General features: G+C 40.8%; 3 protein-coding genes and 1 long non-coding RNA gene across 5 annotated transcripts; 1 reads left to right on the top strand and 3 right to left on the bottom strand.

The window, feature by feature from the left end:
- Nucleotides 1-674: 674 nt before the first annotated feature.
- On the bottom strand, nucleotides 675-12126 carry rabgef1l (RAB guanine nucleotide exchange factor (GEF) 1, like). The gene is made up of 9 exons (XM_082178959.1): nucleotides 11979-12126; nucleotides 7077-7253; nucleotides 6863-7002; nucleotides 6363-6526; nucleotides 6159-6240; nucleotides 5481-5613; nucleotides 5205-5296; nucleotides 2346-2602; nucleotides 675-2194 (listed from the first exon to the last, which is right to left on the bottom strand). Exons 2-9 carry the CDS (start codon nucleotides 7250-7252, stop codon nucleotides 1811-1813), a joined length of 1428 nt encoding a protein of 475 aa, XP_082035085.1. The 5' UTR covers nucleotide 7253; nucleotides 11979-12126; the 3' UTR covers nucleotides 675-1810.
- A 3388-nt stretch (nucleotides 12127-15514) lies between these two features.
- On the bottom strand, nucleotides 15515-19627 carry LOC309505950 (uncharacterized protein). 2 transcript variants are annotated; one of them, XM_082179423.1, is made up of 8 exons: nucleotides 19543-19627; nucleotides 18659-18730; nucleotides 18411-18491; nucleotides 17918-17992; nucleotides 17622-17650; nucleotides 17459-17533; nucleotides 17261-17332; nucleotides 15515-17079 (listed from the first exon to the last, which is right to left on the bottom strand). In XM_082179423.1, the coding sequence occupies exons 1-8, from the start codon at nucleotides 19601-19603 to the stop codon at nucleotides 16990-16992; spliced, it is 555 nt and encodes a 184-aa protein (XP_082035549.1). In that variant the 5' UTR covers nucleotides 19604-19627; the 3' UTR covers nucleotides 15515-16989. The 2 variants fall into 2 exon arrangements, with proteins under 2 accessions (XP_082035549.1, XP_082035550.1); XM_082179424.1 differs by having other exon boundaries at nucleotides 17267-17332.
- Nucleotides 19628-45249: 25622 nt separating this feature from the next.
- Nucleotides 45250-46038, top strand: LOC309506954. Its single transcript, XR_014208981.1, has 2 exons — nucleotides 45250-45302; nucleotides 45649-46038. It is a non-coding gene; the product is annotated as an uncharacterized lncRNA (long non-coding RNA).
- A 12725-nt stretch (nucleotides 46039-58763) lies between these two features.
- On the bottom strand, nucleotides 58764-60177 carry LOC309505363 (uncharacterized protein). Its single transcript, XM_082178727.1, has 4 exons — nucleotides 59923-60177; nucleotides 59553-59609; nucleotides 59335-59432; nucleotides 58764-59199 (listed from the first exon to the last, which is right to left on the bottom strand). The coding sequence occupies exons 1-4, from the start codon at nucleotides 60074-60076 to the stop codon at nucleotides 59188-59190; spliced, it is 321 nt and encodes a 106-aa protein (XP_082034853.1). The 5' UTR covers nucleotides 60077-60177; the 3' UTR covers nucleotides 58764-59187.
- Between the last annotated feature and the right edge of the window lie 771 nt (nucleotides 60178-60948).

Below are 60948 nucleotides of genomic sequence, written 5' to 3'. Positions count from 1 at the left end.
ATTTTTGGGTGACCTGCCCTTTTAATGCACTGAAATGAGCTGAAGTCATGTTGTTTGATGGCACATCTGTAAAGAATCAAGCCTGTATTAGTACACAATTTTCTGTATGCATGTGTTTCGAGCGAATCTCTGCACGGGCAAAACTTCTCTCATTTCAACCTCCTAGTATGGACAATATCGTTTATATTGATACAGTTTGATGTTGTGAACACGCAGTGAGCCGCTGCCGGATAAGTGCACGACCCAGGCTGTCTTTATATGAAGCACTTCAAACTAAATCATAAACCTATATGGCTTATAGACCTGCTGTCAGATGCGTGTGGTGTTTAATGCGTTTGAAACTTACATTAAATGTAATCACGTGTTCATGGGTCTAATATGTTTGAAGAGCAGCAGACGACCACCGACTGAGCTGTCAATCAAACACTAGCGCTAACGTGCAGCTTTAGATATCACCATCTCAAATAACTGGAGAAGCACATTCATATCTGTCTGATATGAAAATGAGGTGAAACTTATCTAAAGTTCAGTCATCACAGGTACTTCACTAAAATAAACAGAAAGAGAGAGAAATGGTTCCTTTTTTCAGCATGTTCCCCCTCTTTCATTTGAATTTATTGACCAAAACACATGCTTGGTGTAAACAGGGCTGGAGATCGAATCAGACACCAGTGTTTTCTGTTCCTTCAGTTGCTCACTTTATTTATAATCTTTAAATAGCATATTCCTGGCTCCATACCTAGATCATTTAGATAAATAAACGAGGTTACAATCTGTCCACAATGGGTCATTACATATACCACAGAAAAATTGTAACTTTTGCATGCATAAGCAATATTTTTCATAGAACAAGTGGTCGAAAAGTAGCTTTAAAATAAGTAATTGTTTAACTCTCTAAATCATAAAATGTTTTATTCTGTAACAGCATTTCTAAAAGTTAAATATGCAGAAAATAAATATTTGATTATATATATATATATATTTTAGAAGTACCGTGTTAAAGATTGATTTGTTATATTGATTAAAGCCGGTGCCTATTAAACCACACCTGGGATTCAAGCTTAGCCTCAGTCACCAATCCTAGCATAACCATGATCATAGTAAATATCACATCATAATCCTAATCCACACCAGTTCTGTCCGTGGTTTTCATTCTCAGTTCAAATTACCAACAATGCCAATAATAATGGCCAGGAAACTTGAAATAAAAAACTTAAATAAATCATATACTACTCTAGTAAGTTATGTATTATCATACTTCAGTGGCTTTGCATAAAGCATTCAAAACAGTGCAAAAAACGATGGTCATTTATGAATCATCGGTCTAAACTCACACTCAATTACAAGTGATCATAAATCTAAAAACAAGATAATCTACACATCTATATCCGAGTGAGCCTCTAATCAAAACATTCCCACAATAAACTAAATAATAAGAAATATAAATAATAAAGAAATGAAACTTAAGATTTTTTTGGCATTGTAACATAATTTTCAAAACAATATTAAACAGTTGTTTATTCAGTCTCTTTCTCAGTAGTGGTTCTCATTACTGCAATACTTCACATTTATATTTACACAAGTCAAACGCAGCACATCAAACCACTCTGATGTATAAATACTTTATTATGTCACCTAATATTATTCTCTCACAATGACACAAAAACCCATAAAACTATACTTAAAACTCTGGTGTGTTGACTTTGGAGTGAGATATGAAGTGCACGTGACCGCCGATCCCCTTGTAAAGAAGCGATGTTTGAGTTGCGAGCACTGATCCGGACACTGACCTGCGGAGAGTTAGCGTCGGCTAGCTGGCGAACCTCTGCGGCTGTAGCGGAGGAGGCAGGCTGTCGCCACCGATGTTGTCCGAGTCAATGGTGGAGGAGGCAGAGGCGTGTGTCCGTACAGGAGCCGCGTCCAAAATGCCCATTACAGAGAGTTCCTGGCCTTCGCTCCACTCGATGAGGTCGGCCTCCTCGGGCCTGCGTTCCCCCGTCGGCGGCGGGTCAGTCCTCTGGGCCAGCGGCGGGACGCTCCTGCTGCTCGCGGAGCCGTTCTGTGAGCTGTGGTCGGACGAGGAGGCCCTGGGACCCGACGGAGACGCAGATCCAGACATGTAGAGCTCAAAGTCTTCCTGGCTCAGGTTCAGCGACTGCGCGTCCAGCTTCTCGATGAACGCCACGGCACAGCACTGCAACATGATCACAGGAACACACGTGATGCTGGAGCACAAACACAGCAAGACGACACTAGAGCTTCTAGTGATGTGATGAGCGAGCTAACACTTGACAGAAGCGTTATGGATTTAATCTCATTTGGTTCGCTAACCTCTGAACTCTTACCAGGTTAGTGAAGTAGTAGCCGTCCTCTCCACTCATGAGGCGGCTGGGGTTGCAGTAGCGGGTGATGTACTGGATGTTGGAGTGCAGGCGGGGCGGGTTGGCCTTCAGCACGATATAGACGAGCGCGGGCAGGAAGTCGTCCGCTGAGGCGGCCGCTTTCACACTGCCCTGGACGGCCGTCAGGATGAGTTTACTACACCGGGTGACGCACGCCAGCTTCTCCTTGGGAACCTTCTTAGAGTCCAAGTCGATCAGGTCTACTCACAAAAACATCATAAAACTGTCACCATGTGATCATTACTCCAGTCTTCAGCGTCACATGATCCTTCAGAAATCATAGTGTGATTAAATAAAAGTATCAATTTCTTTTATCCTCTTTTCTTTTTATTTCTTTTATGTATAATGTTCTAAAAGCTTTCTGTTTCAGATACATGCTGTTCTTTTGACTTTCTATTCATCACAGAATCCTGATTTTCTTTGGGGTGCGATAAAATTGTCACCATTTACTTAAAGGCGCAATATGTAAGATCTTTAGATTTAAATATCCAAAAGCCACTAGAACACAGTGTTATTTTGCTGACCTGCTGACCACCATATTCCTAAATGTTTCCAACAGTGTTTAAATCCACAGAGATCAGCTCTTTTAACCAGTGTTACGGAGCGTGTCCTTGCGTCGCCTGTCAATAGCCGTGTTTCTATTACCCTTCAAATTGTGAATTGAAAATACGCCCAATGGAAACACGTCAATTTCGCAAAAACTCCCATATACCACCATAAGGTTTTTACGCTCGCATTGAGGAGGTTTTTCAGGCAATTCGAAAAAGGAATATTTCGCAAAACTACAATGGAAATTTTTTTGCGCATGTACAGTCACCTGACGTACGTAACAGTCGATCATTCTTTAAAGAAGGAGAGCAATGTTTGGACAGAAGACGAGACAGAGTTCTTCATTAAACTCTTAAAAAGACAGAAGTATTATGGGAATATTGGATTTTAAACAACAAAGAAATGCCACAATTTATCAAGAGGGAGAAACTCCTCATATGTGCCGCTCTCAGTATAAAGGATAACACGCCTACGTCTCCTTCCATTAACAATAATAGCTAGTGCTGTGGCTGTGATGTGCGTAAACCCACCAACATCCATCGCCATGACTTTTGGAAGTACTTATCGCGAGAGGAAAACATGAAGTCTTAGTCACATTACATCGGTTGATGGAAACGCCGTCATTTTGCAATAGTTTTTTATCGACGTATAGAAAATATCACAAAAGTTTTGCGTAAAATCTGTAATGGAAACGCGGCTAATGACGCCATATCTCTACGCTACCCTTGATTTCCACAGAAACCATGGAAACACCAAAGACGCTTTAATATAGTGTGTGTTTTATTAGACAGGCGAGCAACCTTTTATGATATACATTTATCAACAGAAAGTAATCATTGTTGTAGAGCACCACAAGGTTAGTCTTATTGCTTGAGTCGCTTTTTTCACCATGCCTCAAAAACAACACGATTTTGTCACAAGAGCTTTCTCCATCATACAATATATCATCCTGTTTTATTCATATGATATTCTAATATCGATCTAGATCAGTCTCATACCAGGCACCGAGCGAACGCACAGAGTAACATTATAACACAACTTTCATGATTATTAACCATGTGACAGCGCTGAGTTACCTCACATACACAACAAAAAGAGCAGAAGCGGCCGCCAGCAGCATTAGCATAATAAAAGCTCAGAGATCGGTGTTTCGCGCAGGTCTCTCTCATTAGCATCTCGGTGTGTCCTGCTTCATACTGCCGTAATGCTAATAAAACTTTAATACATTCGCTCATTCATGAACTAGTTTCTGCCCGAGTCTGTCAGATTCCTTTCCATCGGCTGTGGAGGTGAAGACTACCACTACGCCTATGTTTTGAATAAGCGACCTCTAGCGGCGAAACTTACATACTGTGCCGTTAAAGGGATAGTTCACTCAAACAGTGAAACTTCGGTCATCATTTACTCAGCATCATGTGCTTCCAAACCTGCATGAGTTTCTCTCTTCTGCTGAACACAGAAGAAGATATTGTGAAGAACACTGGTAACCTGACAGCTGACAAGTTTGACCGAAGTTTCACTGTTTGAGTGAACTATTGCTGTAATGTTTCGGCTGATGTAGTGACGTGTGTATCGATTACTGAAAGGGGTGGTTGATTATGATTTCACTTTTTTAACTTTAGTTAGTGTGTAATGTTGCTGTTTGATCATAAACAACATCTGCAAAGTTACAATGTTCAAAGCAAAGAGAGATATTTGCTTTTAAAAAAATTGCTTTTAAAGGACTACAACAAACGGCTGGTTTGGACTACACCACATTCCTCCCGGGTTAGTGACATCACTAACCCTAAAATTTACATAAACCCCGCCCCCGGAACACGATTTATAAAACATCAAGACAGAATATGCTAATCAATGATTAAAAGATAGTTAACTCCACATCAGCTACATACATTTAAACATAAACAAAAAAAGTTTTAGAAATTTTCAGGACACAAGCTGTTGAAGCTCCGCCCCCTGTGTTGGGAGCAGCAGCTCATTTGCATTTAAAGGAACACACACAAAAACGGTGCGTTTTTGCTCACCCTCAAAAAGTGACAATTTTAACATGCTATATAAAAATATCTGTGGGGTATTTTGAGCTAAAACTTCACATACACACTCTGGGGACATCAGAGACTTATTTTACATCTTGTGAAAAGAGCATTATACCACCCCTTGAAAGTGTTACACCAAATCACTGTCTGTCTGTGTTATAAAGCGACTTATATCCTAAATGTGCTGGTGTCAGCAGTGAGTGTGTAACGTCTGTACCTGTTATGGCTCTCTCCACACTGTCCGAAACTTTAGGGATCTGCTCGTCCAATGGGACACACAGCATCGCAATGGACACCCAGTGCAAAGCCCTGAAACACACACACACACACACACACACACACACACACACACACTGTCATTACAGATGCTTCCAGCTTTTATGTTTTGTGGGGAGGGTTGTTATATTTATGTGATCTGGTTAACCAATATTTCCACATTTATTTATTTGTTTAATTTATATATGTTTTTTACTTTCTTAAATCTGCAGCGCACCTGATTCTCTTGCGGATGACCAGGTCCTTCTTCTCGTCGTCCGAGTGCTCGGGGCAGAAGAGCTGCTCATACAGGCGGCCCATCACAAAGCGCTCCACCTCCTCCATCACAGTCTCCATCACTTCTGGAGAGCCTGAGCACATGTACACACAGCCGTCACAGAGACGCACACAGGGCTGGGTAAACTACGGCAGTGTTGGGGAATCAGTTTAGTCCCTCACACCTAAACATCTACATCATTCCTCATACATCACACAGCCCGTTTCATTAAAGTCCCCCTGTAGTCAATAATTGTTTTCCCTTAAAACTCATCTTTGATCACCAAAATGACATATTTAAACGTTTCTTCCTTAAAAAAAAAAAGGTCCTCTTGTCTTAAAATAGCTTGAATGTAACTCAACACTCATTTAGTGTACGTGGTTCTATGAATATGCAAATGAGCCCCGCCTCCACTCACTCACAGAGTGCTGAGTCGACAGAAGTGTTCAGTTCAAATAAACAAGCATCACGATCAGTGTGATAATCAATGTTTAACTCGGTATACAGACTCCTTCACATTTCACACGCAAATCCCACTGATGCGCTCCGGCATTCACACACACACAAAGAGTGGGAGGTTTGTAGGATCAAATCCAAAAAGCGAGTTTGTGACGGATCATGTTATGCTGGATGTCGCACCTTTAAAGTTGGTCTGTAGGTATTCAGACATGTTTTGATAGAAATCCTGCACAGAGTCTGAGAGATCGTCACACACAACAGCCTACAACGCAAACACAGAACAAACACACGTGAAGATCAATAACATCTAGAAGCTGTAATATGACATGGTTTGGTTGTAACAGACAGCATTGTGTGGGAAACATCACTGTAGATGTTCTTCACCTTCTTGCGTGCGATATTCTCAGTGAAGGCATGGCACTGTTTGAAGATGTCATATCCAGGTCTCTGGAAGGGCTTGAGGAAGTCGATGAAGGCCTGCGTGACGTGGTCTGACTCTCGGCTGAGGGACGAGCTCTGGCTCACGGGCGTCTGTGCGGCTCCTGCGTCTGTCAAACACATTACAGTCCGTTTGACTCTGACTGATTCCATTCTGCATTTTAGAAGTGCATTCATAAGACTATTTGTGTGCTCTGCGCCGGGAGCAGCAGCTCATTTGCATTTAAAGGGACACACATACACAAAAAAACAGCGCGTTTTTGCTCACCCTCAAAAAGTGACAATTTTAACATGCTATAAAAAATGATATGTGGGGTATTTTAGATAAACCTTCCAATACACACTCTGGTGACATCAGAGACTTATTTTACATCTTGTGAAAAGGGCATTATAGGACTCCTTTAAGATGTGATTCAGTGTGATCTGTGAGCTCGTGGTGACCGTACCTCTCCGTGCGGATGTTTTGGGAGCGGGCGTGAAGAGCCTCTTCACCATGGGAACGGTGTGTGTCCTGGCGGATGCGGGCGGTGGTGGTGCCCCCTCCTGGCTGCTGGCGTACGCTGCTGCTTCCTCCTCTCTCTGTAACCTGACACACACACACAACAGCTAAGCACAACTCAACAGAGCCAAACACACACACACACACCTGTGCGCGCTCACCTCTCGGCCAGCGCCCGGTCCTCCTCGATCTGCTTGGCTCTCGTACACTGGTTCTGCTCGCGCCAGCATTTGGAGCAGTGGCCCTGCCAGACAGCGTTACCATAGTAACCGCACCCGCTCTTACACATGAGGTCCGACTGCTGGACACTGAAGCCCCTGCGCGCCTGAGAGTTCATGCTGAAACACACACACACACACACACATGAGGTCTGACTGCTAGACACTGAAGTCCCCTACGCACCTGAGAGTTCATGCTGAAACACACACACACACACATGAGGTCCGACTGCTGGACACTGAAGCCCCTGCGTGCCTGAGAGTTCATGCTGAAACACACACACACACACACACACATGAGGTCCGACTGCTGGACACTGAAGCCCCTGCGTGCCTGAGAGTTCATGCTGAAACACACACACACACACACACACACACACACACACACACACACAAGTTCTGAGAGTTCATGCTGAAACACACACACACACACACACACACACACACACACACACACACACACACACACGAGGTCCGACTGCTGGACACTGAAGCCCCTGCGCGCCTGAGAGTTCATGCTGAAACACACACACACACACACACACACACACACAAGTTCTGAGAGTTCATGCTGAAACACACACACACACACACACACACACGAGGTCCGACTGCTGGACACTGAAGCCCCTGCGTGCCTGAGAGTTCATGCTGAAACACACACACACACACACACACACACACACAAGTTCTGAGAGTTCATGCTGAAACACACACACACACACACACACGAGGTCCGACTGCTGGACACTGAAGCCCCTGCGCGCCTGAGAGTTCATTCTGAAACACACACACACACACACACACACACACAAGTCCTGAGAGTTCATGCTGAAACACACACACACACACACACACACACACACACACATGAGGTCCGACTGCTGGACACTGAAGCCCCTACGCACCTGAGAGTTCATGCTGTAACACACACACACACACACACACACACACACACACACACACACACACACGAGTCCTGAGAGTTCATGCTGAAACACACACACACACATACACACACACACACAAGTCCTGAGAGTTCATGCTGAAACACACACACACACACACACGAGGTCCGACTGCTGGACGCTGAAGCCCCTACGCACCTGAGAGTTCATGCTGAAACACACACACACACACACACACACACACACACACACACACACACACACACACACACACACACAAGTCCTGAGAGTTCATGCTGAAACACACACACATACATACACACACACACACACACACACACACACACACACAAGTCCTGAGAGTTCATGCTGAAACACACACACATACATACACACACACACACACACACACACACACACACACACACACACACACACACAAGTCCTGAGAGTTCATGCTGAAACACACACACACACACACACACACACAAGTCCTGAGAGTTCATGCTGAAACACACACACATACATACACACACACACACACACACACACACACACACACACACACACACACACGTCCTGAGAGTTCATGCTGAAACACATACACACATACACACACACACACACACACACACACACACACACACACACACACACACACACACACACATACACACAAGTCCTGAGAGTTCATGCTGAAACACATACACACATACACACACACACACACACACACACACACACACACACACACACACACGTCCTGAGAGTTCATGCTGAAACACATACACACACACACACACACACACACACACACACACACAAGTCCTGAGAGTTCATGCTGAAACACACACACATACACACACACACACACACACACACACACACACACACACACACACACACACAAGTCCTGAGAGTTCATGCTGAAACACACACACACACACACACACACACACACACACACACACACACACACACACACACAAGTCCTGAGAGTTCATGCTGAAACACACACACATACATACACACACACACACACACACACACACACACAAGTCCTGAGAGTTCATGCTGAAACACACACACACACACACACACACACACACACACACGTCCTGAGAGTTCATGCTGAAACACATACACACACACACACACACACATACACACAAGTCCTGAGAGTTCATGCTGAAACACACACACATACATACACACACACACACACCACACACACACACACACACACACACACACACGTCCTGAGAGTTCATGCTGAAACACATACACACATACACACACACACACACACACACACACACACACACACACGTCCTGAGAGTTCATGCTGAAACACATACACACACACACACACACACACACACACACACACACACACACACACAAGTCCTGAGAGTTCATGCTGAAACACACACACACACACACACACACACACACAAGTCCTGAGAGTTCATGCTGAAACACACACACACACAAGTCATATTTGTATATAGCCTATTGATATACAATACTATTCAAGTATTTTTTATACATTCACTCATACACATTAAACGTGTACTGACAAAGCTTTGCGTAGATTTGTAAAATAGCCAAAAACCAGTCGTTTAACAGGTCTATCACTGCTGACATCATCATCATGACATTACAAATCTTCAGCGAATAATACAGAGCCACATATGAATGATTTCTCCACACTCTCTCTCTCTCTCTCTCTCTCTCTCACACCACACACACACACACACACACACACACACACACACACACACACACACACACACGGACTCTCTCTCTCTCTCTCTCTCTCTCTCTCTCTCTCTCTCTCTCTCTCTCTCTCTCTCTCTCTCTCTCTCTCTCTCTCTCTCTCTCTCACACACACACACACACACACACACACACACGGACCTCTCTCTCTCTCTCTCTCTCTCTCTCTCTCTCTCTCACACACACACACACACACACACGGGACTCTCTCTTCTCTCTCTCTCTCTCTCTCACACACACATGCGCGCACACACATTCACACTCACACACTCTGACACTCACTCTCACACACAGAATAAACTGCACTGACACACACACACTGAACACACACTGACACACTCACAGACACACACACACACACTCACTCTCACACACAGATACACTGCATTGACACACACACTCACACCTCTCTCTCTCAGACACACTCACTCTCCTCTCTCTCTCTCTCTCTCTCAGACACTATACACACACACTCACTCTCACACACAGATACACTGCACTGACACACACTCTCACACACACATTCACGACACTCACACATTTTTTATACATTCACTCATACACATTAAACGTGTACTGACAAAGCTTTGCGTAGATTTGTAAAATAGCCAAAAACCAGTCGTTTAAACAGGTCTATCACTGCTGACATCATCATCATGACATTACAAATCTTCAGCGAATAATACAGAGCCACATATGAATGATTTCTCCACACTCTCTCTCTCTCTCTCTCTCTCTCTCACACACACAACACACACACACACACACACACACACACACACACACACACACACACGGACTCTCTCTCTCTCTCTCTCTCTCTCTCTCTCTCTCTCTCTCTCTCTCTCTCTCTCTCTCTCTCTCTCTCTCTCTCTCTCTCTCTCCTCTCTCTCTCTCTCTCTCTCTCTCTCACACACACACACACACACACACACACACACGGACTCTCTCTCTCTCTCTCTCTCTCTCTCTCTCTCTCTCACACACACACACACACACACACGGACTCTCTCTCTCTCTCTCTCTCTCTCACACACACATGCGCGCACACACATTCACACTCACACACTCTGACACTCACTCTCACACACAGATAAACTGCACTGACACACACACACTGACACACACTGACACACTCACAGACACACACACACACACTCACTCTCACACACAGATACACTGCATTGACACACACACTCACACTCTCTCTCTCAGACACACTCACTCTCTCTCTCTCTCTCTCTCTCTCAGACACATACACACACACTCACTCTCACACACAGATACACTGCACTGACACACACTCTCACACACACATTCACACACTCACACACAGATACACTGCATTGACACACACACTCACACTCTCTCTCTCAGACACACTCACACTCTCTCAGACACACTCACACTCACACTCACTCTCTCTCTCTCTCTCTCTCAGACACACACACACACTCACTCTCACACACAGATACACTGCACTGACACTCTCACACACACATTCACACACTCACACACAGATACACTGCATTGACACACACACACTCACACTCTCTCTCTCTCTCAGACACACTCACACTCTCTCAGACACACTCTCTCTCTCTCTCTCAGACACATACACAGATACACTGCACTGACACTCACTCTCTCTCTCTCTCTCTCTCTCACACACACACACACACACACACACACTCACACTCACACTCACACACACACACACACACACACACACACACACACACACACACACACACACACACACACCTCAGTCAGTGCTGTTAAGTGACAGGGCGCTGCCATTCATTCACATCACATGAGTGTAATGCTAATGCTATGATTGTTTCTGGTTAGTCATCAGTTTCATAAAAACAATGGGAACGTTACATAAAACCACAAGTCACTATTCAGCGAGTGAATACCATGATATTATGAGCATAACACCCTCTCTGTACCATAGTAAAAACACAGTAACAGTTAGTCTTATGATAAGAGTAAACGAAAAGAAAGCTTCTCCAGAAAACTCTAGAGTATTTACAGTGAAATTAATAACACTGAATTTACAGAAATATCAAGTGTAAGTATTCGCGATTGGCAAACAAGTTCATAAGCGAGATCTTCAGAAGTTATTATAATAACAATAAAAAATGTTCTGTCTTACGTGTGAAATTTGTAGAACAGGTGTGAATACTGAGAATTGATATGATATACTTTAAACTTCCCAGCGAGCTCAGTAGATCACGGATAGCCCGTTTCTGGTCGTCATTGATGTTTTGATCAATGTATTTGTGTTGTTGACGGAAATCCCTTCACCGCCGGAAGTGATGTCAGTTTATGCGCGCCAGTCGTCAAAATAAAAGTCCAAAATAAAATAAAAGACCATCTGCGCTTATGTTGCAGCCGCTGAGAACTGGATTGCTCTGGAAAGAAGTAACCTGGCTGATTTTCTCTGCTTACAACAAACCTTTTATTTTTGAAATAATGAATGTACTGTTTTTTTATTTTTTTTATTTGGGACTCAGGGTCAAAGGAGATGGAGGATGTTAAAACTGCTAAAATTCTGTAGCCAGTACTAGGGATGGAGAAATGAAACTTTTCTCGGATTGCAGTGCCATCATGTGGCAGGTCAAATCTACAGCAGCCATAAACCTGAGTATGTGCGCAGCTCCGATGTTTTATCCATTAAGCACAAATAAAAGCCTTACAACTCTAAATGTTCAGTTTTCTGGTAATAAAATTCACATATTAAAGTGTTGCAATAAATTAAATGTAATACTACTAATAATAATAATAAAAGGTGGGCTAAATATTTTATGGTTTTTAAACTGCTTATATGGCAGAATATATGATCATGTAATATAAATATATATGTTAGTGAATAGACTTGACTGAACTTCCATAAACCTGTAGAGTAGTGGTCTGAATTCAAACACTCCGACACGCAAAGTGGAGCATTCATGTGACTAGAAAGAAAGTGAGGCTTCGATTATTCGTTGATCACATGTTTTTCTGAAACGCTGGTTACGTATAACCGTGATTCTGTGAGTTTCGGATGACTGCCATTATTAATTAGTGGATAATCTCAGCACCAACCAGATAGGTAGAAAAAACATATACCAACGACGTACTGTAGTGAAGTGAGCACTGCAGCTCAGCGCCCCACCTCGAACGCCTCTTATGGCGCTTTTCCACTGCATGGTACGGCTCGGTTCGGCTCGGTACGGTTCGACTCGGTGCGGAACGGTTCGGCTCGCTTCGCTTTTCCACTGCGTGGTACGACTCGGCTCGGTACGGCACGGTTCGGTTCGCTTTAGCTCGGTTGCTTTTCCACTGCAGTTAGTACCGCTTCAAAGTGGGTGGGACTGATCGTTATTGTTACCGTCTCTACTGGCATTACAACATCATATTAAATGCGAATTTTTCGTTCCGTGTTTCCCCATCCGCTCCTCGGCAACCAACGAGAGGAACGTCTGCACCTCGTCCACTGACCACGATTCAGCCATTTCTTTTTTTAAGTTTATACTCCTTTTTTTTTTTTTAAGCAAATACTTTTAAAACAGGCGCTACAGCGTTGGCTGTTGTCTACTGGCTATTTAAATCTAGCGGGTTTAGTGTCTCGTGTTGTAAATACAATGACGCTGGTAGTGATGATTCTGTCTGACCAATCAGTGATCTGCAGTGTTTTCACGTCACATTTTAGTATCGGTACGGTACGCTTGGAACCTCAACAGAGGTGGTACCATTTAAAGCGAGCCGAAGCGAGTCGTACCGTACCGTACCATGCAGTGGAAATGCGCCATAAGTGAGCCGTGCCGAACCAAGCCGTACCGTACCATGCAGTGGAAAAGCGCCAAAGCGTGCCGTGCCGAACCGAGCCGTACCGTACCATGCAGTGGAAAAGCGCCATTACATTACGAGTGACAGGGAGCCCAGATAGTAAACTGACTCCGGAACGGATCCGCCCCGGAAGTATCACAAGCTCCGGACGGATCCGCAAAAGGAGTCTGGAACGGAGTCCGCTTGCACAGCAGAACGGATCTGGAACAGATAAGGATTGCGGATCCAGACCAGATCCTACCTGTTTCCGCTGATGAATCAGCTCATCCGGATCCAATTCGGACCCGTTCATGAAGCAGCTCATCAGGCCCGGATCCGATTCGGACCCGTTTATGAAGCAGTTCATCCGGCCAGGATCAGATTCGGACCCGTTCATGAAGCAGCTCATCTGGCCCAGATCAATCTGGACCCGTTCACGAAGCATCTCATCTGGCCCGGATCCGATTCGGACCCGTTTATGAAGCAGTTCATCCGGCCAGGATCCGATTCGGGCCTGTTTATGAAGCGGTTCATCTAGCCCGGATCAATCTGGACCTGTTCATGAAGCAGCTCATCCAGCCCGGATCCGATTCGGACCCGTTGATTTGGACCCGCTCACGAAGCAGTTCATCCGGCCCGGATCCGATTCAGACCTGTTTATGAAGCAGTTCATCTGGCCAGGATCCGATTCAGACCTGTTTATGAAGCAGTTCATCCGGCCAGGATCCGATTCAGACCTGTTTATGAAGCAGATCATCCAGCCAGGATCCGATTCAGACCTGTTTATGAAGCAGTTCATCCGGCCAGGATCCGATTCAGACCTGTTTATGAAGCAGTTCATCCGGCCAGGATCCGATTCAGACCTGTTTATGAAGCAGTTCATCCATCCCGGATCCGATTCAGACCTGTTTATGAAGCAGTTCACCCGGCCCGGATCCGATTCAGACCTGTTTATGAAGCAGTTCATCCGGCCAGGATCCGATTCAGACCTGTTTATGAAGCAGTTCATCCGGCCAGGATCCGATTCAGACCTGTTTATGAAGCAGTTCATCCGGCCAGGATCCGATTCAGACCTGTTTATGAAGCAGTTCATCCAGCCCGGATCCGATTCGGACCCGTTGATTTGGACCCGCTCACGAAGCAGTTCATCCGGCCAGGATCCGATTCAGACCTGTTTATGAAGCAGTTCATCCGGCCCGGATCCGATTCAGACCTGTTTATGAAGCAGTTAACCCGGCCCGGATCCGATTCAGACCTGTTTATGAAGCAGTTCATCCGGCCAGGATCCGATTCAGACCTGTTTATGAAGCAGTTCATCCGGCCAGGATCCGATTCAGACCTATTTATGAAGCAGTTCATCCGGCCAGGATCCGATTCAGACCTATTTATGAAGCAGTTCATCCGGCCAGGATCCGATTCAGACCTATTTATGAAGCAGTTCATCTAGCCTGGATCCGATTCAGACCTGTTTATGAAGCAGTTCACCCGGCCCGGATCCGATTCAAACCCGTTCACGAAGCAGTTCATCCGGCCCGGATCCGATTCAGACCTGTTTATGAAGCAGCTCATCTGGCCCAGATCAATCTGGACCCATTAAGGTTGATACCTTATTCAAAATGCATCAAATGGCCAAAACTAGCTACAGAAATATCTAAAATATAGCCGACAAACATTATAGATTAGATTGCTATATAACGCTTGAATATTCAATATGTCTTCCTTTATTAATATTAATTTAAGACATAAAATCATTCAAAACTTAAAAAAAAAAAAACTGATCCTTTTAAGCCAGTAACAATGAAACACTACAAAAAAGTAGGTAATTACAGACTGTAAATACAATGAAAATGTTTTACAGGAAAATAAAAATTCAACCATAAATTAAAAACACTATTTTATTTAATGAAAAACTTTAGCTCAGTGTCATTTTCCACTTAATAAAGTGGTCAAAATCATGTCTGACCCCTCTTATGATCCTATCTTACTCATCCTGTTCAACATAGATGAAATAAAAAAAATAACATTATATTATGAAAACAGAAACATTAATTTTAAATCATAAACTCTAGGCTATATCAGGTAACAGCGCACTGGTTTCAAATTTTTGTAATTAAGACATGTTGGAAAAGGTGTTTATCTTTAATTTCCAATGTGAATATCATAATGTATTCTCTAGAAAATGATTGTGTGCTGAATAAAAACTCCTCTTAGGAGTTTCACCATTCAATGTGAATTTATCTGAGAATATTCTTCAATAAGGAAATCTATTCAGTGATTGGTCCATGCCGATGTCGTCATCCAAAATCCCGTTTGTGGCACAGCAAAGTGTCGTGAATCATCTCTAAGACTGACAATTAAAATTTAGTCCGACACTCTCCGAAAAAAAGGTACAAAAGCTGTCACTGGGACACAGTACCCTTCAATAGGGCTCTAATATGTACACTTTTGATACCAATATGTACCTTTGAGGGACTAATATGCACTCTTTAGGTACAAAGGTGTACCTTTTGAAAAGTGTGACAGCTTTTGTACCTTTTACTGAGAGTGTACACTTCACTTAAATTACAACTGAGATGCTTGATAACTACCTTTTAAGATCCACTTTGAGCCAAGAATTATTTTACTCTCAAGTCAATTCGGTAACACTTTATTTGACAGTGTCATTGTTACATATCATCACCTTCCTAAAATAATTGCCTAAGTCATTTTTTGACAAAAATTATTTTTTTGCATCAGTCATCTCCTCATGATGCTGGCCACCTCTCGCCCACATCCTCAGTTGAACAGATCATGCAATTCTACCCCTGTATTATAATGGCCTGTGTCAAACTTAGGCCGTTTTATTTTGCCTAAGTCAAAAGACTGAGGCAATTTTACAAGCTTTTCAAGATGGCAGCCGCATCAAGAAGAACGAAAATCTACTCAACCTCTAAAGTTAGGTTCAGTTTTTTGTGTTTTCTGAGAAACCTGCAAAAATGACTTGGCCAATTATTTTAGGAAGGTGACGATATGTTACATGTATAATTACATGCAACTATCCCTAAACCAAACCCTAATCCTAACCTAACCCTATAGTAAGCACATGTAGTTACTTAATATTACTCAGTACTTAAATGTATAATTACAGTGTAACAATGACACCTTAAAATAAAGTGTAACCGTCAATTCTTAGCAGTGTTCTTGTGAGTAATTCTCAGAGGTTTGATAAATACGGGCTCTGATGAAGATTTAAGACAATAAATCTCATTTATATTCACAGTACATTCAACAAATATCGGCTCGTTTACATGCAAATATATAATTCCTCCAAACACCAGAGATCTGCTCCTGATATGATGATCTGTATTTGTGTCTGTCTAGTTCATGTTCACAGAGGCGTAAAGTTCGACCTGTGGTTGATCTTCTCTTCCTCTGACGCCAGCACAAGTCACTGTATCATCATGATCCTGAAAGAACAGCACAGATTCTGTCCATCAATGTTTGAACCACAGCCATTATTATCATTATTATTAGTGCATGAGCTTCATTTATCTGAGAGTCAAACTCATATAGATGAGAGAAGCTGCAGTGATTGTCTCTGAATAGGACTGGTCAGTGGACAGTGATGGAGAATAAGTATCTACTCACACTGACCGATTTTACTGGCTTTTTCTTGTAAAAAGTGACCTCAGTGTAAGACACATGATCATCTGTCTGCTCCTAAACATCAATGCAAACGTGCAGAGAATCAAGTTTAGCACACAGAACAGACATATATCTTAGAAAAACACAAAAGTGTTTAGTAAATCACAGTGAACGTAATGTTTGATGATTTAGAGGACTCACATCGGCTCTTGCAGCGGGAGGAATGGACATGTTGATCGTCTCAATCGTCCCTTTATGATCATTCTCATCTTTGACCTTCAGACAACAAACGGTTAAACTGCATGAATGACACTTCATTGAGCTTTAAAGACAGTAAGCAAATCTAAATCACTACTTAACTCACCTCCGAGTCGACAGTCCCTCTTTTATTATCTGTGTGTTTAATCATAAAACACGCGCAAAACACAGAAAGTGAACAATAAGATGTTTTTGAAGCATTACAATGATTAAAAGGTAAGAATGATTGTTGTTTGAGTTGATAACTCTTTGAGATTGACATCACAGGGATTCTCAGCAGGAATAAACTTCTGTTTGAGAATCATTTACTTTTCTATGATACATACAATCTGAACATGACGTGTTTGTTTGCTCATCTGAACTGTTTTTAATTGTTGTAAAGGAGTAAATCTGAAAACTCACCAGCTGTTTTCCTGCAGTTCAGCCAGAGAAGAGCGAGAAGGAGAACAGCGACTGAAGCGATGGAGATCCCTATGACTGAAGAAGAGATCGAGCACACAGTCAGAGAGGCTGTCAATCATAATCAGCCCTTCTGAGTTATGCCCTGTCACTGATTTATTAGGGTAATCATTTACTTACACTTTCTAAGTGATCTTATGAACCACTGACAACTCCTAAATAACCGGTTTGTAAATAAAGCAATACTTCATTTAGAAATGATGAACTGATCATTAATAAAGTATGAAAATACAATTATTAAACACATTATAGATATGCTTTTAAATCAAGAATACAGCATTTATAACTGTATTTATAAACTGCTTATTAATGTCTATTAATGCTTTATAAATGATGAATTAACTGTTTACTAATGCTTAACTAATGATTAATAGCGTGCAGTTATTATAAAGTGTTACCGAATTAGGTTAGATAAATCTGCAGCATCATCATGTACCTTTTGCATTAGTTTCCGGTGTGTTTATAGTAGAGTTTGCGATGTGGACTGGATTCTCTGCTGTCGTCGAATCATCTAGAGCTGTAAGGGAGGAATGTTAGTTCAGATGATCAATACTGTACAATATGGCATTTATTAATCAGCTAGCAAACAAGATAACCAGCGCTATCCGTCTAGAGACTCCACTAAAACTGATGGTTGAGAAGAAAATGGTGTGTGAGCTGCTGAGCACTGATGTGATGATGTACCTTTACATCCGTGTGAGTTTATAGTGGAGGGATCCTGAGAGTCTGTGACTGGAGGCGTTGAACGAGGTCGAGCTGTAAAGCATGAATGTTAGTACAGATCCATCATACCATAGAAAGTGACAATCACATTTTAACTTTGATCATCATATTACATAAAAGTAAAAAAATTGTGCTGTCAAGTTTCAATTCTTTCACAGTGCAGCACTTTCTAAAACTGGTCATTAGTTTGAAGCGATGCTTGATTTACTCTTCTGTCAGAGTCAAAGAAGCTTTTGTGAGTGTGTTTATAAGAGTTTTGTGAATTTGTGGAATTGTGTCCTTTTAAAATTGAACTTATAATTCACACCACGCAGAGAAACATGAGCATCTGTTGTGGTATTTATGCAAATTAGCACATACGTAATTAGATTATGCACCGTTTGTCCATGTTAACAAACAATTAAAAAAAACTTGTAATACTTTTTTTGTTTGTGTTGATGTAAGTAATCAACTCAGTAATTTTCATGGTGATATCTAAAGGTTAAAATTTTTACCCTATTCACGTGAGAAAGAGAATGAATAGGCGTATGAATAGGATATATTTGGGTCTTTTCCGAAACTTTCCCCTAATGGGATTCTTCTGGACTTTTTTTTTTTCCTTACTCAGGACATACTGAGGATACAAAATCAGTTGAGTTTGCTTCTGTTGCAATTTGTTCAAGGTTGACCCCCATTTTGGCTTAAAATGACTGGACTAGGAATAATACAGCATGATCTGTGTGTATCAATACACAACTCTGAGATCACAATGTGAGTGTGTGCAAGAATAATCTGAGCATGTTCAAATGAACTCTTTCCAGACTAATTCCACTAAATGTCTTTAGAGAAAATACAGATGTCTTTACCTGTGAGAAGTGAAGAGAGAATGATCAGTCCCAGCAGACACAGATCACACCTATCAGCCATTTTCTGTTTCTGACACTCTTTCTTTTCTTTATACAGTTACAGCTCTTTCTTTAAACACCATCAGCTCCTCCTGTAATTGTTAACTTCCTCTTATCTGACCAACTGAGTGTGGAAATCATGTTAAAGTTAGAGTTAACCACATTAGCTCAAACTGTATTTGGTCTGAACCCCATTTATAGGCTCTACTTTTGCACACAAGAAAATTACTGTTAGTTTCGCAGATTTCTTTTAGCAGTTTCCTGCATCCGGTTAAATTCTAGAAATAAAATAATTTTATTATTAGTGATAAATTGGTTTGTTACTGAAAAGTTATCTACTATCCAGGACTCCTGAATTCTAAAACAGTTTTTCAAGGATTTTCAAGTAATTATTAGCATCACAACACAACTCCTTGAGATCAAGAGGTCGGTGTCACTGGCAGAATTTTGTCACTGACAGTACCTGATTCTCCCAAAGGAAAGGATGGATACTACCTCCAGGTTTATACTTTTTTTTTTCAAGAAAGTAGATTAGCTCTATTATTAGAGACACATTGTATTTTAAACTTTTTTCTACTGTTTACACAGGCTATCTGGTTTGGCTGATGATTTTGCGAACAAGAAGATAAATCTCTTATTTTTCTTTCTTTCTTTCTTTAGTGCATGGATATTCTGAAGAAATAGACCTACACAAAGACCATGTAATGCTGTCTCACCAGTTTTCATTAAAAAAAGTTCTTTTTCCAGTTATAAGATAGTTCTAGTTTTATTGCAAATTTTAAGGCATGGTGACGGCCAATAGGGATTGAGCGGAGCGCCCAGTGTTCGAACCGGAAAACAGGTCTAATCATTTCCGCTTTTCACTTCTGTACACATCTGCAGCGGTAGGTGATCTCTGAGGTAACTGTTAATTTTCGCTTATTATAATTAAATTCTTATTTCTGATCAAACTTTAGTTTATTTGTTTTAATTAAAATGTCACGAATGTTGAAATGTTGATATTAGGGGTAGCTCCTGTAAACACCGGCTTTAGAAGGTCGCCATTACTACGCTGTGTTTACCTCAGTAGCTGATGGCTGGATGTAGTAAAACTCGCACTGCGTCAGACCGCTATGGGGAATGCCTTCACGTGAACCGGTGACTGAAACGTTTATCTAATCACGGCAATCCTATTGGCCGGTGACAGCCTATGACATCATCACTAGTGCGACCCGGAAGTATAAAAGGGGAGCCTGGAGAACATGTCAACAGCTTTTTCGTCTTCAGGGACTGCTTTGTTTGTACGCTTCAACCTGAAACTTCAAAAAGGTAATCATGGCTTATGAAAAATGCTTCAGGAAGTGTGTGCATCCGTGTCTAAGATATTGATACTTGATGACACACAACCTGTGTGTTTATTGTTTGGGCTCAGAGCATACACAATCAGTTCCTGAGGGATCTGCTTGTGCCACTGTGAGTTTTTTCCCTTGAGAAAACTCCACTCTCGTCTGCTCTCTTCTCGAGGACAGACATCTGTAACAGGTCGATTCAGGTCCCGCTGCGTTGAGGCAGAGCAGAGACTAGAATCATGGGGTTTTTCAGAGGGAGCTCGCTGAGGAGGTTGAGAGAGTTGTTAATCTCTCACGCCCTTCAGAGACTCACGAGAGTGAACTGCAGGATGAGGATGTGTATTGTCTCTAACATCCTCTGATCCAGCAGCGAGTGCTCTGCTGTGTATAAAAACAACCAGCCCAAGAGAACAGGAGATGGCTGATGAGGGTGAAGAGGATATACAACCCAAACCCTCACAGCCACCCTGCACCGCATATGTTAAGCTGTTGAGTATTCTGGAACACGCTTCAACAATGCTTCAAAAAGAAGCTGTCGTTGTAGCGCGTGAGGGAAGAGACCGCTCGTGACGAACTTCACGAATGGTTTCGATAAAGCTCCAGCTCTCGTGAGCCTTCCATTCCTGCCGGATCTACATAATGAGATCGGAAAGGCATGGAAGAACCCGTATTCAGCGTGCATTCATCGCCATCAACGAACTACGCTGATGTTGAGGGAATGCGCAAATACGGGTATGTGTCAATGCCCCAATTGACGAGATGTTCGCGAACTATCTCACGGCTGGAGAGGCATCAATGCTAAGTTCTCCGGCCCTGCCTTTTAAGCCACTAAAATATGACAGCACGCTTAAATGGCAGGGCATATGCGGTGGCGGGTCTGGCTTGTGATGACTTGCACACAATGATGGTGTTCCAAGCATACCAGGCTGATCTGCTGACAGATATGGTTTTCATAGGATGGTGAAATTAGGGCCCTGAAGTTTCCATATATAGGTAGGCTAAGCATACCCTTCCCATAGGCCTCCTCTTATGTTAGAGTCATCAGGCATATATAATAGGTAGTGGCAATCTGTAGTAGTGAACATGTTGGCTGTATGGAAAAATTCTCTAGTGAGGCCACCATTCATCCGAGCACCAAATAGAATTTTTTTTCTGTGAGATGGCTTCCTCCCTATAAGGAGTTATTCTACTGAGGCCACCGCTCTGTCAAGCTCCAGATAAAACTACAAAGTCAAGCGTTGGCCCTCTTCGGGCCACCTTGATAGCCACCTTATACTAGAGCAGCAGTTCTCCTCTCACTTCTGAGAGTCATTGAGACTATAGCTCTGAACTTCAGTCACTTTATATTCGTGCGTTGGCCCTCACGGGACCGCCTCGATTTCTGGCTTAGGCTTACTACAACAGTCGCCTAGCCAAGGCCAGCCTTTTGCACTAGGCTTAAGAATGCTAGATGTGTTACAGGGTAGATAGCAGCATAGGTAGCAGGCTATCTTCAAAAAGCCTCCCATGCAGATATCTCATGGGCGTTGTTAGGCCTTTTCTTTCTAGAAAGTAAGAAGCAGTATGCTCAGGCCTCTGCCCTTTAGAGCTAAGTGTTGTAGCTAGCTTATCCAGAAAGGCCTTAAAATTGAAAAAGGATTTTTTACGCTGAGCCCCTTGAATAAAATAATTTGAGTCTTACGGCTGAATGTCGTTAGCCGCTTACTGTGGCCTCCATTTCCTTGGGTTTAGTAGAGTATGTAAAATCTGTCTTGTAAAAAATACAAGACAATAGGTCTCGACCCTGATACATTCCTCAGGGCCATGCTTATAGTACTCCCCTTGTTAGGGTCTTTATTTAGAGAACTTTGCTACCCATAGCTCATATGATATCACCCTTCACCACCCAGGCTCAGGTAGAGACAGATTAGTTACTCCCTCCCACTTGCGATGGTTGAGTATGCTCCCTTAGAGACGAAGCACTGCCTGTGCTGACGCCCATGACATTCGAAGCTGTAGGCCTTACAGTAGGCCTCCTCGATAGCACTTCTGCTGAGTAAACTGCCTGTTGGCAATGTAAACCTTAGAGCTCTGAAGCACTGTGTAGATCCAGGATCGAGTAGAGTCACTCCCCTCGTTCGCAAGGGTTAGAAAGCGCTATGCTGAGTTCTCTTCTCCAGGATGCCCATCTCTATGATCCGGTCTGTGAACGATCACTGCCACTATCTGCAGTCCTCCGTATCGGATGCCTCCACAAGTGAGAGGCAAAGTGTTAGAGACTCTGTTTAGGAAACAGACAGGTTGGCAAGACTAGGTCATTAAATTAGACCAGGTCAGCCTCCCTGGTGGCATGTGGGGTTGACTTCATGTCCCTCTCAGAAAGTGACTGGACGGGACTCCTTTGGACCCCTTGTCCATATTCCCTTAAAGGAACCCCTTCCACGGTTGTTGGTTCCAATGCCTTTGAGCAGCCTTGGTAGGCCTTCATTGTATCGGAGGACTCTTTGAGGCTTATAGCTTGGGCAGTGGTTGTAGGGAATACTGTCACTGACAGCCTGTATGTGACCCGAAGGGAGAGTGTTTTGGGCATTTCAGTGAAACTGCTATTTTTTTACGTTTTTTGTCACAGCCATAATTTGGCATGCACTCCCCTCAGCATGGCAGCATGGGTAGATTGTTCCCCATAGCGTTCTGACGCAGTGCGAGTTCCCGTTCGAAAGGGAACGTCTCAGGTTACGACTGTAACCTATGTTCCCGGAGAACAGGGAACGAGACACTACGTCTTCCCGCCATGCCTCGGGATGCCTGCTGAACAGTCCCCTCAGACGATAAGTTGTTGACATGTTCTCCAGGCTCCCCTTTTATACTTCCGGGTCGCACTAGTGATGATGTCATAGGCTGTTGCCGGCCAATAGGATTGCCATGATTAGATAAGCGTTTCAGACACCGGTTCATGCGAAGGTGTTCCCCATTGCGTTCTGACGCAGTGTCTCGCAGGTTAAGGTCGTAACCTGAGACGTTTTGTAGAACGTGGAAGAATGTTGCACATAACCCCTATTATGTGAGCTGACAAACAACAATTAAAATATATGCAGTTGACATTAATAAGAAATATTAAACTTATAATTATTAATTGTGCTTTTGAGTTTATTTATGAGTAAATTAATGTGCCATTTGAATTCATTAACTGGCACATTTGGTTAGCAGTGGTGTTCAGAACATTTCAGTAAATAAAAATAGCAATACCATACTGTGAAAGTACACAAGTACAACAATCAGCAAGTATTCACTGTTGTGTTCACTAACACAGTGGCACCTGGTGTGTATGTTTATGCAGTGCAATACTGTTGCATCACCTCTTCTTGTACTTACAGTTTTTCTGAATTGCTAAAACACTAAATCCCATTCTCTGAACCAAATTCTCAATAGCCTAAACAAATTTGTCAAATAAATCACTCTTTCTGTAAAATATTAAACAAGTTCAGGTAGTTAAGACACTGTTTGCAAATCTCATTAACTATTTTTGCAAAACGCTAAACACATTCTCACTCGCTAAAACACATTTCACACTGTGATGCACTTATGTTTCAAAAACCTAAACACAGGCAGGCGAAAGTTAAACACAACTGCAAATACAGTTGTCATCGTTTACACACAATGACTCAAAATTGTTCACACTTATTTCTAATGATGTGACCAAACCAGCTGTACATAATACAAGTCAGTTCAGAGCCAAAATTGCCTCAAAATGTTACACTGAATGTTGACATCAACAGTGGATGGAAACAATAAAAGAGGGAGAGGAGGAAAAGTGTTTGTATAAGAGGAGGAAGAGTATGTGTATAAGAGGTGGTGAACAAGTAGGAGGAGGAAGAGGATGAGGAAGAGCAGGTGTGGAGAATGTTGTCAAGGCTGGATCTGGCTTTAGGCTTTTTCCCTTTGCCTGCAGAGATGACAGTGTCTGAGATGTGGAGAAACTCCTCCGGCCGGACCCAACATGAAGACGTGATGCTGAAGCAGAATAAAATCTCTTTTTTTTTTGCAGTTGCACAACTCTTCTGGGTGTACTTTATTGTAACATGCTGTTCATTTTGGCTTTTGCAGTTGGGTCACTGTATTTTCACAGTATGCAAGTGGTGAATATACAGACATTGAATAGGCCTACTATACAATATTCAGTACACTTGCAGTGCCTATAGTATATAGTTTATTTACCTTACTACTGTAAGTTGTGATTATTAAACATTTTTACGTAATTGCAAAATTTGTTTACTTAGTTACAAAATACTTTTTTTCTGTGACTGCTTGCTTTGGATTCTGTGTTATCCATTTTTTTCTGTAATCTGTAGTGTTTATAATTTTGACTCGCTGTGTGTATGATCTGAAAGCATTGTTTGATTTTGAGCTCAGATAAAATGGTTTTGAGGCAATTGTTTCATTTTGCCAGAATAGTCAGAGGTTCTCTGAATGTAGTTTGAAGATTTGGTTTTGTGTTTAAGGTTTTGAGAAAGTGGGTGATGGTTTCAAGAAATGTGTTTTTAGCAATTCAGAAAAACTGTATTTCCATCCTACCACTAATGTTTAGTCATGTGATTAGTCATGTTGATTGTGTAAGATTTGGTGTCTGTGTTCTAGAAATAAGCGGTATTTACAAGTACCGGGCAGATTCTTAGTATTTTGTCAATTTTAGGAACAAAATGAATAGGCACAGTTTGAGAGAGGATCCTGTACACCTCAAGACGCCTGATTGCTCCCTCAATGTGTATGCGGACATTATCAATGCGTCTTGTGTGTGTGACCTGCTCATTTGTCAGCTGGCATTTCTTGCGCTTAAAGGCTGATGTGATCCAACGAACATTCCGTTCCTCAAGCAAATCCCTGATGGTGAAGCCACGGTCACCCATCACCTCATCTCCAGCACGCAAATGGTCGAGAAACCCAAAGTTCTGTCTAAGGGCCCTTTCACACCTACCTTGTTTGGTCCGGATTTTCAGACTTTTCAGTTTGGTCCGATTCAAAATTACAGGTGTGAAACCTCCCCCGGAGTCGGACCACGGTCCGGACCAAACAGACGAAATTTGGTCCGAGGAAAAGAGGTAGTCTCGGTCCGGATCAAACTGAACAAAGGTTTGGTTCGTTTCTAGTGTAAAGCATTTTCTGTATGGTTCGGACTTTCAGACCATTTACAGGAAGTTCCGGTGGTTCCCGCGTAGCCTAAACAACTGAAGAAGAATATTTATGTGCAGATCTGTCAGTCCTGCCCACAGCGTTTCTTCCAGCTGATTCACACACACACACACACACATATTTGTCCTGCGTCCTGCGGGCGACGATAAAGTGTCCGCACGAGGACGACATTTGCCGAATTTGAACTAGCCTCGAGTATAATTGGTGCTGTAGGGAGTAATGCCATAATAATAGTAGTGGCAACGATATGCGTCTGTTCATTCATTCTTGTCAAAGTTACCCGCCGAATTGACAACACACTGACGTCAGACGCACGTCCGTTTACAAACCAATCAATGTTAAGATGCAGCCCATATAGATGATGACGACAGGACGCAAGTACGTCATGTAAAGTTCTGTAGTGCGCTCGAATAATTGCAATGTGAAACCAAACCAAAACGAACTGAATGTATACAATATATCAAAACATGAACTTTGGTTCGGACCTTGGTGCGGACTTTCAGATGTGAAAACGCCCTAAGCTTCATCAATGTCAACAGGATTTGGTCCTCTGCTGGAAATGCTGATGATGTGGGAGCAAAACGCTGCAAACAAGACACAAGGGTTTTGAATTCAAGTAGTGAAATCCCTGTGTACAGCAGACAGTCTGCATCGTCTTTTTAATACAACATCTACAACAGGCAGTGTGGTTAGTCCTTCAATGACGATTTGTTTAACGAGAGAAAAAAAACAATTAAGGGGCATTAGCATCTAGACACATCGACTGCATTAAATATTCTCAAAATAGATATTCTGTAACGTTAAATGTTAACTAAAAGAGGGAATGAAATTAGCATGGTACCTGTCATCGTGTACCATTGTGCCTTCCAAGCTCGTCACGATAAGTTTATGCGAGGTTACAAAATATCTGGCCACCTGTGGCAGACAGTTTTTCTTATATTAATAATAAGTAATAAGTAAAAAAAAACACTCTGTATAAACAGCAAGGTGACATTAAGTTGACTTTTCAAACGCGGCTGCCCTTTGGTTCACAGAAACAGTGCCATTCCGGACAGTGCGTTACATCTAACGGGTTTCCTGCAGTTCAGAGCGGATCGCGTCGCCGAGTTATCTGGGAAAACGAGAGCCAGTGGATTATGTTTTTATATCAACGAAGGCAGGTGTTCAGATGTGACAGTGTTAAAGAAGATGTGATGCTATCATTTTGGAAGCTCTCTTCATTAACTGTAAGCCTTTCTATTCGCCGCGGGAGTTTTCCTCGTTTATTCTGGTGAGTGTGTACATCCTTCCTGATGCGTGCGTGAGTGCTGCTTTACGACAGCTGGCTGATCAGATCACACACACGGAGAAACGTTACCCGGACTTTTTCACTATCATTCTCGGTTATTTCAACAAAGCTAATCCCACCCGTGAACTGCCTAAATTCATTCAGCAAATCACCTGCCCCACCATGGACAGAAATATACTGGACCATTGCTACACTGCTTTAAAGGACACATACCACTCTGTCCCCAGAGCAGCTTTGGGACTCTTTGATCACTGTTTGGTTCATCTTCTCCCAACCTACAATCAGAAACTTAAATCTGCTAAGCCTGTAGTAAGAACTGTAGAGAGATGGACCAGCGAAACAGAGCTGGTTTTACAAGTCTGTTTCGACTGCGCTGATTGGAGTGTTTTTGAGGCTGCAGCCAATGATCTGGATGAGCTCACTGACACTGTAACATCCTATATCAGCTTCTGTGAGGACATGTGTGTTCCCACCAGGACTTATTTAACATATAACAACGATAAGCCATGGTTCACTGCAAAAATCAAACAGCTTCGCCAGGCCAAAGAGGATGGCTACAGGAGTGGGGACAAAACCTTGTACAAACAGGCCAAAAACACACTGACAAAGGAGATCAGAGTAGCTAAGAAGAGCTACTCTGAAAAGCTGAAAAAACAGTTTTCAGCTAATGATCCTGCATCAGTGTGGAAAGGCCTGAAAGCCATCACCAGCTAGAAGATCACTGGAGCTGTGTGAAGTCCCCTCCTGCTTCAAACACTGACCCAACTCTCTGTACCCACCTCCATCTGTCAGTGGATTATCAACTTCCTGAGAGACCGGCAGCAGCTAGTGAGGCTGGGAAACCTCACATCTCGGATCCTCACCATCAGCACTGGCACTCCCCAGGGGTGTGTTCTCTCCACACTGCTCTTTTCACTCTACACAAATGACTGCACCTCCAATCACATTGACTCCATTGTCAAAAAGGCCCAACAGAGGTTGTATTTCCTTCGCCAACTGAAAAAGTTCAACCTGCCACAGGCACAGATGACTCAGTTTTACTCAGCTGTTATTGAGTCGGTTCTCTGCACTTCTATAACTGTCTGGTTTGGGTCAGCCAGCAAATCAGATATAAGAAGACTGCAACGGACTGTTAGGACAGCTGAAAAGATAATTGGTCTGCACCTGCCCAACCTTCAGGACTTGTACAATGCCAGAGTGAAGAAAGGGGCAGGTAACATCATCACAGACCCCTCTCACCCCTGCCACAACCTGTTTGCATTTCTGCCGTCAGGCAGACGTTACAGATCTCTGTGCACTAGAACATCTAGGCACAAAAACAGTTTTTTCCCCCATGCTACCTCCAGCTTAAACAGCGAACTCAGAAATTACCACCTGTTTTTATAATGCATTCTCAGTACTCTTCACAGTCGTCGCTCCTCCTTTATGCTTCCGCTCCTCCTTGAGAGATACGAGACTGGTGCGTCGCGCAGGTGTCGCTCATTATCAATCACGCCACCGGCCTCACTCCGTTCTCTCACGGCCCTCTGCCTCGTCCTGCTCGCCGCATTATGTTCTTTCCTTAGTCTAGACAATGAAGCTCATTCTGATTCTATTAATGTTACCTGTTGTTGTTGTGACATCGAGTCCTGGGTCGGTGTCTCTTTTCTGGTGGCTTCTCGTAACCCAGAAGGAGTGTTGGGTACGGGTTATCCTGTGTTGGCTTCTTGTCAACGAAGTGACAAGGGTGTTTTTAAGTTTCAGTTCTTCAGCCATATACGTTTTGATTCGTCCTCTTTTGGGAGGTGATGGAAACTGTACCATCGTTGGCAGGAACACTCTAATTTAGTTTTAGGCTTATGTTCAAAATACTCACATTTAAGCCACTGAATTAGTTTAGTCCGGTTATATGTACAACTGCAAACAACACATGTTGTCTCTGAGCTCCGTAATGACATCTCTCATAAAGGTTTGTGACATAGTAAACAATAATCCGAAAAACTCTTAGCCTCTTCGCTAATTAGCACACAAAATATGATTGATATACTACTTCCGCCGCCTCACCGGAAGTTGTACCCATCTTCTTTTTTACAGTAGCGCCCCCCAGAAATAGGTGGATACACATGGATTATAATGTGCTGCTTTACTCTCTCCAGCCCATCAGATCCAGGCTCCTATATTAACACTACCAATGCTAAATGCCAGTACATTTACTGCTTTACCGATTACCGCTGAAAACGGAAAAAAGCAGGCAGCGTTCCAAAAATTCCTGCCTCTCAGAGCTCCCGTCTCAGGGGCTGCTGGGCAGGAGCAGCCCCAGCGATCGTTTAGCTCCTCACATCAGGCTCAGCAGAAGCAGAGTGTCGCGTCTTGCGCTCCCCCTCAGAAGAAAACTGGGACGCAGCATGGAGATCTCAGGTGAAGTCCTCTAAGGGCAGGGCGGATCTGAGGACCATCATTGTCTCAAAGGGGGCTTCGTCTAAAAAGAAGCCCTGATTCCACCAGCGTTAGGCTTCTGAAGGTGCACCCCTCCGAGGAAAGACGGATCCCACCTCATTATATGGTGCCCTCAGGGGGCCTTTCTGCCAACCCCGCCTTTAAGCCGGGGCATGGAGGGTTGCAGTGAGCATTTACCCGAGGGTCGCACGCTCCCTCCGAAGAGGGGCCTAGAGCAGTCAGACCAGTTGAAAAGGCTATACCATTCAGTTCAGGCCTCGCCCACCACAGTTCAGCATGGTCCTGTCCACGGTAGGGGGGGCCCGAGCAGGCTCTGGTAATGGAACAAGAAGTAAAAGCTTCTCTGCAAAAGGAGGCTATAGAACGGGTTGCTCCTCCCAGCAGGGAGTCCGGGTACTACAGCCAGTACTTCATTGTCCCAAAGAAGGATGGGTGGTTGCGTCCAATTTTAGATCTGCGCCTGTTAAATCGCTCCGTAGGGAAGCTCAAATACAGAATGCTCATCCTGAAGCAGATGGTGTCACAGATTAGGCCCGAGGACTGGTTTGTCACGATATATCTAAAAGATGCGTTCTTCCATGTATCCGTCCTTCCACAACACAGGAAGTTCCTGAGGTTCGATTTCAGGGGTTAAATGTACCAATATCGAGTTCTTCCTTTCGGCCTAGCTTAGTCACCTTGCACTTTCACATGAGAAAGTTGGGGTTGAGGTTGAATGCCAAGAAGAGTATGCTTTCTCCATTACAGGGGCCCACTTTTCTGGGCGTGGTTTGGGATTCGATGACGATGCAGGCACGCCCGTCTCCTGCTCGTATCGCTTCGATTCTGTCTATTTTTTATCAAAAGCCAAATCAGATCACAGAAGGTTATTTAAAACACTCGACTGACGTTATGAAGTAAGTTTGCAGCAAAAACATGGTTTTACTCTCATAAATTGTTGTGTATAGATGGTGTGCTAAGCTAACATGCTAGCTAGCCCTAAGATGCACCTGCCAGCTAGCTGTTATTTTTATGAAAAATGTTAAATAGGAATGCTTACTGAAATGTTTCTTTTTTCAAGAAGGGCATTTGATACTGTTTCAAATGTGAAGTGAGACCTTTGATCAAATAAATTAGGGATTGAAACAGCATGAATAGCCAGTTGTTAGTAATTATAATGAAAACAAAAGAAAAGCATATTTAGAGCCATAACCAGGTTGGAGAGGTGTGAATGTGTGCAGGGGAGACTGAGACTGAATGGGTCTCGTTTGCACCATAAAACAATAGAGGCAATAGACTGAATAGATGCTTAGAAGATGACAATAAACATCAGTTGCATTTTAGAGTCTAATCAAAATAAAGTCAGAGACATGATCTTGAAAAACATTTAACTAAATACAGAGTTTAAGACTTATCATCTTCAGATTTGAAATATAACATGGTCAGACATTCTCGATTGATACAATGCCAACTTCAATTTTATTTTCATGAAGATATTTCATAAAAATACATTTCTAATAACTTTACAAAGATTTGAAGCTATTTATAACTATTTTCTTCATTATGTCAATAATTAATTCAAAATGTACAATAAACTGCCAAGTGTCAGCTTTCAAACGAGACCATACTTTGTCCATACTTTGTGCTTTTAGTGCGAAGGGTTCATGAACTGTATCTGTTTTAGTTTGGGTATGTCATTTCTGGGCATTTTTCTAAACGTTTGCCTTAAAGTGGCAAAGAAGAAATATCTTCAAGACCTAATTGCTAGTAACTATCATAAGCCTAGAATTTTATTCAGCACTATAAATTATGTGATCAATCCAAAAGAGTGAGTTTTATTATGTTTTAAGACTTAAGACGTAGATAAGATCACGGCAATTAGATCTGAGATTGTTAATTGCAATATGGATCCTTTGGTTCCTACTTTGAGCTCTGCTACATTTACCCAGTTTGAGCCGGTATCTCTTGTGACATTGTCCGATAGGTCGGATGAAAAATACCAAATTGTCCTTTGGATAGTATCCCATCATGACTATTTAAAAAGGTCTTTGATATTATTGGCCCCATTATCTTGTCTATTATTAATGGTAGTCTCGACTCTGGTATGGAGCCTTTGTCGTTGAAACATGATGTAGAGCAGTTTAGATCGCTCTGTTCTGTCTGCTTTTAGACCAATTTCAAAACTTCTGTTTTTATCTTAAGTCTTAGAGAAAATTATTTTTAGCCAACTACAGAGCTTTTGGACCAGAATGCTGTGTTTTAGATTTTTCAGTCAGGTTTTAAAGCTTACCACAGTACAGAGTCTGCTTGCACACTCCTTTGTTTGTGGGTGTTTGCCAAACAGCATTAAACCGATTGCAATTAGTCCAGAATGCCACCGCTAGGCTTCTGATGGGGCCTCGCAAGTGGGATCATATCTCTCCTATTCTGTGTTCTCTGGGCTGGTTACCAGTCCAGTACAGGATTGATTTTAAGCTCCTGGTATTTGTTTACAAGTCCTTGAATGGGCTATTTCCCTGCTACCTGTCAGAGCTCTTAAAGGTGCTCAAGCCCCTTAGGACTTTAAGGTCGTCTGACCGGTCTGTTTTAATTGTTAAGAGGACTAGGGTTTAGCGAAGGGGTGATCGGGCCTTTGCAGTGGCAGCACCGAAGAAATTGCGCTCTCAATGTCTAGCGTCTCACATTAGAGTCGCTCCAACTCTAAACATTTTTAAAAGACGTCTGAAGGTGCATCTTCTTTGTCTAGCATTTGAGACTGCAGTGTGTTGAGGCATTGGTACGGTGGCCGAGAGAGCTCAACGCGCTGCAACTGAAGAAAACACATGCACATAGAAAAAAACCTGCAAATTAAGAAAACATCTTCATCAGTTTCACAACACATGTGTGCTCCAAATACTCACAACACAACCAAATACAGAAACGCGCTGCAAAAGTTCACAACACAAACAAATCAGAAACGCGCTGCAAATAGGACAGAACACAACGGAAATGTTTCCGGGGAACCCAATAAGTGACGGACCCGACTGGGACGTGCTTACAGCTGTCTACTTTAATTTAATTTAATTTAATTTATTATTTTATTTTTGTTGCAAAACATACAGAGATTACACGTTTATGACATACAACTTTGTATAGCCTACAATATACAAAATGTATTTATAATATGTTCAATGTCATAAGAATACTAATCAGAAAAGAACAAGCTGAAGACTAAAATAAATTAAAGAAAAAAAGATAGAGAAAAAGAACATGAGGGAAAGATATTAATATATACATCAGTTACATTCATGTTATGTTAAAATAAGTTTCATAAGAAATGTTAGAATGAAGGGTCCAAATCATAGACAGTAGGCTATATAAGAGGTACAAATATGAGACGGCGCTGCGTTGTCATGGGAACATCCCAGGTGAAAATAATGAGGAAATTACATTGGCTTTTGTTGCTCCCTTCATCAAGTCCGTTCCAAACGGCTACATAATGGCACACAAGTGCCCCGCTCCCTCCAAAGTGCCCACTTCAAGGGCTCTGCCGTCTGCCCTTTTAAGGGAGTAACGTTAGGGCATAGGTAATGCTCACGAGCAATAAAAAACGTCCCAGCCGGGTCCGTCACTTATTGGGTTCCCCGGAAACATTTCCGTTGTGTTCTGTCCTATTTGCAGCGCGTTTCTGTATTTGGTTGTGTTGTGAGTATTTGGAGCACACATGTGTTGTGATACTGATGAAGATGTTTTCATAATTTGCAGCTGTTTTTCTATTTGCATGTGTTTTCTTCAGTTGCAGCGCGTTGAGCTCTCTCGGCCACCGTACATTGGTCCTGTTTGTACTGTTTTTAGGTGTCTTGTCTGTGCTCAAATGTTGGTGTTTTACTTTTATTAGGAATAGTTTTATTATTGTACAGCACTTTGGTCAACGCTCTGTGGTTTTAATAGTGCTTTATAAATAAATAAACTGAACTGAACTGAACTGAAGAAAAACTGCATAAACAGAACAGACCGGAACGCATGCAAGCTACAGCAACAATGGTGGCCTACATAGATGAGAGAAGAGGTTAGAAAGTACCCTTATTTGTACAACTCTAGCATGAAAGAATACAAAGATATTGACATGGGTTGTAACTCATGGTGAGAGATTGCTTAAAAATACTGCTCAAAACTGCGAATGCGTCTGTGTATCAAATGTCAGTCAAATGAAGTATATTTTGCAAAGCTGTGCGTTCAACTGTGAAAAAAGAAGTATACTTTCTGCTTAATTTTGTACTTAATGCACTTTAGTTATGGGAAATAGTGCTAAGGTCCAACTAAAGATATAATTAAGTATATTTGATTGTGCTAAAGTGGAACAATTGCAAGTATACTTTAGGTACACTTTAAATATTTAGCATTTAAAGACTGATATTATACAGAGATCATACTATAATTACTACTAATAATAATATTACAGTAAAGGGATAGTTCACCCAAAAATTCTAATTCTGTCATCATTTACTCACCCTTTAATTTGTTCCAAACCTGTATGATTTTTTTTCTGCAGTTTTTTTTCCATACTATAGAAGTCACTGGGGCACATCATCTGTTTTGTTACTCATATTCTTTAAAATATATTATTTTGTGTCATAAAAAAAAAAAAATATATATATATATATATATATATATATATATATGTCACAGTGTTGGGTTTGTGTTCCCCGGGTGTCCACTAGATGTCCTCCTTCCCCGGTGTCATTCACATCATGAACTACGTTTCCCATCATCCTGTCTGGCTACCACTGATCATTGCACTCAGGTGTTCCCCATCATCATTGCACTCAGCTGTTTCCCCTCACCTTGTTAGTGTCTGTGTTCCTCTGTCTTGTCCCGTGTTTAGCAGTTCCCCATTATGTTGATTAGTCTCCCCAGGTGTTTCTGATTAACCACGCCCCCTTGTTATCTTGTTTAGATTGTTTGCCCATGTATTTAAGCCCTGTGTCTAGTCTGTGTCTTTCTGAGTCCTTGTAACATTTCACACCTCTTCTGATGTTTGTTTCTGCCTGGTTCCTGTTTTGTTCTTATTTATTGAGGGGTCGTGAGGGACTGTCGTCTCCGCCCTGGCCGCCCGAGGGACTGTCGTCTCTGCCCTTTCTGAGTCCTTGTAACATTTCACACCTCTTCTGTTTGTTTCTGCCTGGTTCCTGTTTTGTTTTTCGTCTCCGCCCTGGCCGCCCGAGGGACTGTCGTCTCCGCCCTGGCCGCCCGAGGGACTGTCGTCTCCGCCCTGGCCGCCCGAGGGACTGTCGTCTCCGCCCTGGCCGCCCGAGGGACTGTCGTCTCCGCCCTGGCCGCCCGAGGGACTGTCGTCTGCTTCGCCCTGGCCGCCGGCTAGACCGTCGCCCCCTGTTCCTGTTTCCCTTCATGGACCTCATCATTGCACTCAGCTGTTTCCCCTCACCTTGTTAGTGTCTGTGTTCCTCTGTCTTGTCCCGTGTTTAGCAGTTCCCCATTATGTTGATTAGTCTCCCCAGGTGTTTCTGATTAACCACGCCCCCTTGTTATCTTGTTTAGATTGTTTGCCCATGTATTTAAGCCCTGTGTCTAGTCTCAGTCTTTCTGAGTTCTTGTTATTGTATGTTGGCTGTTTGGTTCCTGTGTCCTGTTTCCCGAGTCTGAGTTTGTCTAGTTTTGGATTTATTTAAAGGTCCCATGACATGCTACTTTTTGTAGGCTTTAATATAGGCCTTAGTGGTCCCTAGTACTGTATCTGAAATCTCTTTCCAAAAATTCAGCCTCGGTGCAGAATTATAGCCACTACAAGCCAGTCCCAGAATGAGCTTCCTTCAGACAGGCCGTTTCGGTGTCTGTAGCTTTAAATACTAATGAGGAGGAGAAAGGCGGCGCAAGGTGGAGGGTGGGTGTGGCCTTGACCATCTTGCGCAACAGTACCGTGGCGTGCATGTTTACGTTGGATATAGCAATGGCACGAAGACACGCAGTCTTTCAAGCATTTCAGTTTGACCCAGAATCTGATCCAGATGGAGAAGCAACGGATGAAGAAGTTGCAACTCAGCGGCTCCAGCAGGACGTTTCCGAATGGTTGGTTTAAAATATTATGTCTGGATACGGTACTTTATTCGGATGGTTTACAGTTATTATCATGTAGCTAACGCTAACCTACTGTTGCCTTTTCATGAGAGATCTGTAACGTCTGTATTTAATTATCTTATTACAATTACATCAAGCTCTGCGATCTTGAAATGCGGATATCGCGCGCGCCATATAACCAACAGGAAAACGGTTATCCAAATAACAAAGACGTGTACAACACTCGCGTTACAGTGTGTGTATTCACACACATAAACTGCATAGCTGCATAGCTAATGTTACAGCAACATTCTACGTGTAAAATCTAGGTAACCATAAACAGTAAAGCAACACACTTATATATCATTAGTTGACTTACTTGTCCGAGGTGTGTAGCTGAGCCAAAGAGAGTGATCCAGACTTTAGTTTCAGACGTTCAGCAAGCCCAGCTCTGTATCGACCCTTCGGTGTTCATTTGTACATCCAATTATTGAGCAATTGTTATGCTTCGCTCGCTCAAAAGCCATGATATCTCTCGTGGACAAACTAAAATCGCGCGCGCGCGCGTTCCTACTTCCTAGCGCATTTTCTCATGGGCGGAAAATATTCTCTGGGCGGGCAAAGCAGAGACAGGGGAGGTAACATTTCCTCCTTATGACGTCATAAGGAGGAGATTCAAGATCAGCGCGTATGAGCCTCCATTTTCTCAAAGGCAGAGAAAGATAGCAAAAGCTCGATTTACACCGATTGAAATTTTTAGGAACTTGGGGACCATATACAGGCTAGGGGAACTCATATTAATGTTAAAAAACCTCAGAAAGTGAACATTTCATGTCATGGGACCTTTAATAAAGTTTGCTGCATGTAGATCCTGCTTCCTCCTATCATTCAACCCCAACGTTACTATATATATATATATATATATATATAGGTTTGAAACAACTTGAGGGTGAGTGAATGATGACAGAATTCACATTTTTGAGTGAACTAACCCTTTAAAACACATTTTAGGTTTAATTTTAAGAAATTTGCATTGTGCAATAAAGTAGTACTCCAAATAAAGTTTAATTATAATATTTATAGAAGTAATTCTGAAGCGATATATGTCAGTATTTATGTTAATGGATTTGCAGTACACTTAGTATGAAATGTATTTTAAATACATTTTGGTATATGTTTTTTCACTAGGGACGTCAAGCTGTAAAATATTTTATCATGTAGAAATTGCTGAAAAAAATAATAGCTTTTTGTGAGGAAAAAAAAGTGTTGCTTCACAATTTTCCTTTAAATATCCACTCAAATTTAAGTAGCTTTCAGTATATGTCTTTTTCATTGATGCTTAAATGTAATTTACAGTATGCTGTAATAGTAACTGTCCCTTAAGAGCAACTTTTGGTGATGTAACACGCCCTGAACATAACCATAACCACCACTAACCAGGCTTTGACAGGATAGCGGATGTGAAAGTGTGAGAAGTGCATATTGCTAACCTCACTGTCAACCCATATTTAGTCTGAACACAATATAGGCACTGCTGGAACTGTTAGTTTCATTTTTTTTTTCTTTTAGAATTTCTCACATCCGGTTAATTTCTAGAAAAAAATCATTTAAATGTTAGTGATAAAATTGGGTTGTTAATGAAAAGGTTTCCACTATCCATTATAAAACAGTTTTTAAAGTATTTTGAAATGATTAACATTAATTCCAGCTGGGTCAAACAAGAAAGTATTTGCACACACTACATGAGCGTCTCTGAAGAAGATATTAAGGGAGTGTTTATACACGTGGATTGTGGTGTTTTACTCTCTCTAGCCCTGGGAAAATAGATCAGATTCAGGCTCCTTTATTAACACTACAAATACTCTGACTGTTGATTTAACTTTCACCTCCCTGAACTTCAGGACCACTGCCTCAACTGTGGTACTTAAAAGCCTGGAAGACTTTTCTTTCTCCTTGAGCCCCAAAAGGTTCAACCACAGATGACACTCGATGTCAACTATTGCAGCAAGAGAGAGACCGATAGCTCAGGACTTCAGGAGGTATGTGGTCCGCTGGAGCTCCAGCACTGCATCTAGAGACACTGCTTCACCTTTATAAGGTCCTTCACTTTGTCGGCTTGGTAGGTTTGCAACATTGCCATGGTGTGTAAAGCGCCACCAGCCTGGCAACCGCTCCTCTTATCTAGCTGGAGCAGATTCCTCTTTTTCCACCGACCAGTTTAAATCAAGTCTGGACGTAGCACGGGTCATCACATCCAACAACTCCTAGAGAGATGGAGGAGACAGGCTTACTTAACACATCCATCTCAACTCTTGTAACGTGTAGCTCCTCATAGATAGATCGGGTCAACAGCATGTTCTCTGCCGGATTGGACAAGGCTGACAAGCGGGTTTCCGGTTTGGGCATGAGAGCAGCGGAGCTAGCGGCTGAGTTTTGAAAAAGGCAGATCCGTCTCAAACTCCTCTGCTAGCTCCACTTGCGAGACTAATAAACAAAGCAGTGGGAAAGGACTGCTAGGTGCACAAGGCTTGAAATTGCGACCATTTAGGCTGCATATGCTCCTGAAATTGAATCCGTGTGACCTAAAAATATATTTGGGAGCATATGTGCGAGTGCAAATAATGGTTGTGGTGTGACCTGTTTTAATTTCTCTACAAAACGTTCGCAAATTACTGCACAGTGTGTACCTTATGTGCGCTGATACGTGGTGGCCGGACCATCATTCTATCCAACGTTAACAATGCATACACCATCACCAAAGAAGAGCTTGCTTTCACTAAATTTAAGCCTATGTTTTATTGGCCTAAGATGTATACTAAAGTGAAAGAGTACTGCAAGTCTTGCCCTGAGTGTCAACTCACAACTAGTTACAAACCTGCATATGTACCACTGAACCTCTGTCCAACTTGTTTAAAATTATTCTCTCTGACCACTGGGCCATCTCTTACAGGGTCATTTTGACCCACAAGGAAAGGATTTGTTACAAAACGCGAGGGAAACACAGCATGCAGGTTAAATCCACATGTGCAGACAGATAAACGGCTTTCTGAAGACAAAAGCTGATGATTTGTCATGGCCTGTCAGCGTGCCTGTGATGTCATCTGACTGCCGTAGCCAATCGGAAATTGGTCTGTATTTCCCGGAGTGTTGCCATAGTAACCACACCATGACACAGTGTTGAAGTCTCACTTCAAAACTGGGAAACTAGATATGAGGTGATGACTTTTTGAGTAAAAAAAAAAAAAAAAAAAAAATCATATCCGCTTTTTGAATGACAATATGGCCCATATGAGAATTGTGATTGCTATTTTCAAAGATGCATTAAAATATATACAGCAACTTAATAAATATAACAAGCATAAAATAATAAATGAGCGCATAAAGGTAATTTGTTTGTTGTATCTCTGCAAAATTGTGATTATGGAATCATCATACAGACTATTCCATAATCAGCATTAAGTCAAACAAACTCAAAGTCTGACTGAAGTTTTACAGTGATGTTTTTCATAACTCAAAGAGTGAATTAATTTAGTCATTTCTAGTGTTTTCAGAGCTGTGATCTCACTGTTGAGGTTTGGAAACATGTTACTTCTGAGCGTGAGAACTCAGTTAGTTTCAGTGGTCATCTCTGAACCCAGTTTAGACGGATGATGGCTGTGGATTCTGAATCATTCTGATTGCTCTTTCTTTCTTTCTTTCTTTCTTTCTTTCTTTCTTTCTTTCTTTTTCTTTCTTTCTTTCTTGTTAGCCAGCCACTTTTGAAAAATCCCCAGAAATGGCATACCCAAACTAAAACAGATAGAGTTCAAGAACCCTTTGCATTAAAAGCACAAGTATGATCTCATTTGAAAGCTGACACATTTGACTCATTTGAAATCTTTTATGAAAGTTCTCACTTAACATTTGAAACTGTATCAAATGCCCTTCTTGAAAAAAGAAACATTTCTGTAAGCATTCCTATTTTAAATATTTCATAAAAAGAACAGCTAGGTGTGCAGGTGCATCTTAGGGCTAGCTTGCATGTTAGCTTAGCACACCATCTATATACGACAATTTTGCTCCAGACTTATTTTATAACGCAAGTTGAGTGTTTTAACCCTTTCACACGTAAGTTTAAAATATTCTGGCTGACCACCCAGCGTGAGTTTTTCAAGGCGACCGTTATTTAGAATGTGTCACTTTATGGTTTCCATGGTGACGCGTCATTGCTTGTCACGTGACACACCGCAGCAACAACAGAGCTGAATGAATGACGATCTGCTTTTATGTCATTTTTCCTTTTTTATTCAAAATATTCACAAATTTGTTAGATATGACATGAAATATCTGATATTCCGATTGTCAAATATATGCAAGTGGAAGTATTTTGTTGTTTAAACACCTTTATAACGATCGCGTTAGTTCAGCTGTATTCGCGATGGGCGCCGCCATCTTAGTTTGTGCCGCAGACGCAGTTCAGAGAATCGGATCTGTTGGATTTACAACACGTGAATTCATCCACTTCTCCCGAAATACATAAAACAAGTAAGTGGCAGGTGAACTGGGAGAAGAATAGTGTAAACTTTAAAGTTACTTACACAATGTGTATCTGATGAATAAAACTAATTATAATGGAAAGGATTATTATTGCCTCTTCCTTTGACATCAGTGTGTATTTTATAAACTCTAAATGTATTGTTTATTTAGTACTTATATGTCTGAAACCTAAAATAAACATTATGTGGTTGAAAACACTGAAAAGTTGTGATATATGACAGCTCTGAGCGCGTCTGTCTCTGGCTCAGCGCCAGCCAACGCGGGAAAGCCCATTTGAATTTAGCAGTTGATCACGTCATGTACTGACCGTTCTAATCACACCGGTGTGATCGTACGCTCCAGGGACCAGCCTAGACTGATCACACCGGTGTGATCGTACGTGCGAAAGGGTTAAATAACCCTCTGTGATCTGATTTGGCTTCGGATAAAAAAAATCAGACAGAAAATAGTTTTTATTATAGTATTCTGCACAATGATAAAGTCTATATCGATTAGCATTACATTATAAATATAATCTATTATTATGAAAATACCTGACAAGAACACAGATAAATCATATATCGTTGCAATCAAGTTTATTGTCTCCAAAACATCTTTATCTTTATGTTACAGCGATCTCTAGAAGCTTTGTTTATGTTTATGTTTGTTTATGTGGGTGTTCCTGGAATGTCACATGACATGGCTCTTCTTCATGTGTGCCATATATGAACTAAATGTGCATAGGGCGCCCTCAGGCTGCCAGTATGGATTGAAAACACAGTACATCAGAGTATCCTATCCAGCGCTCATAATGATTACATCGGCCATTTGGGTATAAATTCAATAAATATGATTCCTCTCTTTATAGAAATCGGACGTAAACCTGTGATAATCTATCAATACTTCTTCAAATCTGTAACTTTGAACTATTTAATCAAAGAATGATTCAGTGCGTCGGCGTACTCGTACTGGCTAACATGTTCTTTAATGGGTGGTAGTGGCGCAGTGGATAAGACACATGCCTTTGGTGTGAGAGACCCGGGTTCGAATCCACTGTGAGACACCAATGTGTCCCTGAGCAAGACACTTAACCCCTAGTTGCTCCAGAGGCGTGCGACCTCTGACATATATAGCAATTGTAAGTCGCCTTGGATAAAAGCGTCAGCTAAATGAATAAATGTAAAATGTAAATGTAATAGGCTATCTTTTGTTATCAACTTATAATAATTATTTGTAGAGCATTCAATGCTATATGTATATATATATATATATATATATATATATAAGGTGTCATTATTCATTAGAACGTTGATCTATCTCTAAGGATTTCATTTGCATAAAAAAAAAAGAATTGTTTGTATTGTATTAATATTAGCCTACCTGACATTGTCTCCAACAGTTTGTGAATTCATTTGGACATTAGGATGTTTTAACAGTCAAAACCCATTATTTATCGGATACCAGACACAGGGTTGCTGCGTTATTCTTATTTTTATTCTTGTCATCTTTATTTATTAAATATCTTACGGTATAAAAAAGATGTCCACATATTGTCGTATTACTCTTAGAAACTGTCATGTAGGCTATAGCACAGCAAGTGAGAGAGAAAAATGATATATTTGATTCATTCATGAACGAATAAATGCCACATTGCTTTTACGGAAATATGAAACAATAGTTAAAGATATTTTCAGTCTAGGCCTATTTTTATTTATAAAGGACCAAATTAAACAAATTAAACAAATAATAATAATACATAGGTTATAGGCTATTCAAAAAACAATGGCCTCATTGCTTAAATAAAGTTTAAATATGCTAGCTTCTGATTTAAAATCACAGAATAATTTCTCTAAAGAAACACAACTATTTGTATCTATTTATTCTATCTTTAACTCGGCATTACAGTTTAAAATTACATTAAATACAATATTAATACATGCGTGTTAAAAACATCCAATTCCGCGCATGCACGTCAAACATCAACTACATATTTGATTAATCAAGTATGTCAACGCGCTATAGGCTACGTGCACAAGCGTCGTGACGAACTTCCGCTATTGTCAGAAGTCGGCATATCAGTTTACGACTGTCTTCATCGGCATCCGCTATAAACAAACAAGATGAGTGCTGCTGTTGTACGAAAAAGAGATATAATGTGCATGACACATCTAGTGAGAGGCATCCAGCTGCAGCCCCGCAGACTCACCTCCGGCTAGACACCACTGTCTGGCAGGGCCGTGCAGAGACCTCTGGAGGGGCAGGTGCTCAAAGTATAAAAGGGGGCACATGGAACAAGGCTTTAAATAGGGCTGTGCTCAAAATATCAATACAGCAATATATCAATATGGATGATTCTGTATCGATACGGGAGCAAATGCATTGATGCAGTTTTGAAAAAGAAACAGGAAAGACAAATTTTAAGTTTAAAAGTTAAAAAATTTAAATAATTATGTGTACATATTAATAACTCTGGGATTAGAAACTGAAGTATCTTAAGTTGCCCCAACCTGATGGCTTTTCCTTCTCTGTTAAAGCCTACAGAATAATAAAGAACAGCTGTTATAGTAAACTGTGTAGGACAAAATCAACGTGGCCCACGTTTCGTACAGTACAGTATAGTATAGTTTTATTTAATGCCATGTCAGCATCTGTGGCTATTTTCATGGCATAAACTGATTTACAAAAATACAAGAGTTACATTTATACAATGAAAATAAAAACAAAGCAAACAGAAAAAAAAATACAGCAATTAATACTTTACAATATTTTTAACATTAATGTGATACCTGTTTCTGGTAAATTCTTACTAAAGTCCTTAAATGAGTTTGCTGCCTTTGCTGTTGTTACTGCTGCTGCTGCTGCTGCTGATGATGATGATGATGATGATGTTACTGCTGCTGCTGCTGATGATGATGATGATGATGATGTTACTGCTGCTGCTGCTGCTGCTGATGATGATGATGATGATACTGCTGCTGCTGCTGCTGCTGATGATGATGATGATGATGATGATGTTACTGCTGCTGCTGCTGATGATGATGATGATGATGATGTTACTGCTGCTGCTGATGATGATGATGATGATGTTACTGCTGCTGCTGCTGCTGATGATGATGATGTTACTGCTGCTGCTGCTGCTGATGATGATGATGATGATGATGATGATGATGATGATGATGTTACTGCTGCTGCTGCTGCTGCTGCTGCTGCTGATGATGATGATGATGATGATGATGATGATGATGATGTTACTGCTGCTGCTGCTGCTGATGATGATGATGATGATGATGTTACTGCTGCTGCTGCTGCTGCTGATGATGATGATGATGATGTTACTGCTGCTGCTGCTGCTGCTGATGATGATGATGATGTTACTGCTGCTGCTGCTGCTGCTGATGATGATGTTACTGCTGCTGCTGCTGCTGCTGCTGATGATGATGATGATGATGTTACTGCTGCTGCTGCTGCTGCTGATGATGATGATGATGTTACTGCTGCTGCTGCTGCTGCTGATGATGATGATGATGATGATGATGTTACTGCTGCTGCTGCTGCTGCTGATGATGATGTTACTGCTGCTGCTGCTGCTGCTGCTGATGATGATGATGATGATGTTACTGCTGCTGCTGCTGCTGCTGATGATGATGATGATGTTACTGCTGCTGCTGCTGCTGCTGATGATGATGATGATGATGATGATGTTACTGCTGCTGCTGCTGCTGATGATGATGATGATGTTACTGCTGCTGCTGCTGCTGCTGCTGCTGCTGCTGATGATGATGATGCTGATGATGATGATGATGATGTTACTGCTGCTGCTGCTGCTGCTGCTGATGATGATGATGATGATGATGATGATGTTACTGCTGCTGCTGCTGCTGCTGCTGCTGCTGCTGCTGCTGATGATGATGATGATGATGATGATGTTACTGCTGCTGCTGCTGCTGCTGCTGCTGCTGATGATGATGATGATGATGATGTTACTGCTGCTGCTGCTGCTGCTGCTGCTGCTGCTGCTGCTGCTGATGATGATGATGATACTGCTGGAGTTGATCTAAGACTGTAGACATTAAAACAAACATATAGGAGATATATTAGCTGATTAAACCATTTTTATGTGACCATGACAAGATGTAAAGATAGCTGACAGTGTTTGGAACTGGTTCACTAGCTCACTGACCTGCTGTAAAGCTGCAGATTCTGTCCAGGCTGCTAGGGGAGATGTTCACAGAGGCTGCTGCACACAAAACATAAGATACTGGTAAGTCTTACCAGTGTTGTGATCATTTTTAAGGCACTCTACGTTTTTTAAATAAATATTGTAATAATAATAATAGTTTAAAGTATAAATAACATAAAAAGACCAGACCCCTCGACAACCCGTGAAACTTTTCTCCCTAAACAGCAAGCTAACGTAACTTCTACAGCCTACACACAGACAGCAATGTAAACAACATTTCTGCATGCTCTCTTCACGTCGTTCTTGTAAAATAATAATAATAAGTAAACAACCATCATAAGCACTTCGCTGAGAATGAAACACCACTTACCAGCAGCCGCAGAGTTGAAGATATCGTCTGGTAGTGCGCGTAGCCGCGCAAATTTTAAAAATGCGCGTGCAGCGTGATGAATCGTCCCGGTTGAGTTCGTCAGGTGAAAGGTCATCATGTGGGTCATTTTATTTACGGCTAAATTATTATTCATTAATTTTACTAATAGTTAGATTGGGCAGGCATCCACAAAAGGGCCTTTAATTACAAAAAAGGAGAGGAAATTTTGCCTTGAAAAAAATGGGCACTTTGGGCACCAAGGGGCAAAAGGGCAGGTCCTCGAGCACCCAACGCCCCCCCCCCTCTGCACGTGCCTGCTGTCTGGACACCAGTGGATGGACAGCAGACGTCATTTCCGTATCGTCATTCACTTTTCAAATTTGACGCGCCATGCAGATGTCAGCGGTAAGAAAAAATAATAAACTGTCGATGATTTATAGGTCATGTCAGAATTCAAATGCACAAACTAGCTAGTAAAAAAAACAAATCGTCTTGTTTTCAAGGTACTGTGTCGTGTTTTTTAAATGTATTAGTGAACTCTGGTGTGCCTTAATTCTAGAGCTAGGTTGCTACAATAGATTTTCCAATTAAATCGTTCTTTGAGTGGTATGATTTAATATTGTAAATACGTTTTTTTTTTCACTTGGATGTGTGAAGATTGTACCCAGTTAACGAGATCTCATAGAACAGTTAAATAGTTAAATATAAACATGCTCATTCTAATCATATTGTACATCTGTTCTTGCTTTAGGTGTGGTGAATGTCAAAAAACTGCCCCAGGCTGTAAGAGACATGTGTGTCCCTTTTAAAATTGTACAATGCAGAAATTGCAGATGTTTTTTCAAAGACTGGGTGGGGTACTGTGGAAACGGAAGACGTGGAGAACTGCAAGGGTTTTATACAGTCCCTGAATTTCCTGAGCATTGCCCAGACTGCCAGTTTTAGGGGGCAGGAATGAGGTGTGGTGTGCACAGTGTGCAATAGTTTATTTGGAACGGTTCATGTTTTATTTTCTCTTGAAATAGGGACTTCCCCCACAACCTTACGGGCCTGACTGTGGCATCTTCATTCTGATGGTCAGATTTGACTAATTTTACTAATTAGATTGTGTAATTTCCAATAAATATTGCAAAACCATGAAGTGTTAATTTGATCTGGATTGTTTGGTAAATTGTCTGATCATGTGAATCTACGTATATTTTAAAGACAGAAGTGGTTACATTTACAAAAAAAAAATAAGAATTGAATATCCAAATGGGCAAGGTAAAAAAACTGTGGTCAATTAACATGTACAAGTCTGTTGTATTGACAAAACGTTATAGTCCATTGATCTAGGCTGAATTTAAGTCACAAAAAATAGTGATATGATCTGAACAATATATATTTTCAAGGTGGTTCTTGTGAATGCAGTTTGCATGAATTATTGATGTTATAATATTAAGTATATTATTGAGAATTGTTTTATGTAAAGAGATATGATAAAGATCATATTTCAATTTGCACACAGCTTTTATATTATATATTTTAAGTCATAAAAGTAAAATGACAATATGGAAAAGACGTGTGCAATTAAGCCTGCAAAGAATGCTGTCTATCCACTGGTGAAAACAGAAAATAAATATATGTCAATCCAGAGGTGAAAATATAAAATAAATATATGTCTATCCAGAGGTGAAAATATAAAATAAATATACTGTCCATCCAGAGGTGAGAACTAAATATGCTGTCTATCCAGAGGTGAAAATATAAAATAAATATATGTCAATCCAGAGGTGAAAATAGGAAATAAAATTGCTGTCCATCCAGCGATGAAAACGGAAATTAGCGGCGAAACGGAAATGACGGAGAAAATGGAAATGACGTAGGCTGTCTATCCACTGGTGTCCAGCCAGTGGTGTCTAGCCGGAGGTGAGTCTGCTATTGCATCTAGTGGATCTAACGGCCGTTTCACACATACTCCGTGTGTAGTGTGTGTGCGGTGCAGGAGCAGCACGTGCTGCTTCACATATGATGCGTTTGCAGTGAATAACTGATTCACGGCTGTACCACAAACACTTACTTACTATTTTTATTTAAAATCCAGAAGTTATGCTGCAACTTTTATTTAAAAAAAAGTTGTCTCAGCATTGCGATTCTCTTTGTACACATATACACTCTTTAATGGACGCATGCACGTTTAAACACAATTTAAACAACGTAGGGCTATTATTCCATGCATTACTTATACTTATATTAAGTTGCTCAAGCAAGTGGTCAAATATTTAACTGTAAATGAACAAAAACAGCCGACTCTCATGCCTTTTCTTTTGCATTTAAATTTTAATAAAATAAATCTTGCATGTCACAAAGAACTTGTTTTTCCACCTCCACCAATGAGACGAGTGTTGTTCATTATGTCGCCTTGTTGAAGTAAATTGTAGTTTTCCTTGCTTTACCCCAGTCTTCTAAAAGTAAAAAGATGACTGTGAAAAATAGTAGTATATAATTAAATGCATTTATGGTGAGATTGCTACATTTTATTTGATTAAACGCATTTATGGTGAAATTACAAAATTTTCAGGTCAATCTTTGTTCATTTTGACCACGAAACATGCGCTGTCACTTTAATTCAGCGTTTGCAGCACAGCAGAAATAGACTCGGTGTGGGAACGATCTGGAACGGATCGACAGACTGCAACCGTGTGCAGTGTGAAAGCTCTGACCTGTTAACACATGGGTATGTAATGAGCACTGCTGTGTGTCACTTTGCTCTGCTTCAAGTCGCTAACAGCAATTTAAGCTTAAATTTCGCTGCACGAAATAGACATTTTGGGCGACGCGCAAGTAAACCGGAAACTGATATGCCGACTTCTTACAATAGCGGAAGTTCGTCACGACGCTTGTGCACGTAGCCTATAGGCTGCAGCGAGGACAGTCTCCCCTTAAAAGCAGAAAAATAGATTTACAATGAATACAACAGAAGATCCTTTTTCACAGAAAAGGACTGGATTCTGTTTTATAGCCGTGTGCAGAGATGGAAAGTAACGAATTACATTACTCACGTTTGAGTAGTTTTTTTTGTGTACTTCTACTTTTTTTAAGTAGTTTTTAAAATCTGTAAAACAGAATTTTAAACTTAAGTATGTTTTGTTTTAAGTATTGTACTTCGCTATATTTGAAATCATATAAAACTTTTTTTATATATATATATATATATATATATATATAATACAAGGGGGGAAAATAAACTCGCGCTCCAGAAACTACTGCATTGATTGACTGAGGGGCGGGAGAACAAACGCGCAAAAATCACAAAGGACAGAGACGGACAGACAGAGACATCAGTGATGCAGACCCAGCTGAAAGCGAAATATGTAGAATTCTTATGAAGTGAACCCCTGGCCAGTATCGGATTTCAAATGAGCTACTTTTTACTTTTACTTGAGTAGATTTTTAGGTAGACTTAAACTTAAGTAAAATTTCATTGAAGTATCGTACTTTAATTAGTCTTTCCACCTCTGCCCGTGTGTGGCATGATTTGAAAGATGGTGGTGATGAGCCACTGTTCATAGCCGAGTGGACCCATACAGAAATGCAATATATTCACATATATGTGAAACACTGTTAAATATATTGAAATATATTTTGAAAATATATTTTCAACATGATAAAAATTCAAGCTGAACAGTTGATCTACATGTTGCATGTATAAATATGTATACATGTGACAATATATTTCATGCCTCATGTCATATAAACATATTCACCTTATTCCTGACGACCTTACTGGGTTTTGCATTATGGGTGGCACTTCCGGTTTGGGGAACTTCCATTCAAAAAGGCTGAAACAAATCATTTCAAATCATAAGGTAGCCCTACAAATAAAGCTGATCCGTCAGTTTGACTGGATGAGCCGTCAATTTTCCTTCATGATTTATTTTCACACATCATGAGAATAACATTATACTTGTTATTTTAACGTGACGTTATAACAAGAATATCTATGGCAAGAGCTCTTTTCAGTCGCTGCCTTTTTTTCCTTGTGATTATTTTTTTTCTTTGCAATCCGCTGTAAAAGTATGAAAAAGGACAACATATACTGCACATTTGTGGTCTGTTCTCCTGAATTTAATTTACGACATATTCCATTAATAATTCACTGGAATGCACGAAGAATCTCTCGTTAAGGAGAGATAGAATTCTCCTCAAATCCTCACGTCTCTTTCCAGGTTTGTTTTCACAGGTAAATGCAATTTATAATCTGTCAAAATGACAGAAATCACTTTGAAATAGTATCACGTAATGCTGAAGTTAATGAACATTGAAGTTAATGAATAATGAAGTTAAAGATTAGGCCTAAGGCTACATAATACAGATACATATTGCTACAGTGATATTTTACCTGTCCGTTATTGCTGCGGAAAGACTCGCGCTTTTGGGGTTATTTGGTCTGTTGAAAGTACCTTTGATGCTTTTACACTTTTAAATTTCCTAGATTAATGTCATCTAATTGTGACACTTTAACGTATTGCGTTCATTGAGCAAGCCTTTTCACTGATTGTTTACAGCTTAACGGAAGTTACACCCATAATTCGCGCAAAAGCGCCATGGGGCGTAGGAATAATGTGGATACATGAGGCATGGATAGTGCCACATTGTCACGGATGGTGTTGGGTTTTGTTTCAGGTCATTGTCATGTTTCAGTTTCTTGTCATGTGCTTCCCTGGTTTGTCATGTTCTAGTCTTGTGATCCTGCCATGTGCTCCCCTGTTCATATGTCTTGTTCTCATTGGTTCATTGTTTAAATGTTCACAGGTGTCCCCTGTCTTGTCATTAGCCTTGTGTATATTTAAGCCCTCATGTTTGCCTTATCACTTGTTACGTATTGTCCATGTACCACTGTTGGTGGGGGGTTATGATCTTTGTTTTATGCTATGTCAAGCCAAGTCTTTGTTTTTGTATTTAGTTTATGTTAATTAAACTGCACTGATTCACACTCACACAAAGAATACCATCTGGACCGAAATCACACAAAAAAAAAAATCAATGCAATATCCTCGACCCGCAGACAGTTGGAAGAGGTAAAAAAGAGGTGGCATACCAAAGAAAAAGTTGCATTTAACAGGGCACAGGCCAGGAAACCTGCTTCCTAAGTTACACCTGCTTTTAAGAGGCGGAGAATTTTCAGGGCAAAATAGAGGCGCGCTTTCACCGGCTTTTTCTGTACATAACACAGAATACATAATTAGGCGCAGTTTACGTTTCCCCTCGCATCTCTTTATGTGACACTCCCACTTTCCCCTTGACCATCCCATGAATGCATATGCATGACACGAAAAGCGCAGTTCCCGCGACAGGCAGTCTGCGCTTTCATCTTGGTGCGTCCCGTTCGTACATACCTCGCCATGGTTTTATGCACACTTCGCGAAACAAATACGCCTGAAGTGGGCACAAAAGCGTTGGTACATCTGGCCCACAGTGTTTTCTAGAATGTTGTCAGACCTGAGACAGCTCGAAGAACACGGAACTGTTACCACATCTGGTCATGTGGTTCGAGCAACACTATTATCTATTGTAGGTGACAATTTGGGGTCACACTGCATTGGTGGCTAACACACAGAATTTTAGCACTTCCAAATACTTTTGCAGGTACTGTGAGGTACAAAGAGACCAACTTGAGAATGTAAGTCAGTGTTTTCCTGTACGAACAGTTGATTCCTACAAAGAAGCAGTGCTGTAATTGCAGCAGAGTCATGTTGATGAAGTTAAAGGAATATATTGTGACTCAGTCTTTAACTCACTGAAACATTTCCATGTGTGTCAGCCAGGCCTTCCTCCATGCACAGGGCATGACTTATTTGAGGGAGTTGTAGCTTATGACTTAGCCATTTACCTGCGCTACTTCATAAAGCTCAAGCACTGGTTCACACACACTCAGCTGAACAGACGAATCACACAGTTTGCCTACAAGGACTCTGATTGTAACTCATGTCCCGCTCCGGTGAGTGAAAAAGCCAACACAATAGGTGGTCAAGCAACTGAGAACTGGTGTCTCAGACTTCTGCCTGTCATTATTGGTGACAAAAGTTAATCCTCATGACCCAGTGTGGCAACTAGTTGAAAGAACTTGTTGAACTAGTGTGTGCTCCCTCAATCACCACTGCCCAGATTGCCTACCTCAACATTGTTGTGTTTGAATATCTAGAAACAAGGAAAGCAGTGTTTCCTTCTGATCGTTTAAAACCCAAGCACCACTATCTTCTCCATTACGCATCATTGATCCTCAAACTTATACACTATGGACAATGAGGTTTGAGAGTAAACACTCCTACTTCAAGAGGTGTGTAAGAAGAACCCAAAACTTTAAGAATGAATGCCAGTCACTCGCAAACCAGAACCAACTCCTCCAAGCGACCCTCAGCTCAAACTCCTTTTTTGCACCAGTGCTGAGGGCAAAAAACTCAACTCCATATCCCCTGTGTAGTGATGCAGTGCGCAATGCAGATCTAGCCCACATGGTTACAGAACCAGATTCTGTATCCCATGAGGGAAACTTTAAGGGAACCCTTTACAAAAAGGGATCTTTTCTCAGCCTAAAACGGGAGTCTGATGAGTCAATCAAGTTTGGTCAGATTGAGCTTGTTTTGATCAAACAGGAGAAAGAGATGTGCTTTTTGGTGACACCTCACACTTCAATGTATTTGGCAGAGTGTGGACTTTATGAAGTCAAACAAGCAGATGGGGATATGCACTGCATGGATTTCTACCCATTGCCTCTGTACAGTCTTATTTTCAGTGCTAGTCTGATATTTACTAAAACAATACCTAGTCTGATATTCACTCAACAATAACCCATGTTTTCCTCGTTCTTGCAGTCATGGATGAATGGGTGAGCAACCTTACCTTATCCCTCAGTTCTGTATTCAGCCAAGAGGATGTTATAAAGCGAGTGGTGGTTAAAGACCTTGGAGTTTGTTCAGCTGAGGACCTGAAGTGTTTGGAGGCAGATGACCTCGCAGGAGCAGTCATTGCCCACTTTAAACGTAAGTAAATTAATAATCCACGAGCAACTTATAAAGTTTCAGTTTCATATGATGTATAAAGTTCTACGCAGCATGTATGACAAGTTTAAGAGACTTACAGAATACATGAATACATGTCTCTTACTCATTCTGCTTGATCTATCTAGTTGTGTAGCGTGGCATTTTATATAAAGTATCAATTCTGAGACCATTTCAGGTGTAATTGCAACAAGATCATGATTGTCTCACAAGCCAGAAAAATAAGGCAATTTTATGCGAATCATATTGCCTGATATGAATGTGTCTGTGTTGTTTTGGTTCATCCTCAGTGATGGGAATGTTGAATGATTCCTCCTCACAAGCTACTACTCCAATTGAAGAGTCAAGCACTGGTGAAGATTCATTTGTTAGTGACATTGATGATTACATCACCAGCAATAACTCCACAATAAAAACCACTGCTGCAAAGAGCTTTGGTCATGTCAGAGAGAAGTCAAGCCTCACCCATTATGTCAAGTCGAGCATCATTTTCTGCATCAGAGAGTGGGTCCTCCCCTTTAGCCAGGGAAAATAATAGCTGGCATTACAGCTTTGACATACCCTGGAAACAGGTATGAGATGATGAGCAGAGGCCATCTGCAGCAGAGAGAAGAGAGATTGTAAGGATTGTGGTGGCTGAAGTAGTCACTGTGTGGTGTGCAAGAAACCAGGAAAGAGGCACATTGCTGAAATAGCAAGGAAGATGGTTCGCTACCCAAAAACCTTTCGAGATGAGATCGAGGGCCAGGTTGTCGGCACTGGGTTTGACTCCCTTGTGAAACAGTTAATGTCTCGTATCTATAATTTCAGGCGACTCCAAGCTCCTCCTACCAAGAAAAGGTTTTCTGAAAGTGTCAGCCCTGAGAATGTAAAGAAAGGGCGTAAAGATGCATATGGCTGCTTTAACCCGGAGCAAAATCAATAAGAGCTAATTAAGATGTTTAAAAACAAAGATAAAGATGAAAAGAAAATGGAAAAAAATTATGTTGGAGACGTTTCCCTCACAGAGAAGAGACATATTATCAGGGCTTTCATTTGTTGGTTCAATTACTTATTTTAAAATTGTTTACACAAGTAACAAGTCACAAAGAGTGTATTGTATGATGATAAACAAATGTCTTTAGCTAAAGAAATCATTTAACATAATTGTTTGCCAGTTTTAATCATTTACATTGCACAGGTTTTTGTTTTGCAGTGTATAATATATATATATATATATATATATATATACACACACATACACATACACACAATATGAGGCTGTTCAAGAATGAAGCTAACTAAGTAGTATGCAGAACAGCTTCTGGCTTGCACAACATATACCTGTCCTGAAGCAAGATATTTACTGGCCATTTTAAGCAAACTCTGATTGCACTGTTAACTGGAAACAGCCCACTCACTGCCAAGATAGACCAGTTCATAGTTAATGATCAGCTTCCCAGCTTCAACAAAGCATTCCAGATGATGTTCTGCTCATATTACCAAAGGCGAGAACAATCCAGGCTTAAACGCTGAACACAGAGAATAATCATCCAGGCAGAAAACGTAGAACACGGAGACAATAATCCAGGCGAGACGTAGAAGACGGAGAACGCCAGACGGAACAGGAACTGGATACAACACCAGTAGACTCCACAACAATCTGACAACACAAGACACCAGTCACAGAGCATATAAAGGTGAGTTGAGTGAGATCAGCTGGCGCTGATGATCAAGCAGTGATCAGAGGACACACCCACACACACAATCACACGAGACGAGGAAGAGACAGTGAATTCATGAACCGTGACAAAAGTTCTTATCTATTCATTATGCATTACACATTGAAAATAGACAGGATTTTTAGCCCTGCTAAAATCAGTTCTATCATTTATCTCGAAGTTAAACTTGATCTTGTTTTTATATTTGGATAATTGTCATCTTAAAGGGTTAGTTAACCCACAAATGAAGATTCTGTCCTCATTTACTCACCCCTCATGTCGTTCCAACCCCGTAAGACTTTCGTTCATCTTTGCAACACAAATGAAGATCTTTTTGATGAAATCTAAGAGCTTTCTGTCCTTCCATTGATAGCTACGCAACTTCCACGTTGACGCTTCAAAATCTATATGTATTGAGTGGTTTAGTCCAAATTTTCTGAAGAGACACGGTTGCTTTATATGATGAACAGATTGAATTAATGCTTTTATTCACATATAAGCATTAACCAATGCACACATCAGCTGCGGTAAACGGAAGCTCAAGTATGTTTGCATGACGTACAAGAACCAATGAGGTTCATTCTCGTGATACGCAGCACGTTTGAGCTTCCACAAGAGGTTTGTTCTCACGCGTCGAGGTTTGGTTAAGCTTCTGTTTGTTCGCTTATCAATGTTTATATGTGAATATTAGCCTAAATTCCATCTGTTCATCACATGAAGCCATGAAGTCTCATCAGAAAATGTGGACTAAACCGCTCAATTCATATCGATTAGTTTTACGATCTCTTTATGAACTTTTTGAAGCGCCAAAGTGGTACAGTAGTTGCATAGCTGTCAATGGAGGAACAGAAGAAAGATCTTCATTTGTGTTTCGAAAATGTACGAAAGGCTTACGGGTTTGGCACATGAGGGTGAGTAATTAATGACAGAATTTTCATTTTTGGATGAACTATCCCTTTAAGATTAGATGAGTAAGCAGAGTGCAAGCTTAAGTTAACAACTAATTTTAATCATATAAACTACAATGCAGTACATTGCATGTTAGCATGTTATATGGTTTAACATGTTATATGGTGTGTGGAGTTGCAGCGGAGGTGGACGGGACCACAGATGAGAAACTGTCGGATTCCGTCGAACAGCAGGTGGCTTCTTTTCTCCGATCCAAGGGAATAGAGGTTGACCAGAACACCATTGAAGCCTGCCATGCGCTGCCCAGGAGGAGCAACAATGATAAACCAGCCATAATTATGAAGTTTGTAAATAGAAAACATAAAACGGAGCTACTAAAGCAAGGGAAGAAGCTGAGAGGATCAAATGTCTACATCAATGACCATCTGACCAAACGGAACGCGGACATCGCTAGGAAGGCCCGGTTTCTGAAAAAGCAGGGGAAGATCCTGGCAACATGGACATCCAGCGGTAAGATCTTCATTAAATTGAATGGAACACCGGAGGAGGCGAGGGTAATGATCATCCGAGACATCGAGGAGCTGGAGAGATTTAACTGATTACTACGTGACTGAAGGTAGGGAACAGAGCCAACACTCTACATCATCATGATGACGCTTGGTACCGGTAATTATTCATCATCAGCTGATGATAGAACTGCACCTACTATGACTGTGAACTATGATAAAATAGAACTGAAAACATTTAATTACACTGAGTACAAATGTCAGGATATGGAGATCGATGTTGATCCGGAAAATAACTTCTACTCTGACGTCACCGATAATTGCTGCTACCACTCTGAGGATCAGTATAATAGGATTATTAAAGCAGAAAATAAATTTTCTATTATACATTTCAATAGCAGAAGTTTATATGCAAACTTTAATCAAATCAAGCATTATTTAAATCAGTTCGAACAACCATTCAGTATTATTGCCATCTCTGAGACATGGATCAGCACTGAGAAGGGAGCTGACTTTCAACTGGATGGTTATGAATTCAACTACATAAACAGAGAGGGGAAGACTGGTGGAGGCGTAGCTTTGTATGTAAATAAATACCTGCAGTATAAAGTGTTGGAAAGCATGACAAGGGTGATGAATGATATATTTGAATGTATAACAGTAGAAATTATTATGGAAAAGAAAATGAATGTAATTGTTAGCTGCATTTATAGGACTCCTGGTTCTAACTTAGAAATCTTTAAGGAGAGGTTTGAGGAAACATACACAGCTTCAACTCAGAAGGCTTTATTTATCTGTGGGGACTTTAATGTTGAATTACTTAACCCAAATAATCACAGACCAACAAAAGAGTTCATCGATACAATGTACAGTTTGACTCTGTACCCTACTATTACCAAACCCAGTAGAATTACTTCTCACAGTGCCACGTTAATAGATAATATTTTTTACAAACTTATTGGATAACAAAACGATAAGCGGACTATTAGTTAATGATATCTCTGACCATCTACCTGTTTTCTTAGTATATGACAGCTGTTATACAAGAAATAAACAGGATGCTGGACAGCTATTTAAAAGAATAAGAACTGAGGAGACAATCAATTCACTTAAAGAAGAGTTATTTAATCAGAACTGGGAATTGGTATTAAATGAAGATAACATTGATAAAGCATATGACACTTTTTTGTATACCTTTAAATCAACATATAGAAATTGTCCAATTAAGAAAATCACCAAAAGAAATAAATACTTAGATACACCATGGATCACAAAAGGATTGAAAAATGCCTGTAAAAAAAAGAATACACTCTACAGAGAATTCCTAAAAAATAGAACTGAACAAGTTGAGAATAAATATAAAAAATATCAAAATAAATTGATAACCATATTACGGATCTCAAAACAGGAATACTATAGCAAATTTTTAGATAGGAATAAATGTAACATTAAAAGTATTTGGAATATATTAAACAATGTAATTAGGAAACACTATAGAAAAAATAATTATCCACAGTATTTTATTGATAATGATGAAATCATAAATGATATGAACGATGTAGTTAATAACTTCAACAGGTCCTTTGTAAGTGTTGGACCTAAACTGGAAGAAAAAATCCTTGATCCTGGATCAGCAGATGATTGGAATGAGAAACTAATATGTAGGAATTCAAATTCAATGTTTCTCATGGCAGTGGAGCAGAAAGAAATCATAGATATTGTACTTAAATGTAAAAACAAGATGTCAACAGACTGTGATGGTACTGATATGACAATAGTCAAAAAGGTTATTGAAGCAATTGTTCGACCATTGACACAGTCGTGCCCAGAATTAATGGCACCCCTGGTAAATATGATCAAAAATGGCTGTAAAAAATAAATCTGCATCGTTTATCCTTTTGATCTTTCATTCAAAAAATTGGCAAAATCCTAACCTTTCATTGGAGTAAAAGAATTGAAAGTGGGGGGTAAATCACATTATAAAATAAATGTTTTTCTCCAAAACACGTTGGCCACAATTATTCATACCCTTTTATTAAATACCTTTTTGCAATCTCCTTATGCCAAGATAACTGCTCTGAGTCTTCTCCTATAATGCCTGATGAGTTTGGAGAACACCTGACCAGAGATCAGAGACCATTCCTCCATACAGAATCTCTCCAGATCCTTCAGATTCCCAGATCCATGTTGGTGCTTCTTCTCTTCAGTTCAGCCCACTCATCAGGTCAGGGGACTGAGACGGTCATGGCAGAAGCTTCATTTTGTGCTCCGTAACACATTTTTGTGTTGATTTTGATGTTTGTTTTGGATCGTTGTCCTGATGGAAGATCCAACCACGGCCCATTAGAAGATTTCTAGCAGAAGGCGTCAGGTTTTGATTTTTTATCTGTTGATATTTGATAGAATTCACAATGCCATGTCTCTGAATAAGAAGTCCAGGACCTCCAGCAGAAAAATAGGCCCACAACATTAAAGATCCAGTGGTATATTAAATTGTACACATGGGGTACTTTTTATCCTTGTGTTCACCAAACCCATCTGGCGTGTTTGCTGCCAAAAAGCAATTTTTTTAGTTTCATCTGACCACAGAACCCTGTGCCGTCTGAAGTTCCAGTCGTGTCTGACAACTGAATATGCTGGAGTTTGTTCTTGGAGGAGCGAGGAGCATTTTTCTTGAAACCCTCCCAAACAACATGTGGTGATGTAGGGGTTGTTTGATTTTTTTTTAATAGGCTTTCTGACCCCAAGACTTAACTAATCTCTGCAATTCTCCATCTGTGATCCTTGGAGAGTCTTTGGCCACTCAAACTTTCATCCTCACCGTCCATTAAGACAATATAGACACACGTCCTCTTCCTGGCAGATTCGTAACATCTTTAGTTGATTGGAACTTCTTAATTATTGCCCTGATGGTCAAAATGGGGATTTTCAATTCTTTAGCTATTTTCTTACATCCACTTTCTATTTTGTGATGCTCAACAATCTTTTGATGCACATCAGAACTATATTCTTTGGTTTTATTCATTGTGACGGATGATTAAGGGAATTTGGCCTTTGTGCTTCCTCATATTTAAACTCCTGTGAAACAAGAAGTCATAGCTAGACAATTTCATGTTCCTAGTCCCCCTGGTGTGCTAAAAAAGGTAAATATTAATGGGAATATACTTCAGAGATATTTTATTCATAAAAAATTCTAGGGGTATGAACAATTGTGGCCAACGTGTTTTGGAGAAAAACATTTATTTCATAATGTGATTTCCCCCCCATTTTCAATTATTTTACTTCAATGAAAGGTTCGATTTTTACCAATTTTTTGAATGAAAGATCAAAAGGATAAACGATGCAGATTTATTTTTTACAGCCATTTTTGATCATATTTACCAGGGGTATGATTAATTCTGGGCACGACTGTCTGGATATGGATGAGGGTTTCTATGCACATATGTGTCTATGTGCTCAATTTCATGTGGGAGTTAAAGACTGGCTGTATGTGATAGAAACAAAGTGTAGGAACTATTAACATGTCTGAAATAAATTAAAAAGAAAGAAGAAAGAAAGAAAGAAAGAAAATAAACATGTTATATGGTGTGTGGAGTATAGGGCTGTCACGATTCCTCGATTAAATTCTAATAACATGCGTTCGGTAAACATTATAAAGTCGGATGGTTTTGTGTTTCAAAGTGTTTTATGTTGCACTGTTGTCATCAGGGCCGTGCAGAGACCTCTGGAGGGGCAGGTGCTCAAAGTATAAAAGGGGGCACATGGAACAAGGCTTTAAATAGGGCTGTGCTCAAAATATCAATACAGCAATATATCAATATGGATGATTCTGTATCGATACGGCAGCAAATGCATTGATGCAGTTTTGAAAAAGAAACAGGAAAGACAAATTTTAAGTTTAAAAGTTAAAAAATTTAAATAATTATGTGTACATATTAATAACTCTGGGATTAGAAACTGAAGTATCTTAAGTTGCCCCAACCTGATGGCTTTTCCTTCTCTGTTAAAGCCTACAGAATAATAAAGAACAGCTGTTATAGTAAACTGTGTAGGACAAAATCAACGTGGCCCACGTTTCGTACAGTACAGTATAGTATAGTTTTATTTAATGCCATGTCAGCATCTGTGGCTATTTTCATGGCATAAACTGATTTACAAAAATACAAGAGTTACATTTATACAATGAAAATAAAAACAAAGCAAACAGAAAAAAAAATACAGCAATTAATACTTTACAATATTTTTAACATTAATGTGATACCTGTTTCTGGTAAATTCTTACTAAAGTCCTTAAGTGAGTTTGCTGCCTTTGCTGTTGCTGCTGCTGCTGCTGCTGCTGATGATGATGATGATGATGATACTGCTGGAGTTGATCTGAGACTGTAGACATTAAAACAAACATATAGGAGATATATTAGCTGATTAAACCATTTTTATGTGACCATGACAAGATGTAAAGATAGCTGACAGTGTTTGGAACTGGCTCACTAGCTCACTGACCTGCTGTAAAGCTGCAGATTCTGCCCAGGCTGTTAGAGGAGATGTTCACAGAGGCTGCTGCACACAAAACATAAGATACTGGTAAGTCTTATCAGTGTTGTGATCATTTTTAAGGCACTCTACGTTTTTTAAATAAATATTGTAATAATAATAATAGTTTAAAGTATAAATAACATAAAAAGACCAGACCCCTCGACAACCCGTGAAACTTTTCTCCCTAAACAGCAAGATAACGTAACTTCTACAGCCTACACACAGACAGCAATGTAAACAACATTTCTGCATGCTCTCTTCACGTCGTTCTTGTAAAATAATAATAATAAGTAAACAACCATCATAAGCACTTCGCTGAGAATGAAACACCACTTACCAGCAGCCGCAGAGTTGAAGATATCGTCTGGTAGTGCGCGTAGCCGCGCAAATTTTAAAAATGCGCGTGCAGCGTGATGAATCGTCCCGGTTGAGTTCGTCAGGTGAAAGGTCATCATGTGGGTCATTTTATTTACGGCTAAATTATTATTCATTAATTTTACTAATAGTTAGATTGGGCAGGCATCCACAAAAGGGCCTTTAATTACAAAAAAGGAGAGGAAATTTTGCCTTGAAAAAAATGGGCACTTTGGGCACCAAGGGGCAAAAGGGCAGGTCCTCGAGCACCCAACGCCCCCCCCTCTGCACGTGCCTGGTTGTCATTTATATGCGTGGAGCATCTCTTACTCCGTCTCTGCATGTGCTGTGAGGTTGAGTTGCTAATAACCAGGGGTGCGCATGCGTGACCAAAATAAAAAATGCGCTGGGTAAACCAGTTCACACACAATTATACCAAAATGTCCGTTTTGTCGAGTATCTTCATAACATAAGAGCAGTCTTATGATGAACGTGAAGAGGTGTGAGAGAATGAGGCGCGTGTGAGACCCGCGTCTCTGTCAGCAACGGCAGGTCTTAAAGAGACAGCAACCAATAAAGCTTTCTGTCAGTAAAGTTCATCAGAGAACAAAGGGAACAGAGGAAATGACTCACTGCTCTTGACTAAAGAACTTTTGTAGCTTTAAAAAGGATTATTCTATAATTTATAATTTGCAGTGCAGACTGTTTGATAACTTTGTTCAATTTCTGTACCTGTTAGACAGTGTGGGCACAGGTAATGACATTTATTTTATACTATTGTACCATTATTGAGACAATAACAAGTTTGCAGTAATGCAAATATGTCACTATTTAACTTTGTAAAAAATACTTTTTTTAAATACTGTGCATTAGTTGTTGTTGTCAGTTTGAGTTGAGAAATACACATTTGCAGCATTATCATTAATCTGTGTGCATTTCCTTGAGAACCAAACAAGTTGACTCATGAAACCATTTGTTTATTATATCGCAATCGCAATTTGACATTTTC

Source organism: Leuciscus leuciscus, assembly GCF_965113295.1.
Source record: "Leuciscus leuciscus genome assembly, chromosome: 9".
Lineage (NCBI taxonomy): Eukaryota > Metazoa > Chordata > Actinopteri > Cypriniformes > Leuciscidae > Leuciscus > Leuciscus leuciscus.
Note: the sequence above shows the minus strand (reverse complement) of the source record. Positions and strands in the feature narration are given on the sequence as shown.

Bases quoted from the DNA above. Each gene is read 5' to 3' on its own strand.
- LOC309505363 (XM_082178727.1), bottom strand. From the start codon at position 60,076: ATGAATAATAATTTAGCCGTAAATAAAATGACCCACATGATGACCTTT. The intron at 59,610-59,922 runs GTAAGTGGTGTT...TTTTGTGTGCAG, and splicing joins CTTCAACTCTGCGGCTGCTG to CAGCCTCTGTGAACATCTCC. The intron at 59,433-59,552 runs GTCAGTGAGCTA...TAATGTCTACAG, and splicing joins AATCTGCAGCTTTACAGCAG to TCTCAGATCAACTCCAGCAG.
- rabgef1l (XM_082178959.1), bottom strand. From the start codon at position 7,252: ATGAACTCTCAGGCGCGCAGGGGCTTCAGTGTCCAGCAGTCGGACCTC. The intron at 5,614-6,158 runs GTGCGACATCCA...ACATGTGCTCAG, and splicing joins CCTACAGACCAACTTTAAAG to GCTCTCCAGAAGTGATGGAG. The intron at 2,603-5,204 runs GTACAGACGTTA...TTTTGTGAGTAG, and splicing joins TGTGGAGAGAGCCATAACAG to ACCTGATCGACTTGGACTCT.
- LOC309505950 (XM_082179423.1), bottom strand. From the start codon at position 19,603: ATGGCTGATAGGTGTGATCTGTGTCTGCTGGGACTGATCATTCTCTCT. The intron at 18,492-18,658 runs GTACATCATCAC...CCTCCCTTACAG, and splicing joins AAACTCACACGGATGTAAAG to CTCTAGATGATTCGACGACA. The intron at 17,651-17,917 runs GTGAGTTTTCAG...TTAAACACACAG, and splicing joins GAACTGCAGGAAAACAGCTG to ATAATAAAAGAGGGACTGTC.